The sequence below is a fragment of the Tripterygium wilfordii genome, chromosome 9 (genome assembly GCF_013401445.1).
Source record: "Tripterygium wilfordii isolate XIE 37 chromosome 9, ASM1340144v1, whole genome shotgun sequence".
NCBI classification, from domain to species: domain Eukaryota; kingdom Viridiplantae; phylum Streptophyta; class Magnoliopsida; order Celastrales; family Celastraceae; genus Tripterygium; species Tripterygium wilfordii.
Genome location: NC_052240.1, coordinates 8,316,230 through 8,388,318, shown reverse-complemented (window position 1 = coordinate 8,388,318; position 72,089 = coordinate 8,316,230).

Here is a 72,089-nt window from a genome sequence, read left to right as displayed (position 1 = left end):
CGAAACGAGGAAAACTTGTCTACGCATATACTTGAGAATTCCTCAGGCATCAAATTGGAACGTTATACTCTATTTAGTGTTCTTGGAAGTCTTAACTTGCTAGTTTAGCTTTTGGACAACGTTTCGTTAGGTAAAGAAGCCAAAAGACCAAGTGAAGTTCAAAATAGCACGAAACGAGTAAAACTTGTCTACGCATAGAACTGAGCATTCCTACGGCGTCAAATTGGACCGTTATACTCTATTTAGTGTTCTTACAAGTCTTGACTTGCTAGTTTAGCTTTTGGACAACGTTTCGTTAGTTAAAGAAGCCAATAGGCCAAGTTAAGCACAAAATTGCACGAAACGAGGAAAACTTGTCTACGCATAAAACTGAGCATTTCTAAGGCATCAAGCTGGACCATTATACTCTATTTAGAGTTCTACGAAGTTTGTACTTTCTAGTTTAGCTTTTGGACAACGTTTCGTTTGGTAAAGAAGCCTATAGACCATGTTAAGTTCAAAATTGCACGAAACGAGGAAAACTTGTCTACGCATAGAACTGAGCATTCCTACGGCGTCAAATAGGACCGTTATACTCTATTTAGTGTTCTTAGAAGTCTTGACTTGCTAGTTTAGCTTTTGGACAACGTTTCGTTAGGTAAAGAAGCCAATAGACCAAGTTAAGCACAAAATTGCACGAAACGAGGAAAACTTGTTTACGCATAAAACTGAGCATTCCTAAGGCATCAAACTGGACCGTTATACTCTATTTAGTGTTCTACGAAGTTTGTACTTTCTAGTTTAGCTTTTGGACAACGTTTCGTTTGGTAAAGAAGCCCATAGACCATGTTAAGTTCAAAATTGCACGAAACGAGGGAAACTTGTCTACGCATAGAACTGAGCATTCCTACGGCGTCAAATTGGACCGTTATACTCTATTTAGTGTTCTTAGAAGTCTTAACTTGCTAGTTTAGCTTTTCGACAACGTTTCGTTAGGTAAAGAAGCCAATAGACCAAGTGAACTTCAAAATAGCACGAAACGAGGAAAACTTGTCTACGCATAGAACTGAGCATTCCTACGGCGTCAAATTGGACCGTTATACTCTATTTAGTGTTCTTAGAAGTCTTAACTTGCTAGTTTAGCTTTTGGACAACGTTTCGTTAGGTAAAGAAGCCAATAGACCAAGTGAAGTTCAAAATAGCACGAAACGAGGAAAACTTGTCTAGGCATAGAACTGAGAATTCCTCAGGCATCAAATTGGACCGTTATACTCTATTTAGTGTTCTTAGAAGTCTTAACTTGCTAGTTTTGCTTTTGGACAACGTTTCGTTAGGTAAAGAAGCCAATAGACCAAGTTAAGCACAAAATTGCACGAAACGAGGAAAACTTGTCTACGCATAAAACTGAGCATTCCTACGACGTCAAATTGGACCGTTATACTCTATTTAGTGTTTTTAGAAGTCTTGACTTGCTATTTTAGCTTTTGGACAATGTTTCGTTAGGTAAAGAAGCCAATAGACCAAGTTAAGCACAAAATTGCACGAAACGAGGAAAACTTGTCTACGCATAAAACTGAGCATTCATAAGACATCAAACTGGACCGTTATACTCTATTTAGTGTTCTACGAAGTTTGTACTTTCTAGTTTAGCTTTTGGACAACGTTTCGTTTGGTAAAGAAGCCCATAGACCATGTTAAATTCAAAATTGCACGAAACGAGGAAAACTTGTCTACGCATAGAACTGAGAATTCCTCAGGCATCAAATTGGACCGTTATATTCTATTTAGTGTTCTTGGAAGTCTTAACTTGCTAGTTTAGCTTTTGGACAGCGTTTCGTTAGGTAAAGAAGGCAATAGACCAAGTGAAGTTCAAAATAGCACGAAACGAGGAAAACTTGTCTACGCATAGAACTGAGCATTCCTACGACGTCAAATTGGACCGTTATACTCTATTTAGTGTTCTTAGAAGTCTTGACTTGCTAGTTTAGCTTTTGGACAATGTTTCGTTAGGTAAAGAAGCCAATAGACCAAGTTAAGCACAAAATTGCACGAAACGAGGAAAACTTGTCTACGCATAAAACTGAGCATTCATAAGGCATCAAACTGGACCGTTATACTTTATTTAGTGTTCTACGAAGTTTGTACTTTCTAGTTTAGCTTTTGGACAACGTTTCGTTTGGTAAAGAAGCCCATAGACCATGTTAAATTCAAAATTGCACGAAACGAGGAAAACTTGTCTACGCATAGAACTGAGCATTCCTACGGCGTCAAATTGGACCGTTATACTCTATTTAGTGTTCTTAGAAGTCTTAACTTGCTAGTTTAGCTTTTGGACAACGTTTCGTTAGGTAAAGAAGCCAATAGACCAAGTGAAGTTTAAAATAGCACGAAACGAGGAAAACTTGTCTACGCATATACTTGAGAATTCCTCAGGCATCAAATTGGAACGTTATACTCTATTTAGTGTTCTTGGAAGTCTTAACTTGCTAGTTTAGCTTTTGGACAACGTTTCGTTAGGTAAAGAAGCAAAAAGACCAAGTGAAGTTCAAAATAGCACGAAACGAGTAAAACTTGTCTACGCATAGAACTGAGCATTCCTACGGCGTCAAATTGGACCGTTATACTCTATTTAGTGTTCTTACAAGTCTTGACTTGCTAGTTTTGCTTTTGGACAACGTTTCGTTAGTTAAAGAAGCCAATAGGCCAAGTTAAGCACAAAATTGCACGAAACGAGGAAAACTTGTCTACGCATAAAACTGAGCATTTCTAAGGCATCAAGCTGGACCGTTATACTCTATTTAGAGTTCTACGAAGTTTGTACTTTCTAGTTTAGCTTTTGGACAACGTTTCGTTTGGTAACGAAGCCCATAGACCATGTTAAGTTCAAAATTGCACGAAACGAGGAAAACTTGTCTACGCATAGAACTGAGCATTCCTACGGCGTCAAATAGGACCGTTATACTCTATTTAGTGTTCTTAGAAGTCTTGACTTGCTAGTTTAGCTTTTGGACAACGTTTCGTTAGGTAAAGAAGCCAATAGACCAAGTTAAGCACAAAATTGCACGAAACGAGGAAAACTTGTTTACGCATAAAACGGAGCATTCCTAAGGCATCAAACTGGACCGTTATACTCTATTTAGTGTTCTACGAAGTTTGTACTTTCTAGTTTAGCTTTTGGACAACGTTTCGTTTGGTAAAGAAGCCCATAGACCATGTTAAATTCAAAATTGCACGAAACGAGGAAAACTTGTCTACGCATAGAACTGAGAACTCCTCAGGCATCAAATTGGACCGTTATACTCTATTTAGTGTTCTTGGAAGTCTTAACTTGCTAGTTTAGCTTTTGGACAGCGTTTCGTTAGGTAAAGAAGCCAATAGACCAAGTGAAGTTCAAAATAGCACGAAACGAGGAAAACTTGTCTACGCATAGAACTGAGCATTCCTACGACGTCAAATTGGACCGTTATACTCTATTTAGTGTTCTTAGAAGTCTTGACTTGCTAGTTTAGCTTTTGGACAATGTTTCGTTAGGTAAAGAAGCCAATAGACCAAGTTAAGCACAAAATTGCACGAAACGAGGAAAACTTGTCTACGCATAAAACTGAGCATTTCTAAGGCATCAAGCTGGACCATTATACTCTATTTAGAGTTCTACGAAGTTTGTACTTTCTAGTTTAGCTTTTGGACAACGTTTCGTTTGGTAAAGAAGCCTATAGACCATGTTAAGTTCAAAATTGCACGAAACGAGGAAAACTTGTCTACGCATAGAACTGAGCATTCCTACGGCGTCAAATAGGACCGTTATACTCTATTTAGTGTTCTTAGAAGTCTTGACTTGCTAGTTTAGCTTTTGGACAACGTTTCGTTAGGTAAAGAAGCCAATAGACCAAGTTAAGCACAAAATTGCACGAAACGAGGAAAACTTGTTTACGCATAAAACGGAGCATTCCTAAGGCATCAAACTGGACCGTTATACTCTATTTAGTGTTCTACGAAGTTTGTACTTTCTAGTTTAGCTTTTGGACAACGTTTCGTTTGGTAAAGAAGCCCATAGACCATGTTAAATTCAAAATTGCACGAAACGAGGAAAACTTGTCTACGCATAGAACTGAGAACTCCTCAGGCATCAAATTGGACCGTTATACTCTATTTAGTGTTCTTGGAAGTCTTAACTTGCTAGTTTAGCTTTTGGACAGCGTTTCGTTAGGTAAAGAAGCCAATAGACCAAGTGAAGTTCAAAATAGCACGAAACGAGGAAAACTTGTCTACGCATAGAACTGAGCATTCCTACGACGTCAAATTGGACCGTTATACTCTATTTAGTGTTCTTAGAAGTCTTGACTTGCTAGTTTAGCTTTTGGACAATGTTTCGTTAGGTAAAGAAGCCAATAGACCAAGTTAAGCACAAAATTGCACGAAACGAGGAAAACTTGTCTACGCATAAAACTGAGCATTTCTAAGGCATCAAGCTGGACCATTATACTCTATTTAGAGTTCTACGAAGTTTGTACTTTCTAGTTTAGCTTTTGGACAACGTTTCGTTTGGTAAAGAAGCCTATAGACCATGTTAAGTTCAAAATTGCACGAAACGAGGAAAACTTGTCTACGCATAGAACTGAGCATTCCTACGGCGTCAAATAGGACCGTTATACTCTATTTAGTGTTCTTAGAAGTCTTGACTTGCTAGTTTAGCTTTTGGACAACGTTTCGTTAGGTAAAGAAGCCAATAGACCAAGTTAAGCACAAAATTGCACGAAACGAGGAAAACTTGTTTACGCATAAAACGGAGCATTCCTAAGGCATCAAACTGGACCGTTATACTCTATTTAGTGTTCTACGAAGTTTGTACTTTCTAGTTTAGCTTTTGGACAACGTTTCGTTTGGTAAAGAAGCCCATAGACCATGTTAAATTCAAAATTGCACGAAACGAGGAAAACTTGTCTACGCATAGAACTGAGAACTCCTCAGGCATCAAATTGGACCGTTATACTCTATTTAGTGTTCTTGGAAGTCTTAACTTGCTAGTTTAGCTTTTGGACAGCGTTTCGTTAGGTAAAGAAGCCAATAGACCAAGTGAAGTTCAAAATAGCACGAAACGAGGAAAACTTGTCTACGCATAGAACTGAGCATTCCTACGACGTCAAATTGGACCGTTATACTCTATTTAGTGTTCTTAGAAGTCTTGACTTGCTAGTTTAGCTTTTGGACAATGTTTCGTTAGGTAAAGAAGCCAATAGACCAAGTTAAGCACAAAATTGCACGAAACGAGGAAAACTTGTCTACGCATAAAACTGAGCATTTCTAAGGCATCAAGCTGGACCATTATACTCTATTTAGAGTTCTACGAAGTTTGTACTTTCTAGTTTAGCTTTTGGACAACGTTTCGTTTGGTAAAGAAGCCTATAGACCATGTTAAGTTCAAAATTGCACAAAACGAGGAAAACTTGTCTACGCATAGAACTGAGCATTCCTACGGCGTCAAATAGGACCGTTATACTCTATTTAGTGTTCTTAGAAGTCTTGACTTGCTAGTTTAGCTTTTGGACAACGTTTCGTTAGGTAAAGAAGCCAATAGACCCAGTTAAGCACAAAATTGCACGAAACGAGGAAAACTTGTTTACGCATAAAACTGAGCATTCCTAAGGCATCAAACTGGACCGTTATACTCTATTTAGTGTTCTACGAAGTTTGTACTTTCTAGTTTAGCTTTTGGACAACGTTTCGTTTGGTAAAGAAGCCCATAGACCATGTTAAGTTCAAAATTGCACGAAACGAGGGAAACTTGTCTACGCATAGAACTGAGCATTCCTACGGCGTCAAATTGGACCGTTATACTCTATTTAGTGTTCTTAGAAGTCTTAACTTGCTAGTTTAGCTTTTCGACAACGTTTCGTTAGGTAAAGAAGCCAATAGACCAAGTGAACTTCAAAATAGCACGAAACGAGGAAAACTTGTCTACGCATAGAACTGAGCATTCCTACGGCGTCAAATTGGACCGTTATACTCTATTTAGTGTTCTTAGAAGTCTTAACTTGCTAGTTTAGCTTTTGGACAACGTTTCGTTAGGTAAAGAAGCCAATAGACCAAGTGAAGTTCAAAATAGCACGAAACGAGGAAAACTTGTCTACGCATAGAACTGAGCATTCCTACGGCAGTCAAATTGGACCGTTATACTCTATTTAGTGTTCTTAGAAGTCTTGACTTGCTAGTTTTAGCTTTTGGACAACGTTTCGTTAGGTAAAGAAGCCAATAGACCAAGTTAAGCACAAAATTGCACGAAACGAGGAAAACTTGTCTACGCATAAAACTGAGCATTCCTACGACAGTCAAATTGGACCGTTATACTCTATTTAGTGTTCTTAGAAGTCTTGTACTTGCTAGTTTAGCTTTTGGACAACGTTTCGTTAGGTAAAGAAGCCAATAGACCAAGTTAAGTCAAAATTGCACGAAACGAGGAAAACTTGTCTACGCATAGAACTGAGCATTCCTAAGGCATCAAATTGGACCGTTATACTCTATTTAGTGTTCTTAGGAAGTCTTGTACTTGCTAGTTTAGCTTTTGGACAACGTTTCGTTAGGTAAAGAAGCCAATAGACCAATGTTAAGTTCAAAATTGCACGAAACGAGGAAAACTTGTCTACGCATAGAACTGAGCATTCCTACAGGCAGTCAAATTGGACCGTTATACTCTATTTAGTGTTCTTAGAAGTCTTGACTTGCTAGTTTAGCTTTTGGACAATCGTTTCGTTAGGTAAAGAAGCCAATAGACCAAGTTAAAGTTCAAAATGCACGAAACGAGGAAAACTTGTCTACGCATAGAACTGAGCATTCCTACGGCAGTCAAATTGGACCGTTATACTCTATTTAGTGTTCTTAAGAAGTCTTGACTTGCTAGTTTAGCTTTTGGACAACGTTTCGTTAGGTAAAGAAGCCAATAGACCAAGTTAAATTCAAAATTGCACGAAACGAGGAAAACTTGTCTACGCATAGAACTGAGCATTCATACGGCAGTCAAACTTGGACCGTTATACTCTATTTAGTGTTCTTACGAAGTCTTACTTGCTAGTTTAGCTTTTGGACAACGTTTCGTTAGGTAAAGAAGCCAATAGACCAAGTGAAGTTCAAAATAGCACGAAACGAGGAAAACTTGTCTACGCATATAACTTGAGAATTCCTCAGGCATCAAATTGGAACGTTATACTCTATTTAGTGTTCTTAGGAAGTCTTAACTTGCTAGTTTAGCTTTTGGACAACGTTTCAGTTAGGCAAAGAAGCAAATAGACCAAGTGAAGTTCAAAATAGCACGAAACGAGTAAAACTTGTCTACGCATAGAACTGAGCATTCCTACGGCGTCAAATTGGACCGTTATACTCTATTTAGTGTTCTTACAAGTCTTGACTTGCTAGTTTAGCTTTTGGACAACGTTTCGTTAGTTAAAGAAGCCAATAGGACCAAGTTAAGCACAAAATTGCACGAAACGAGGAAAACTTGTCTACGCATAAAACTGAGCATTTCTAAGGCATCAAGCTGGACCGTTATACTCTATTTAGATGTTCTACGAAGTTTGTACTTTCTAGTTTAGCTTTTGGACAACGTTTCGTTTGGTAAAGAAGCCCATAGACCATGTTAAGTTCAAAATTGCACGAAACGAGGAAAACTTGTCTACGCATAGAACTGAGCATTCCTACGGCGTCAAATAGGACCGTTATACTCTATTTAGTGTTCTTAGAAGTCTTGACTTGCTAGTTTAGCTTTTGGACAACGTTTCGTTAGGTAAAGAAGCCAATAGACCAAGTTAAGCACAAAATTGCACGAAACGAGGAAAACTTGTTTACGCATAAAACGGAGCATTCCTAAGGCATCAAACTGGACCGTTATACTCTATTTAGTGTTCTACGAAGTTTGTACTTTCTAGTTTAGCTTTTGGACAACGTTTCGTTTGGTAAAGAAGCCCATAGACCATGTTAAGTTCAAAATTGCACGAAACGAGGAAAACTTATCTACGCATAGAACTGAGCATTCCTACGGCGTCAAATTGGACCGTTATACTCTATTTAGTGTTCTTGGAAGTCTTAACTTGCTAGTTTAGCTTTTGGACAACGTTTCGTTTAGGTAAAGAAGCCCATAGACCATGTTAAGTTCAAAATTGCACGAAACGAGGAAAACTTGTCTACGCATAGAACTGAGCATTCCTACGGCAGTCAAATTGGACCGTTATACTCTATTTAGTGTTCTTAGGAAGTCTTAACTTGCTAGTTTAGCTTTTGGACAACGTTTCGTTAGGTAAAGAAGCCAATAGACCAAGTTAAGTCACGAAATTGCACGAAACGAGGAAAACTTGTCTACGCATAAAACTGAGCATTCCTAAGGCATCAAACTGGACCGTTATACTCTATTTAGTGTTCTACGAAGTTTGTACTTTCTAGTTTAGCTTTTGGACAACGTTTCGTTAGGTAAAGAAGCCAATAGACCAAGTGAAGTTCAAAATAGCACGAAACGAGGAAAACTTGTCTACGCATAGAACTGAGAATTCCTCAGGCATCAAATTGGACCGTTATACTCTATTTAGTTTTCTTCGAAGTCTTAACTTGCTAGTTTATCTTTTGGACAAAGTTTCGTTAGGTAAAGAAGCCAATAGACCAAGTGATGTTCAAAATAGCACGAAACGAGGAAAACTTGTCTACGCATAGAACTGAGCATTCCTACGACGTCAAATTGGACCGTTATACTCTATTTAGTGTTCTTAGAAGTCTTGACTTGCTATTTTAGCTTTTGGACAATGTTTCGTTAGGTAAAGAAGCCAATAGACCAAGTTAAGCACAAAATTGCACGAAACGAGGAAAACTTCTCTACGCATAAAACTGAGCATTCCTAAGGCATCAAACTGGACCGTTATACTCTATTTAGTGTTTTACGATGTTTGTACTTTCTAGTTTAGCTTTTGGACAACGTTTCGTTTGGTAAAGAAGCCCATAGACCATGTTAAGTTCAAAATTGCACGAAACGAGAAAAACTTGTCTACGCATAGAACTGAGCATTCCTACGGCGTCAAATTGGACCGTTATACTCTATTTAGTGTTCTTAGAAGTCTTAACTTGCTAGTTTAGCTTTTGGACAACGTTTCGTTAGGTAAAAAAGCCAATAGACCAAGTGAAGTTCAAAATAGCACGAAACGAGGAAAACTTGTCTACGCATAGAACTGAGAATTCCTCAGGCATCAAATTGAACCGTTATACTCTATTTAGTGTTCTTGGAAGTCTTAACTTGCTAGTTTAGCTTTTGGACAACGTTTCGTTAGGTAAAGAAGCCAATAGACCAAGTGAAGTTCAAAATAGCACGAAACGAGGAAAACTTGTCTACGCATAGAACTGAGCATTCGTACGGCGTCAAATTGGACCGTTATACTCTATTTAGTGTTCTTACAAGTCTTGACTTGGTAGTTTAGCTTTTGGACAACGTTTCGTTAGGTAAAGAAGCCAATAGGCCAAGTTAAGCACAAAATTGCACGAAACGAGGAAAACTTGTCTATGCATAAAACTGAGCATTTCTAAGGCATCAAGCTGGACCGTTATACTCTATTTAGAGTTCTACGAAGTTTGTACTTTCTAGTTTAGCTTTTGGACAACGTTTCGTTTGGTAAAGAAGCCCATAGACCATGTTAAGTTCAAAATTGCACGAAACGAGGAAAACTTGTCTACGCATAGAACTGAGCATTCCTACGGCGTCAAATTGGACCGTTATACTCTATTTAGTGTTCTTAGAAGTCTTGACTTGCTAGTTTAGCTTTTGGACAACGTTTCGTTAGGTAAAGAAGCCAATAGACCAAGTGAAAGTTCAAAATAGCACAAAACGAGGAAAACTTGTCTACGCATAGAACTGAGCATTCCTACGGCGTCAAATTGGACCGTTATACTCTATTTAGTGTTCTTGGAAGTCTTAACTTGCTAGTTTAGTTTTTGGACAACGTTTCGTTAGGTAAAGAAGCCAATAGACCAAGTTAAGCACGAAATTGCTTGAAATGAGGAAAACTTGTCTACGCATAAAACTGAGCATTCCTAAGGCATCAACCTGGACCGTTATACTCTATTTAGTGTTCTACGAAGTTTGTACTTTCTAGTTTAGCTTTTGGACAACGTTTCGTTTGGTAAAGAAGCCCATAGACCATGTTAAGTTCAAAATTGCACGAAACGAGGAAAACTTGTCTACGCATAGAACTGAGCATTCCTACGGCGTCAAATTGGACCGTTATACTCTATTTAGTGTTCTTAGAAGTCTTAACTTGCTAGTTTAGCTTTTGGACAACGTTTCGTTAGGTAAAGAAGCCAATAGACCAAGTGAAGTTCAAAATAGCACGAAACGAGGAAAACTTGTCTACGCAGAGAACTGAGAATTCCTCAGGCATCAAATTGGACCGTTATACTCTATTTAGTTTTCTTGGAAGTCTTATCTTGCTAGTTTATCTTTTGGACAACGTTTCCTTAGGTAAAGAAGCCAATAGACCAAGTGAAGTTCAAAATAGCACGAAACGAGGAAAACTTGTCTACGCATAGAACTGAGCATTCCTACGACGTCAAATTGGACCGTTATACTCTATTTAGTGTTCTTAGAAGTCTTGACTTGCTAGTTTAGCTTTTGGACAATGTTTCGTTAGGTAAAGAAGCCAATAGACCAAGTTAAGCACAAAATTGCACGAAACGAGGAAAACTTGTCTACGCATAAAACTGAGCATTCCTAAGGCATCAAACTGGACCGTTATACTCTATTTAGTGTTCTTAGAAGTCTTAACTTGCTAGTTTAGCTTTTGGACAACGTTTCGTTAGGTAAAGAAGCCACTAGACCAAGTGAAGTTCAAAATAGCACGAAACGAGGAAAAATTGTCTACGCATAGACTTGAGAATTCCTCAGGCATCAAATTGGACCGTTATACTCTATTTAGTGTTCTTGGAAGTCTTAACTTGCTAGTTTAGCTTTTGGACAATGTTTCGTTAGGTAAAGAAGCCAATAGACCAAGTGAAGTTCAAAATAGCACGAAACGAGGAAAACTTGTCTACGCATAGAACTGAGCATTCCTACGGCGTCAAATTGGACCTTTATACTCTATTTAGTGTTCTTACAAGTCTTGACTTGCTAGTTTAGCTTTTGGACAACGTTTCGTTAGGTAAAGAAGCCAATAGGCCAAGTTAAGCACAAAATTGCACGAAACGAGTAAAACTTGTCTACGCATAAAACTAAGCATTTCTAAGGCATCAAGCTGGACCGTTATACTCTATTTAGAGTTCTACGAAGTTTGTACTTTCTAGTTTAGCTTTTGGATAGCGTTTCGTTTGGTAAATAAGCCCATAGACCAAGTTAAGCACAAAATTGCACGAAACGAGGAAAACTTGTTTACGCATATAACTGAGCATTCCTAAGGCATCAAACTGGACCGTTATACTCTATTTAGTGTTCTACGAAGTTTGTACTTTCTAGTTTAGCTTTTGGACAACGTTTCGTTTGGTAAAGAAGCCCATAGACCATGTTAAGTTCAAAATTGCACGAAACGAGGAAAACTTGTCTACGCATAGAACTGAGCATTCCTACACCGTCAAATTGGACCGTTATACTCTATTTAGTGTTCTTGGAAGTCTTAACTTGCTAGTTTAGCTTTTGGACAACGTTTCGTTAGGTAAAGAAGCCAATAGACCAAGTTAAGCACGAAATTGCTTGAAACGAGGAAAACTTGTCTACGCATAAAACTGAGCATTCCTAAGGCATCAAACTGGACCGTTATACTCTATTTAGTGTTCTACGATGTTTGTACTTTCTAGTTTAGCTTTCGGACAACGTTTCGTTTGGTAAAGAAGCCCATAGACCATGTTAAGTTCAAAATTGCACGAAACGAGGAAAACTTGTCTACGCATAGAACTGAGCATTCCTACGGCGTCAAATTGGACCGTTATACTCTATTTAGTGTTCTTAGAAGTCTTAACTTGCTAGTTTAGCTTTTGGACAACGTTTCGTTAGGTAAAGAAGCCAATAGACCAAGTGAAGTTCAAAATAGCACGAAACGAGGAAAACTTGTCTACGCATAGAACTGAGAATTCCTCAGGCATCAAATTGGACCGTTATACTCTATTTAGTGTTCGTGGAAGTCTTAACTTGCTAGTTTAGCTTTTGGACAGCGTTTCGTTAGGTAAAGAAGCCAATAGACCAAGTGAAGTTTAAAATAGCACGAAACGAGGAAAACTTGTCTACGCATAGAACTGAGCATTCCTACGACGTCAAATTGGACCGTTATACTCTATTTAGTGTTCTTAGAAGTCTTGACTTGCTAGTTTAGCTTTTGGACAATGTTTCGTTAGGTAAAGAAGCCAATAGACCAAGTTAAGCACATAATTGCACGAAACGAGGGAAACTTGTATACGCATAAAACTGAGCATTCCTAAGGCATCAAACTGGACCGTTATACTCTATTTAGTGTTCTACGAAGTTTGTTCTTTCTAGTTTAGCTTTTGGACAACGTTTCGTTTGGTAAAGAAGCCCATAGACCATGTTAAGTTCAAAATTGCACGAAACAAGGAAAACTTGTCTACGCATAGAACTGAGCATTTCTACGGCGTCAAATTGGACCGTTATACTCTATTTTGTGTTCTTAGAAGTCTTAACTTGCTAGTTTAGCTTTTGGACAACGTTTCGTTAGTTAAAGAAGCCAATAGACCAAGTGAAGTTCAAAATAGCACGAAACGAGGAAAACTTGTCTACGCATAGACTTGAGAATTCCTCAGGCATCAAATTGGACCGTTATACTCTATTTAGTGTTCTTGGAAGTCTTAACTTGCTAGTTTAGCTTTTGGACAACGTTTCGTTAGGTAAAGAAGCCAATAGACCAAGTGAAGTTCAAAATAGCACGAAACGAGGAAAACTTGTCTACGCATAGAACTGAGCATTCCTACGGCGTCAAATTGGACCGTTATACTCTATTTAGTGTTCGTAAAACTTGTCTACGCATAAAACTAAGCATTTCTAAGGCATCAAGCTGGACCGTTATACTCTATTTAGAGTTCTACGAAGTTTGTACTTTCTAGTTTAGCTTTTGGACAGCGTTTCGTTTGGTAAATAAGCCCATAGACCATGTTAAGTTCAAAATTGCACGAAACGAGGAAAACTTGTCTACGCATAGAACTGAGCATTCCTACGGCGTCAAATTGGACCGTTATACTCTATTTAGTGTTCTTAGAAGTCTTGACTTGCTAGTTTAGCTTTTGGACAACGTTTCGTTAGGTAAAGAAGCCAATAGACCAAGTTAAGCACAAAATTGCACGAAACGAGGAAAACTTGTTTACGCATAAAACTGAGCATTCCTAAGGCATCAAACTGGACCGTTATACTCTATTTAGTGTTCTACGAAGTTTGTACTTTCTAGTTTAGTTTTTGGACAACGTTTCGTTTGGTAAAGAAGCCCATAGACCAAGTTAAGTTCAAAATTGCACGAAACGAGGAAAACTTGTCTACGCATAGAACTGAGCATTCCTACGGCGTCAAATTGGACCGTTATACTATATTTAGTGTTCTTAGAAGTCTTAACTTGCTAGTTTAGCTTTTGGACAACGTTTCGTTAGGTAAAGAAGTCAATAGGCCAAGTTAAGCACAAAATTGCACGAAACGAGTAAAACTTGTCTACGCATAAAACTAAGCATTTCTAAGGCATCAAGCTGGACCGTTATACTCTATTTAGAGTTCTACGAAGTTTGTACTTTCTAGTTTAGCTTTTGGACAGCGTTTCGTTTGGTAAATAAGCCCATAGACCATGTTAAGTTCAAAATTGCACGAAACGAGGAAAACTTGTCTACGCATAGAACTGAGCATTCCTACGGGGTCAAATTGGACCGTTATACTCTATTTAGTGTTCTTAGAAGTCTTGACTTGCTAGTTTAGCTTTTGGACAACGTTTCGTTAGGTAAAGAAGCCAATAGACCAAGTTAAGCACAAAATTGCACGAAACGAGGAAAACTTGTCTACGCATAGAACTGAGCATTCCTACGGCGTCAAATTGGACCTTTATACTCTATTTAGTGTTCTTACAAGTCTTGACTTGCTAGTTTAGCTTTTGGACAACGTTTCGTTAGGTAAAGAAGCCAATAGGCCAAGTTAAGCACAAAATTGCACGAAATGAGGAAAACTTGTCTACGCATAAAACTGAGCATTCCTAAGGCATCAAACTGGACCGTTATACTCTATTTAGTGTTCTACGAAGTTTGTACTTTCTAGTTTAGCTTTTGCACAACGTTTCGTTAGGTAAAGAAGCCCATAGACCATGTTAAGTTCAAAATTGCACGAAACGAGGAAAACTTGTCTACGCATAGAACTGAGCATTCCTACGGCGTCAAATTGGACCGTTATACTCTATTTAGTGTTCTTAGAAGTCTTAACTTGCTAGTTTAGCTTTTGGACAACGTTTCGTTAGGTAAAAAAGCCAATAGACCAAGTGAAGTTCAAAATAGCTCGAAACGAGGAAAACTTGTCTACGCATAGAACTGAGAATTCCTCAGGCAGGAAATTGGACCGTTATACTCTATTTAGTGTTCTTGGAAGTCTTAACTTGCTAGTTTAGCTTTTGGACAACGTTTCGTTAGGTAAAGAAGCCAATAGACCAAGTGAAGTTCAAAATAGCACGAAACGAGGAAAACTTGTCTACGCATAGAACTGAGCATTCCTACGGCGTCAACTTGGACCGTTATACTCTATTTAGTGTTCTTAGAAGTCTTGACTTGCTAGTTTAGCTTTTGGACAACGTTTCGTTAGGTAAAGAAGCCAATAGGCCAAGTTAAGCATAAAATTGCACGAAACGAGGAAAACTTGTCTACGCATAAAACTGACCATTCCTAAGGCATCAAACTGGACCGTTATACTCTATTTAGTGTTCTACGAAGTTTGTACTTTCTAGTTTAGCTTTTGGACAACGTTTCGTTTGGTAAAGAAGCCCATAGACCATGTTAAGTTCAAAATTGCACGAAACGAGGAAAACTTGTCTACGCATAGAACAGAGCATTCCTACGGCGTCAAATTGGACCGTTATACTCTATTTAGTGTTCTTAGAAGTCTTAACTTGCTAGTTTAGCTTTTGGACAACGTTTCGTTAGGTAAAAAAGCCAATAGACCAAGTGAAGTTCAAAATAGCACGAAACGAGGAAAACTTGTCTACGCATAGAACTGAGAATTCCTCAGGCATCAAATTGGACCGTTATACTTTATTTAGTGTTCTTAGAAGTCTTAACTTGCTAGTTTATCTTTTGGACAACGTTTCGTTAGGTAAAGAAGCCAATAGACCAAGTGAAGTTCAAAATAGCACGAAACGAGGAAAACTTGTCTACGCATAGAACTGAGCATTCCTACGGCGTCAAATTGGACCGTTATACTCTATTTAGTGTTCTTAGAAGTCTTGACTTGCTAGTTTAGCTTTTGGACAACGTTTCGTTAGGTAAAGAAGCCAATAGACCAAGTTAAGCACAAAATTGCACGAAACGAGGAAAACTTGTCTACGCATAAAACTGAGCATTCCTAAGGTATCAAACTGGACCGTTATACTCTATTTAGTGTTATACGAAGTTTGTACTTTCTAGTTTAGCTTTTGGACAACGTTTTGTTTGGTAAAGAAGCCCATAGGCCATGTTAAGTTCAAAATTGCACGAAACGAGTAAAACTTGTCTACGCATAGAACTGAGCATTCCTACGGCGTCAAATTGGACCGTTATACTCTTTTTAGTGTTCTTAGAAGTCTTAACTTGCTAGTTTAGCTTTTGGACAAATCGTTAGGTAAAGAAGCCAATAGACCAAGTGAAGTTCAAAATAGCACGAAACGAGGAAAACTTGTCTACGCATAGAACTGAGAATTCCTCAGGCATCAAATTGGACCGTTATACTCTATTTAGTGTTCTTAGAAGTCTTAACTTGCTAGTTTTGCTTTTGGACAACGTTTCGTTAGGTAAAGAAGCCAATAGACCAAGTGAAGTTCAAAATAGCACGAAACGAGGAAAACTTGTCTACGCATAGAACTGAGCATTCCTAAGGCATCAAATTGGACCGTTATACTCTATTTAGTGTTCTACAATGTCTTAACTTGCTAGTTTAGCTTTTGGACAACGTTTCGTTAGGTAAAGAAGCCAATAGACCAAGTTAAGTTCAAAATTGCACGAAACGTGAAAAACTTGTCCATGCATAGAATTTAGCATTCCTAAGGCATCAAATTGGACCGTTATACTCTATTTAGTGTTCTTAGAAGTCTTCACTTGCTAGTTTAGCTTTTGGACAACGTTTCGTTAGGTAAAGAAGCCAATAGACCAAGTTAAGTTCAAAATAGCACGAAACGAGGAAAACTTGTCTACGCATAGAACTGAGCTTTTCTACGGCGTCAAATTGGACCGTTATACTCTATTTAATGTTCTTAGAAGTCTTGACTTGCTAGTTTAGCTTTTGGACAACGTTTCGTTAGGTAAAGAAGTCAATAGACCAACTTAAGCACAAAATTGCACGAAACGAGGAAAACTTGTCTACGCATAAAACTGAGCATTCCTAAGGCATCAAACTGGACCGTTATACTCTATTTAGTGTTCTACGAAGTTTGTACTTTCTAGTTTAGCTTTTGGACAACGTTTCGTTTGCTAAAGAAGCTCATAGACCATGTTAAGTTCAAAATTGCACGAAACGAGGAAAACTTGTCTACGCATAGAACTGAGCATTCCTACGGCGTCAAATTGGACCGTTATACTCTATTTAGTGTTCTTATAAGTCTTAACTTGCTAGTTTACCTTTTGGACAACGTTTCGTTAGGTAAAGAAGCCAATAGACCAAGTGAAGTTCAAAATAGCACGAAACGAGGAAAACTTGTCTACGCATAGAACTGAGCATTCCTACGGCGTCAAATTGGACCGTTATACTCTATTTAGTGTTCTTACAAGTCTTGACTTGCTAGTTTAGCTTTTGGACAACGTTTCATTAGGTAAAGAAGCCAATAGGCCAAGTTAAGCACAAAATTGCACGAAACGATGAAAACTTGTCTACGCATAAAACTGAGCATTCCTAAGGCATCAAACTGGACCGTTATACTCTATTTAGTGTTCTACGAAGTTTGTACTTTCTAGTTTAGCTTTTGGACAACGTTTCGTTTGGTAAAGAAGCCCATAGACCATGTTAAGTTCAAAATTGTACGAAACGAGCAAAACATGTCTACGCATAGAACTGAGCATTCCTACGGCGTCAAATTGGACCGTTATACTCTATTTAGTGTTCTTGGAAGTCTTAACTTGCTAGTTTAGCTTTTGGACAACGTTTCGTTAGGTAAAGAAGCCAATAGACCAAGTTAAGCACGAAATTGCTTGAAACGAGGAAAACTTGTCTACGCATAAAACTGAGCATTCCTAAGGCATCAAACTGGACCGTTATACTCTATTTAGTGTTCTACGAAGTTTGTACTTTCTAGTTTAGCTTTTGGACAACGTTTCGTTTGGTAAAGAAGCCCATAGACCATGTTAAGTTCAAAATTGCACGAAACGAAGAAAACTTGTCTACGCATAGAACTGAGCATTCCTACGGCGTCAAATTGGACCGTTATACTCTATTTATTGTTCTTAGAAGGCTTAACTTGCTAGTTTAGCTTTTGGACAACGTTTCGTTAGGTAAAGAAGCCAAAAGACCAATTGAAGTTCAAAATAGCACGAAACGAGGAAAAGTTGTCTACGCATAGAACTGAGAATTCCTCAGGCATCAAATTGGACCGTTATACTCTATTTAGTTTTCTTGGAAGTCTTAACTTGCTAGTTTATCTTTTGGACAACGTTTCGTTAGGTAAAGAAGCCAATAGACCAAGTGAAGTTCAAAATAGCACGAAACGAGGAAAACTTGTCTACGTATAGAACTGAGCATTCCTACGACGTCAAATTGGACCGTTATACTCTATTTAGTGTTCTTAGAAGTCTTGACTTGCTAGTTTAGCTTTTGGACAATGTTTCGATAGGTAAAGAAGCCAATAGACCAAGTTAAGCACAAAATTGCACGAAACGAGGAAAACTTGTCTACGCATAAAACTGAGCATTCCTAAGGCATCAAACTGGACCGTTATACTCTATTTAGTGTTCTACGAAGTTTGTACTTTCTAGTTTAGCTTTTGGACAACGTTTCGTTTGGTAAAGAAGCCCATAGACCATGTTAAGTTCAAAATTACACGAAACGAGTAAAACTTGTCTACGCATAGAACTGAGCATTCCTACGGCGTCAAATTGGACCGTTATACTCTATTTAGTGTTCTTAGATGTCTTAACTTGCTAGTTTAGCTTTTGGACAACGTTTCGTTAGGTAAAAAAGCCAATAGACCAAGTTAAGTTCAAAATAGCACGAAACGAGGAAAACTTGTCTACGCATAGAACTGAGCATTTCTACGGCGTCAAATTGGACCGTTATACTCTATTTAGTGTTCTTAGAAGTCTTGACTTGCTAGTTTAGCTTTTGGACAACGTTTCGTTAGGTAAAGAAGTCAATAGACCAAGTTAAGCACAAAATTGCACGAAACGAGGAAAACTTGTCTACGCATAAAACTGAGCATTCCTAAGGCATCAAACTGGACCGTTATACTCTATTTAGTGTTCTACGAAGTTTGTACTTTCTAGTTTAGCTTTTGGACAACGTTTCGTTTGCTAAAGAAGCTCATAGACCATGTTAAGTTCAAAATTGCACGAAACGAGGAAAACTTGTCTACGCATAGAACTGAGCATTCCTACGGCGTCAAATTGGACCGTTATACTCTATTTAGTGTTCTTATAAGTCTTAACTTGCTAGTTTAGCTTTTGGAGACCAAGTGAAGTTCAAAATAGCACGAAACGAGGAAAACTTGTCTACGCATAGAACTGAGCATTCCTACGGCGTCAAATTGGACCGTTATACTCTATTTAGTGTTCTTACAAGTCTTGACTTGCTAGTTTAGCTTTTGGACAACGTTTCGTTAGGTAAAGAAGCCAATAGGCCAAGTTAAGCACAAAATTGCACGAAACGAGGAAAACTTGTCTACGCATAAAACTGAGTATTCCTAAGGCATCAAACTGGACCGTTATACTCTATTTAGTGTTCTACGAAGTTTGTACTTTCTAGTTTAGCTTTTGGACAACGTTTCGTTTGGTAAAGAAGCCCATAGACCATGTTAAGTTCAAAATTGTACGAAACGAGCAAAACATGTCTACGCATAGAACTGAGCATTCCTACGGCGTCAAATTGGACCGTTATACTCTATTTAGTGTTCTTGGAAGTCTTAACTTGCTAGTTTAGCTTTTGGACAACGTTTCGTTAGGTAAAGATGCCAATAGACCAAGTTAAGCACGAAATTGCTTGAAACGAGGAAAACTTGTCTACGCATAAAACTGAGCATTCCTAAGGCATCAAACTGGACCGTTATACTCTATTTAGTGTTCTACGAAGTTTGTACTTTCTAGTTTAGCTTTTGGACAACGTTTCGTTTGGTAAAGAAGCCCATAGACCATGTTAAGTTCAAAATTGCACGAAACGAGGAAAACTTGTCTACGCATAGAACTGAGCATTCCTACGGCGTCAAATTGGACCGTTATACTCTATTTATTGTTCTTAAAAGTCTTAACTTGCTAGTTTAGCTTTTGGACAACGTTAAGTTAGGTAAAGAAGCCAATAGACCAATTGAAGTTCAAAATAGCACGAAACGAGGAAAAGTTGTCTACGCATAGAACTGAGAATTCCTCAGGCATCAAATTGGACCGTTATACTCTATTTAGTTTTCTTGGAAGTCTTAACTTGCTAGTTTATCTTTTGGACAACGTTTCGTTAGGTAAAGAAGCCAATAGACCAAGTGAAGTTCAAAATAGCACGAAACGAGGAAAACTTGTCTACGCATAGAACTGAGCGTTCCTACGACGTCAAATTGGACCGTTATACTCTATTTAGTGTTCTTAGAAGTCTTGACTTGCTAGTTTAGCATTTGGACAATGTTTCGTTAGGTAAAGAAGCCAATAGACCAAGTTAAGCGCAAAACTGCACGAAACGAGGAAAACTTGTCTACGCATAAAACTGAGCATTCCTAAGGCATCAAACTGGACCGTTATACTCTATTTAGTGTTCTACGAAGTTTTTACTTTCTAGTTTAGCTTTTGGACAACGTTTCGTTTGGTAAAGAAGCCCATAGACCATGTTAAGTTCAAAATTGCACGAAACGAGCAAAACTTGTCTACGCATAGAACTGAGCATTCCTACGGCGTCAAATTGGACCGTTATACTCTATTTAGTGTTCTTAGAAGTCTTAACTTGCTAGTTTAGCTTTTGGACAACGTTTCGTTAGGTAAAAAAGCCAATAGACCAAGTGAAGTTCAAAATAGCACGAAACGAAGAAAACTTGTCTACGCATAGAACTGAGAATTCATCAGGCATCAAATTGGACCGTTATACTCTATTTAGTGTTCTTGGAAGTCTTAACTTGCTAGTTTAGCTTTTGGACAACGTTTCGTTAGGTAAAGAAGCCAATAGACCAAGTGAAGTTCAAAATAGCACGAAACGAGGAAAACTTGTCTACGCATAGAACTGAGATTCCTACGGCGTCAACTTGGACCGTTATACTCTATTTAGTGTTCTTAGAAGTCTTAACTTGCTAGTTTAGCTTTTGGACAACGTTTCATTAGGTAAAGAAGCCAATAGGCCAAGTTAAGCACAAAATTGCACGAAACGAGGAAAACTTGTGTACGCATAAAACTGACAATTCCTAAGGCATCAAACTGGACCGTTATACTCTATTTAGTGTTCTACGAAGTTTGTACTTTCTAGTTTAGCTTTTGGACAACGTTTCGTTTGGTAAAGAAGCCCATAGACCATGTTAAGTTCAAAATTGCACGAAACGAGGAAAACTTGTCTACGCATAGAACAGAGCATTCCTACGGCGTCAAATTGGACCGTTATACTCTATTTAGTGTTCTTAGAAGTCTTAACTTGCTAGTTTAGCTTTTGGACAACGTTTCGTTAGGTAAAAAAGCCAATAGACCAAGTGAAGTTCAAAATAGCACGAAACGAGGAAAACTTGTCTACGCATAGAACTGAGAATTCCTCAGGCATGAAATTGGACCGTTATACTCTATTTAGTGTTCTTAGAAGTCTTAACTTGCTAGTTTAGCTTTTGGACAATGTTTCGTTAGGTAAAGAAGCCAATAGACCAAGTGAAGTTCAAAATAGCACGAAACGAGGAAAACTTGTCTACGCATAGAACTGAGAATTCCTCAGGCATCAAATTGGATTGTTATACTCTATTTAGTGTTCTTAGAAGTCTTCACTTGCTAGTTTAGCTTTTGGACAACGTTTCGTTAGGTAAAGAAGCCAATAGACCAAGTGAAGTTCAAAATAGCACGAAACGAGGAAAACTTGTCTACGCATAGAACTGAGCATTCCTACGGCGTCAAATTGGACCGTCATACTCTATTTAGTGTTCTTAGAAGTCTTGACTTGCTAGTTTAGCTTTTGGACAACGTTTCGTTAGGTAAAGAAGCCAATAGACCAAGTTAAGCACAAAATTGCACGAAACGAGGAAAACTTGTCTACGCATAAAACTGAGCATTCCTAAGGTATCAAACTGGACCGTTATACTCTATTTAGTGTTCTACGAAGTTTGTACTTTCTAGTTTAGCTTTTGGACAACGTTTTGTTTGGTAAAGAAGCCCATAGACCATGTTAAGTTCAAAATTGCACGAAACGAGGAAAACTTGTCTACGCATAGAACTGAGCATTCCTACGGCGTCAAATTGGACCGTTATACTCTTTTTAGTGTTCTTAGAAGTCTTAACTTGCTAGTTTAGCTTTTGGACAACGTTTCGTTAGGTAAAGAAGCCAATAGACCAAGTTAAGCACAAAATTGCACGAAACGAGGAAAACTTGTCTACGCATAAAACTGAGCATTCCTAACGTATCAAACTGGACCGTTATACTCTATTTAGTGTTCTACGAAGTTTGTACTTTCTAGTTTAGCTTTTGGACAACGTTTTGTTTGGTAAAGAAGCCCATAGACCATATTAAGTTCAAAATTGCACGAAACGAGGAAAACTTGTCTACGCATAGAACTGAGCATTCCTACGGCGTCAAATTGGACCGTTATACTCTTTTTAGTGTTCTTAGAAGTCTTAACTTGCTATTTTAGCTTTTGGACAACGTTTCGTTAGGTAAAGAAGCCAATAGACCAAGTGAAGTTCAAAATAGCACGAAACGAGGAAAACTTGTCTACGCATAGAACTGAGAATTCCACAGGCACCAAATTGGACCGTTATACTCTATTTAGTGTTCTTAGAAGTCTTAACTTGCTAGTTTAGCTTTTGGACAACGTTTCGTTAGGTAAAGAAGCCAATAGACCAAGTGAAGTTCAAAATAGCACGAAACGAGGAAAACTTGTCTACGCATAGAACTGAGCATTCCTAAGTCATCAAATTGGAACGTTATACTTTATTTAGTGTTCTACAATGTCTTAACTTGCTAGTTTAGCTTTTGGACAACGTTTCGTTAGGTAAAGAAGCCAATAGACCAAGTTAAGCACAAAATTGCACGAAACGAGGAAAACTTGTCTACGCATAAAACTGAGCATTCCTAAGGCATCAAACTGGACCGTTATACTCTATTTAGTGTTCTACGAAGTTTGTACTTTCTAGTTTAGCTTTTGGACAACGTTTCGTTTGGTAAAGAAGCCCATAGACCATGTTAAGTTCAAAATTGCACGAAACGAGTAAAACTTGTCTACGCATAGAACTGAGCATTCCTACGGCGTCAAATTGGACCGTTATACTCTATTTAGTGTTCTTAGAAGTCTTAACTTGCTAGTTTAGCTTTTGGACAACGTTTCGTTAGGTAAAAACGCCAATAGACCAAGTGAAGTTCCAAATAGCACGAAACGAGGAAAACTTGTCTACGCATAGAACTGAGAATTCATCAGGCATCAAATTGGACCGTTATACTCTATTTAGTGTTCTTGGAAGTCTTAACTTGCTAGTTTAGCTTTTGGACAACGTTTCGTTAGGTAAAGAAGCCAATAGACCAAGTGAAGTTCAAAATAGCACGAAACGAGGAAAACTTGTCTACGCATAGAACTGAGCATTCCTACGGCGTCAACTTGGACCGTTATACTCTATTTAGTGTTCTTAGAAGTCTTAACTTGCTAGTTTAGCTTTTGGACAACGTTTCGTTAGGTAAAGAAGCCAATAGGCCAAGTTAAGCACAAAATTGCACGAAACGAGGAAAACTTGTCTACGCATAAAACTGACAATTCCTAAGGCATCAAACTGGACCGTTATACTCTATTTAGTGTTCTACGAAGTTTGTACTTTCTAGTTTAGCTTTTGGACAACGTTTCGTTTGGTAAAGAAGCCCAGAGACCATGTTAAGTTCAAAATTGCACGAAACGAGGAAAACTTGTCTACGTATAGAACAGAGCATTCCTACGGCGTCAAATTGGACCGTTATACTCTATTTAGTGTTCTTAGAAGTCTTAACTTGCTAGTTTAGCTTTTGGACAATGTTTCGTTAGGTAAAAAAGCCAATAGACCAAGTGAAGTTCAAAATAGCACGAAACGAGGAAAACTTGTCTACGCATAGAACTGAGCATTCCTACGGCGTCAAATTGGACCGTTATACTCTATTTAGTGTTCTTAGAAGTCTTGACTTGCTAGTTTAGCTTTTGGACAACGTTTCGTTAGGTAAAGAAGCCAATAGACCAAGTTAAGCACAAAATTGCACGAAACGAGGAAAACTTGTCTACGCATAAAACTGAGCATTCCTAAGGCATCAAACTGGACCGTTATACTCTATTTAGTGTTCTACGAAGTTTGTACTTTCTAGTTTAGCTTTTGGACAACGTTTCGTTTGCTAAAGAAGCCCATAGACCATGTTAAGTTCAAAATTGCACGAAACGAGGAAAACTTGTCTACGCATAGAACTGAGCTTTCCTACGGCGTCAAATTGGACCGTTATACTCTATTTAGTGTTCTTAGAAGTCTTAACTTGCTAGTTTAGCTTTTGGACAACGTTTCGTTAGGTAAAGAAGCCAATAGACCAAGTGAAGTTCAAAATAGCACGAAACGAGGAAAACTTGTCTACGCATAGAACTGAGAATTCCTCAGGCATCAAATTGGACCGTTATACTCTATTTAGTGTTCTTAGAAGTCTTAACTTGCTAGTTTTGCTTTTGGACAACGTTTCGTTAGGGAAAGAAGCCAATAGACCAAGTTAAGTTCAAAATAGCACGAAACGAGGAAAACTTGTTTACGCATAGAACTGAGCATTCCTACGGCGTCAAAAAGGATCGTTATACTCTATTTAGTGTTCTTAGAAGTCTTGACTTGCTAGTTTAGCTTTTGGACAACGTTTCGTTAGGTAAAGAAGCCAATAGACCAAGTTAAGCACAAAATTGCACGAAACGAGGAAAACTTGTCTACGCATATAACTGAGCATTCCTAAGGCATCAAACTGGACCGTTATACTCTATTTAGTGTTCTACGAAGTTTGTACTTTCTAGTTTAGCTTTTGGGCAACGTTTCGTTTGGTAAAAAAGCCCATAGACCATGTTAAGTTGAAAATTGCACGAAACGAGGAAAACTTGTCTACGCATAGAACTGAGCATTCCTACGGCGTCAAATTGGACCGTTATACTTTATTTAGTGTTCTTAGAAGTCTTAACTCGCTAGTTTAGCTTTTGGACAACGTTTCGTTAGGTAAAGAAGCCAATAGACCAAGTGAAGTTCAGAATAGCACGAAACGAGGAAAACTTGTCTACGCATAGAACTGAGCATTCCTACGGCGTCGAGTTGGACCGTTATACTCTATTTAGTGTTCTTAGAAGTCTTGACTTGCTAGTTTAGCTTTTGGACAACGTTTCGTTAGGTAAAGAAGCCAATAGACCAAGTTAAGCACAAAATTGCACGAAACGAGGAAAACTTGTCTACGCATAAAACTGAGCATTCCTAAAGCATCAAAATGGACCGTTATACTCTATTTAGTGTTCTACGAAGTTTGTACTTTCTAGTTTAGCTTTTGGACAACGTTTCGTTTGCTAAATAAGCTCATAGACCATGTTAAGTTCAAAATTGCACGAAACGAGGAAAACTTGTCTACGCATAGAAGTGAGCATTCCTACGGCGTCAAATTGGATCGTTATACTCTATTTAGTGTTCTTAGAAGTCTTAACTTGCTAGTTTAGCTTTTGGACAACGTTTCGTTAGGTAAAGAAGCCAATAGACCAAGTGAAGTTCAAAATAGCACAAAACGAGGAAAACTTGTCTACGCATAGAACTGAGAATTCCTCAGGCATCAAATTGGACCGTTATACTCTATTTAGTGTTCTTTGAAGTCTTAACTTGCTAGTTTTGCTTTTGGACAACTTTTCGTTAGGTAAAGAAGCCAATAGACCAAGTGAAGTTCAAAATAGCACGAAACGAGGAAAACTTGTCTACGCATAGAACTGAGTATTCCTAAGGCATCAAATTGGACCGTTATACCCTATTTAGTGTTCTACGAAGTTTGTACTTTCTATTTTAGCTTTTGGATAACGTTTCGTTGGTAAAGAAGCCCATAGACCAAGTTAAGTTCAAAATTGCACGAACCGAGGAAAACTTGTCTACGCATAGAACTGAGCATTACTAAGGCATGAAATTGGACCGTTATACTCTATTTAGTGTTCTACAATGTCTTAACTTGCTAGTTTAGCTTTTGGACAACGTTTCGCTAGGTAAAGAAGCCAATAGACAATGTTTAGTTTAAAATTGCACGAAACGTGAAAAACTTGTCCATGCATAGAATTTAGCATTCCTAAGGCATCAAATTGGACCGTTATACTCTATTTAGTGTTCTTAGAAGTCTTAACTTGCTAGTTTAGCTTTTGGACAACGTTTTGTTAGGTAAAGAAGCCAATAGACCAAGTTAAGCACAAAATTGCACGAAACGAGAAAAACTTGTCTACGCATAAAACTGAGCATTCCTAAATCATCAAAATGGACCGTTATACTCTATTTAGTGTTCTACGAAGTTTGTACTTTCTATTTTAGCTTTTGGACAACGTTTCGTTTGGTAAAGAAGCCCATAGACCAAGTTAAGTTCAAAATTGCACGAACCGAGGAACACTTGTCTACGCATAGAACTGAGCATTCCTACGGTGTCAAATTGGACCGTTATACTCTATTTAGTGTTCTTAGAAGTCTTAACTTGCTAGTTTATCTTTTGGACAACGTTTCGTTAGGTAAAGAAGCCAATAGACCAAGTTAAGTTCAAAATAGCGCTAAACGTGAAAAACTTGTCTATGCCTAGAATTGAGCATTCCTAATGCATCAAATTGGACCGTTATACTCTATTTAGTGTTCTTAGAAGTCTTAACTTTCTATTTTAGCTTTTGGACAACGTTTCGTTAGGCAAAGAGGCCAATAGACAAAGTTAAGTTCAAAATAACACAAAACAGAGAAAACATGTCTACGCATAGAACTGAGCATTCCTAAGGCATCAAATTTGACCGTTATACTCTATTTAGTGTTCTACGAAGTTTTAATTTGCTAGTTTAGCTTTTGGACAACGTTTCATTAGGTAAAGAAGCTCATAGACCAAGTAAAGTTCAAAATTGCAAGAAACGTGAAAAACTTGTCTATGCATAGAATTGAGCATTCCTAAGGCATCGATTTGGACGTTATACTCTATTTAGTGTTCTTAGAAGTCTTAACTTGCTAGTTTAGCTTTTGGACAACGTTTCGTTAGGTATAGAAGCCAATAGACCAAGTTAAGTTCAAAATTGCACGAAACGTGAAAAACTTGTCCATGCATAGAATTGAGCATTCCTAAGGCATCAAATTGGACCGTTACATTCTATTTAGTGTTCTTAGAAGTCTTAACTTGCTAGTTTAGCTTTTGGACAATGTTTCGTTAGGTAAAGAAGCCAATAGACCAAGTTAAGCACAAAATTGCACGAAACGAGGAAAACTTGTCTACGCATAAAACTGAGCATTCCTAAGGCATCAAACTGGACCGTTATACTCTATTTAGTGTTCTACGAAGTTTGTACTTTCTAGTTTAGCTTTTGGGCAACGTTTCGTTTGGTAAAGAAGCCCATAGACCATGTTAAGTTGAAAATTGCACGAAATAAGGAAAACTTGTCTACGCATAGAACTGAGCATTCCTACGTCGTCAAATTGGACCGTTATACTCTATTTAGTGTTCTTAGAAGTCTTAACTTGCTAGTTTAGCTTTTGCACAACGTTTCGTTAGGTAAAGAAGCCAATAGACCAAGTGAAGTTCAAAATAGCACGAAACGAGGAAAACTTGTCTACGCATAGAACTGAGCATTCCTACGGCGTCAAATTGGACCGTTATACTCTATTTAGTGTTCTTTGAAGTCTTGACTTGCTAGTTTAGCTTTTGTACAACGTTTCGTTAGGTAAAGAAGCCAATAGACCAAGTTAAGCACAAAATTGCACGAAACGAGGAAAACTTGTTTACGCATAGAACTGAGCATTCCTACGGCGTCAAAAAGGGCCGTTATACTCTATTTAGTGTTCTTAGAAGTCTTGACTTGCTAGTTTAGCTTTTGGACAACGTTTCGTTAGGTAAAGAAGCCAATAGACCAAGTTAAGCACAAAATTGCACGAAACGAGGAAAACTTGTCTACGCATAAAACTGAGCATTCCTAAGGCATCAAACTGGACCGTTATACTCTATTTAGTGTTCTACGAAGTTTGTACTTTCTAGTTTAGCTTTTGGGCAACGTTTCGTTTGGTAAAGAAGCCCATAGACCATGTTAAGTTGAAAATTGCACGAAACGAGGAAAACTTGTCTACGCATAGAACTGAGCATTCCTACGACGTCAAATTGGACCGTTATACTTTGTTTAGTGTTCTTAGAAGTCTTAAATCGCTAGTTTAGCTTTTGGACAACGTTTCGTTAGGTAAAAAAGCCAATAGACCAAGTGAAGTTCAAAATAGCACGAAACGAGGAAAACTTGTCTACGCATAGAACTGAGCATTCCTACGGCGTCGAATTGTACCGTTATACTCTATTGAGTGTTCTTAGAAGTCTTGACTTGCTAGTTTAGCTTTTGGACAACGTTTCTTAAGGTAAAGAAGCCAATAGACCAAGTTAAGCATAAAATTGCACGAAACGAGGAAAACTTGTCTACGCATAAAACTGAGCATTCCTAAAGCATCAAAATGGACCGTTATACTCTATTTAGTGTTCTATGAAGTTTGTACTTTCTAGTTTAGCTTTTGAACAACGTTTCGTTTGCTAAAGAAGCTCATAGACCATGTTAAGTTCAAAATTGCACGAAACGAGGAAAACTTGTCTACGCATAGAACTGAGCATTCCTACGGCGTCAAATTGGACCGTTATACTCTATTTAGTGTTCTTAGAAGTCTTAACTTGCTAGTTTAGCTTTTGGACAACGTTTCGTTAGGTAAAGAAGCCAATAGACCAAGTGAAGTTCAAAATAGCACGAAACGAGGAAAACTTGTCTACGCATAGAACTGAGAATTCCTCAGGCATGAAATTGGACCGTTATACTCTATTTAGTGTTCTTAGAAGTCTTAACTTGCTAGTTTTGCTTTTGGACAATGTTTCGTCAGGTAAACAAGCCAATAGACCAAGTGAAGTTCAAAATAGCACGAAACGAGGAAAACTTGTCTACGCATAGAACTGAGCATTCCTAAGGCATGAAATTGGACCGTTATACTCTATTTAGTGTTCTACAATGTCTTAACTTGCTAGTTTAGCTTTTGGACAACGTTTCGTTAGGTAAAGAAGCCAATAGACAATGTTTAGTTCAAAATTGCACGAAACGTGAAAAACTTGTCCATGCATAGAATTTAGCATTCCTAAGGCATCAAATTGGACCGTTATACTCTATTTAGTGTTCTTAGAAGTCTTAACTTGCTAGTTTAGCTTTTGGACAACGTTTTGTTAGGTAAAGAAGCCAATAGACCAAGTTAAGCTCAAAATTGCACAAAACGAGGAAAACTTGTCTACGCATAGAACTGAGCATTCCTAAGGCATCAAATTGGACCGTTATACTCTATTTAGTGTTCTACGAAGTTTGTACTTTCTAGTTTAGCTTTTGGGCAACGTTTCGTTTGGTAAAGAAGCCCATAGACCATGTTAAGTTGAAAATTGCACGAAACGAGGAAAACTTGTCTACGCATAGAACTGAGCATTCCTACGACGTCAAATTGGACCGTTATACTTTGTTTAGTGTTCTTAGAAGTCTTAAATCGCTAGTTTAGCTTTTGGACAACGTTTCGTTAGGTAAAAAAGCCAATAGACCAAGTGAAGTTCAAAATAGCACGAAACGAGGAAAACTTGTCTACGCATAGAACTGAGCATTCCTACGGCGTCGAATTGTACCGTTATACTCTATTGAGTGTTCTTAGAAGTCTTGACTTGCTAGTTTAGCTTTTGGACAACGTTTCTTAAGGTAAAGAAGCCAATAGACCAAGTTAAGCATAAAATTGCACGAAACGAGGAAAACTTGTCTACGCATAAAACTGAGCATTCCTAAAGCATCAAAATGGACCGTTATACTCTATTTAGTGTTCTATGAAGTTTGTACTTTCTAGTTTAGCTTTTGAACAACGTTTCGTTTGCTAAAGAAGCTCATAGACCATGTTAAGTTCAAAATTGCACGAAACGAGGAAAACTTGTCTACGCATAGAACTGAGCATTCCTACGGCGTCAAATTGGACCGTTATACTCTATTTAGTGTTCTTAGAAGTCTTAACTTGCTAGTTTAGCTTTTGGACAACGTTTCGTTAGGTAAAGAAGCCAATAGACCAAGTGAAGTTCAAAATAGCACGAAACGAGGAAAACTTGTCTACGCATAGAACTGAGAATTCCTCAGGCATGAAATTGGACCGTTATACTCTATTTAGTGTTCTTAGAAGTCTTAACTTGCTAGTTTTGCTTTTGGACAATGTTTCGTCAGGTAAACAAGCCAATAGACCAAGTGAAGTTCAAAATAGCACGAAACGAGGAAAACTTGTCTACGCATAGAACTGAGCATTCCTAAGGCATGAAATTGGACCGTTATACTCTATTTAGTGTTCTACAATGTCTTAACTTGCTAGTTTAGCTTTTGGACAACGTTTCGTTAGGTAAAGAAGCCAATAGACAATGTTTAGTTCAAAATTGCACGAAACGTGAAAAACTTGTCCATGCATAGAATTTAGCATTCCTAAGGCATCAAATTGGACCGTTATACTCTATTTAGTGTTCTTAGAAGTCTTAACTTGCTAGTTTAGCTTTTGGACAACGTTTTGTTAGGTAAAGAAGCCAATAGACCAAGTTAAGCTCAAAATTGCACAAAACGAGGAAAACTTGTCTACGCATAGAACTGAGCATTCCTAAGGCATCAAATTGGACCGTTATACTCTATTTAGTGTTCTACGAAGTTTGTACTTTCTATTTTAGCTTTTGGACAACGTTTCGTTTGGTAAAGAAGCCCATAGACCAAGTTAAGTTCAAAATTGCACGAACCGAGGAAAACTTGTCTACGCATAGAACTGAGCATTCCTACGGCGTCAAATTGGACAGTTATACTCTATTTAGTGTTCTTAGAAGTCTTAACTTGCTAGTTTATCTTTTGGACAACGTTTCGTTAGGTAAAGAAGCCAATAGACCAAGTGAAGTTCAAAATAGCGCTAAACGTGAAAAACTTGTCTATGCCTAGAATTGAGCATTGCTAAGGCATCAAATTGGACCGTTATACTCTATTTAGTGTTCTTAGAAGTCTTAACTTTCTATTTTAGCTTTTGGACAACGTTTCGTTAGGCAAAGAGGCCAATAGACAAAGTTAAGTTCAAAATAACACAAAACAGAGAAAACATGTCTACGCATAGAACTGAGCATTCCTAAGGCATCAAATTGGACCGTTATACTCTATTTAGTGTTATACGAAGTTTTAATTTGCTAGTTTAGCTTTTGGACAACGTTTCATTAAGTAAAGAAGCTCATAGAACAAGTAAAGTTCCAAATTGCAGGAAACGTGAAAAACTTGTCTATGCATAGAATTGAGCATTCCTAAGGCATCGATTTGGACGTTATACTCTATTTAGTGTTCTTAGAAGTCTTAACTTGCTAGTTTAGCTTTTGGACAACGTTTCGTTAGGTATAGAAGCCAATAGACCAAGTTAAGTTCAAAATTGCACGAAACGTGAAAAACTTGTCCATGCATAGAATTGAGCATTCCTAAGGCATCAAATTGGACCGTTACACTCTATTTAGTGTTCTTAGAAGTCTTAACTTGCTAGTTTAGCTTTTGGACAACGTTTCATTAGGTCAAGAAGCCAATAGACCAAGTTAAGCACAAAATTGCACGAAACGAGGAAAACTTGTCTACGCATAAAACTGAGCATTCCTAAGGCATCAAACTGGACCGTTATACTCTATTTATTGTTCTACGAAGTTTGTACTTTCTAGTTTAGCTTTTGGGCAACGTTTCGTTTGGTAAAGAAGCCCATAGACCATGTTAAGTTGAAAATTACACGAAACGAGAAAAACTTGTCTACGCATAGAACTGAGCATTCCTACGGCGTCAAATTGGACCGTTATACTCTATTTAGTGTTCTTAGAAGTCTTAACTTGCTAGTTTAGCTTTTGGACAACGTTTCGTTAGGTAAAGAAGCCAATAGACCAAGTGAAGTTCAAAATAGCACGAAACGAGGAAAACTTGTCTACGCATAGAACTGAGAATTCCTCAGGCATGAAATTGGACCGTTATACTCTATTTAGTGTTCTTAGAAGTCTTAACTTGCTAGTTTTGCTTTTGGACAATGTTTCGTTAGGTAAAGAAGCCAATAGACCAAGTGAAGTTCAAAATAGCACGAAACGAGGAAAACTTGTCTACGCATAGAACTGAGCATTCCTAAGGCATGAAATTGGACCGTTATACTCTATTTAGTGTTCTACAATGTCTTAACTTGCTAGTTTAGCTTTTGGACAACGTTTCGTTAGGTAAAGAAGCCAATAGACAATGTTTAGTTCAAAATTGCACGAAACGTGAAAAACTTGTCCATGCATAGAATTTAGCATTCCTAAGGCATCAAATTGGACCGTTATACTCTATTTAGTGTTCTTAGAAGTCTTAACTTGCTAGTTTAGCTTTTGGACAACGTTTTGTTAGGTAAAGAAGCCAATAGACCAAGTTAAGCTCAAAATTGCACAAAACGAGGAAAACTTGTCTACGCATAGAACTGAGCATTCCTAAGGCATCAAATTGGACCGTTATACTCTATTTAGTGTTCTACGAAGTTTGTACTTTCTATTTTAGCTTTTGGACAACGTTTCGTTTGGTAAAGAAGCCCATAGACCAAGTTAAGTTCAAAATTGCACGAACCGAGGAAAACTTGTCTACGCATAGAACTGAGCATTCCTACGGCGTCAAATTGGACAGTTATACTCTATTTAGTGTTCTTAGAAGTCTTAACTTGCTAGTTTATCTTTTGGACAACGTTTCGTTAGGTAAAGAAGCCAATAGACCAAGTGAAGTTCAAAATAGCGCTAAACGTGAAAAACTTGTCTATGCCTAGAATTGAGCATTGCTAAGGCATCAAATTGGACCGTTATACTCTATTTAGTGTTCTTAGAAGTCTTAACGTTCTATTTTAGCTTTTGGACAACGTTTCGTTAGGCAAAGAGGCCAATAGACAAAGTTAAGTTCAAAATAACACAAAACAGAGAAAACATGTCTACGCATAGAACTGAGCATTCCTAAGGCATCAAATTGGACCGTTATACTCTATTTAGTGTTATACGAAGTTTTAATTTGCTAGTTTAGCTTTTGGACAACGTTTCATTAAGTAAAGAAGCTCATAGAACAAGTAAAGTTCCAAATTGCAGGAAACGTGAAAAACTTGTCTATGCATAGAATTGAGCATTCCTAAGGCATCGATTTGGACGTTATACTCTATTTAGTGTTCTTAGAAGTCTTAACTTGCTAGTTTAGCTTTTGGACAACGTTTCGTTAGGTATAGAAGCCAATAGACCAAGTTAAGTTCAAAATTGCACGAAACGTGAAAAACTTGTCCATGCATAGAATTGAGCATTCCTAAGGCATCAAATTGGACCGTTACACTCTATTTAGTGTTCTTAGAAGTCTTAACTTGCTAGTTTAGCTTTTGGACAACGTTTCATTAGGTCAAGAAGCCAATAGACCAAGTTAAGCACAAAATTGCACGAAACGAGGAAAACTTGTCTACGCATAAAACTGAGCATTCCTAAGGCATCAAACTGGACCGTTATACTCTATTTATTGTTCTACGAAGTTTGTACTTTCTAGTTTAGCTTTTGGGCAACGTTTCGTTTGGTAAAGAAGCCCATAGACCATGTTAAGTTGAAAATTGCACGAAACGAGAAAAACTTGTCTACGCATAGAACTGAGCATTCCTACGGCGTCAAATTGGACCGTTATACTCTATTTAGTGTTCTTAGAAGTCTTAACTTGCTAGTTTAGCTTTTGGACAACGTTTCGTTAGGTAAAGAAGCCAATAGACCAAGTGAAGCTCAAAATAGCACGAAACGAGGAAAACTTGTCTACGCATAGAACTGAGAATTCCTCAGGCATGAAATTGGACCGTTATACTCTATTTAGTGTTCTTAGAAGTCTTAACTTGCTAGTTTTGCTTTTGGACAATGTTTCGTTAGGTAAAGAAGCCAATAGACCAAGTGAAGTTCAAAATAGCACGAAACGAGGAAAACTTGTCTACGCATAGAACTGAGCATTCCTAAGGCATGAAATTGGACCGTTATACTCTATTTAGTGTTCTACAATGTCTTAACTTGCTAGTTTAGCTTTTGGACAACGTTTCGTTAGGTAAAGAAGCCAATAGACAATGTTTAGTTCAAAATTGCACGAAACGTGAAAAACTTGTCCATGCATAGAATTTAGCATTCCTAAGGCATCAAATTGGACCGTTATACTCTATTTAGTGTTCTTAGAAGTCTTAACTTGCTAGTTTAGCTTTTGGACAACGTTTTGTTAGGTAAAGAAGCCAATAGACCAAGTTAAGCTCAAAATTGCACAAAACGAGGAAAACTTGTCTACGCATAGAACTGAGCATTCCTAAGGCATCAAATTGGACCGTTATACTCTATTTAGTGTTCTACGAAGTTTGTACTTTCTATTTTAGCTTTTGGACAACGTTTCGTTTGGTAAAGAAGCCCATAGACCAAGTTAAGTTCAAAATTGCACGAACCGAGGAAAACTTGTCTACGCATAGAACTGAGCATTCCTACGGCGTCAAATTGGACTGTTATACTCTATTTAGTGTTCTTAGAAGTCTTAACTTGCTAGTTTATCTTTTGGACAACGTTTCGTTAGGTAAAGAAGCCAATAGACCAAGTGAAGTTCAAAATAGCGCTAAACGTGAAAAACTTGTCTATGCCTAGAATTGAGCATTGCTAAGGCATCAAATTGGACCGTTATACTCTATTTAGTGTTCTTAGAAGTCTTAACTTTCTATTTTAGCTTTTGGACAACGTTTCGTTAGGCAAAGAGGCCAATAGACAAAGTTAAGTTCAAAATAACACAAAACAGAGAAAACATGTCTACGCATAGAACTGAGCATTCCTAAGGCATCAAATTGGACCGTTATACTCTATTTAGTGTTATACGAAGTTTTAATTTGCTAGTTTAGCTTTTGGACAACGTTTCATTAAGTAAAGAAGCTCATAGAACAAGTAAAGTTCCAAATTGCAGGAAACGTGAAAAACTTGTCTATGCATAGAATTGAGCATTCCTAAGGCATCGATTTGGACGTTATACTCTATTTAGTGTTCTTAGAAGTCTTAACTTGCTAGTTTAGCTTTTGGACAACGTTTCGTTAGGTATAGAAGCCAATAGACCAAGTTAAGTTCAAAATTGCACGAAACGTGAAAAACTTGTCCATGCATAGAATTGAGCATTCCTAAGGCATCAAATTGGACCGTTACACTCTATTTAGTGTTCTTAGAAGTCTTAACTTGCTAGTTTAGCTTTTGGACAACGTTTCATTAGGTCAAGAAGCCAATAGACCAACTTAAGCACAAAATTGCACGAAACGAGGAAAACTTGTCTACGCATAAAACTGAGCATTCCTAAGGCATCAAACTGGACCGTTATACTCTATTTATTGTTCTACGAAGTTTGTACTTTCTAGTTTAGCTTTTGGGCAACGTTTCGTTTGGTAAAGAAGCCCATAGACCATGTTAAGTTGAAAATTGCACGAAACGAGAAAAACTTGTCTACGCATAGAACTGAGCATTCCTACGGCGTCAAATTGGACCGTTATACTCTATTTAGTGTTCTTAGAAGTCTTAACTTGCTAGTTTAGCTTTTGGACAACGTTTCGTTAGGTAAAGAAGCCAATAGACCAAGTGAAGTTCAAAATAGCACGAAAGGAGGAAAACTTGTCTACGCATAGAACTGAGAATTCCTCAGGCATGAAATTGGACCGTTATACTCTATTAAGTGTTCTTAGAAGTCTTAACTTGCTAGTTTTGCTTTTGGACAATGTTTCGTTAGGTAAAGAAGCCAATAGACCAAGTGAAGTTCAAAATAGCACGAAACGAGGAAAACTTGTCTACGCATAGAACTGAGCATTCCTAAGGCATGAAATTGGACCGTTATACTCTATTTAGTGTTCTACAATGTCTTAACTTGCTAGTTTAGCTTTTGGACAACGTTTCGTTAGGTAAAGAAGCCAATAGACAATGTTTAGTTCAAAATTGCACGAAACGTGAAAAACTTGTCCATGCATAGAATTTAGCATTCCTAAGGCATCAAATTGGACCGTTATACTCTATTTAGTGTTCTTAGAAGTCTTAACTTGCTAGTTTAGCTTTTGGACAACGTTTTGTTAGGTAAAGAAGCCAATAGACCAAGTTAAGCTCAAAATTGCACAAAACGAGGAAAACTTGTCTACGCATAGAACTGAGCATTCCTAAGGCATCAAATTGGACCGTTATACTCTATTTAGTGTTCTACGAAGTTTGTACTTTCTATTTTAGCTTTTGGACAACGTTTCGTTTGGTAAAGAAGCCCATAGACCAAGTTAAGTTCAAAATTGCACGAACCGAGGAAAACTTGTCTACGCATAGAACTGAGCATTCCTACGGCGTCAAATTGGACAGTTATACTCTATTTAGTGTTCTTAGAAGTCTTAACTTGCTAGTTTATCTTTTGGACAACGTTTCGTTAGGTAAAGAAGCCAATAGACCAAGTGAAGTTCAAAATAGCGCTAAACGTGAAAAACTTGTCTATGCCTAGAATTGAGCATTGCTAAGGCATCAAATTGGACCGTTATACTCTATTTAGTGTTCTTAGAAGTCTTAACTTTCTATTTTAGCTTTTGGACAACGTTTCGTTAGGCAAAGAGGCCAATAGACAAAGTTAAGTTCAAAATAACACAAAACAGAGAAAACATGTCTACGCATAGAACTGAGCATTCCTAAGGCATCAAATTGGACCGTTATACTCTATTTAGTGTTATACGAAGTTTTAATTTGCTAGTTTAGCTTTTGGACAACGTTTCATTAAGTAAAGAAGCTCATAGAACAAGTAAAGTTCCAAATTGCAGGAAACGTGAAAAACTTGTCTATGCATAGAATTGAGCATTCCTAAGGCATCGATTTGGACGTTATACTCTATTTAGTGTTCTTAGAAGTCTTAACTTGCTAGTTTAGCTTTTGGACAACGTTTCGTTAGGTATAGAAGCCAATAGACCAAGTTAAGTTCAAAATTGCACGAAACGTGAAAAACTTGTCCATGCATAGAATTGAGCATTCCTAAGGCATCAAATTGGACCGTTACACTCTATTTAGTGTTCTTAGAAGTCTTAACTTGCTAGTTTAGCTTTTGGACAACGTTTCGTTAGGTAAAGAAGCCAATAGACCAAGTTAAGCACAAAATTGCACGAAACGAGGAAAACTTATCTACGCATAAAACTGAGCATTCCTAAGGCATCAAACTGGACCGTTATACTCTATTTAGTGTTCTACGAAGTTTGTACTTTCTAGTTTAGCTTTTGGGCAACGTTTCGTTTGGTAAAGAAGCCCATAGACCATGTTAGGTTGAAAATTGCACGAAACGAGAAAAACTTGTCTACGCATAGAACTGAGCATTCCTACGTCGTCAAATTGGACCGTTATACTCTATTTAGTGTTCTTAGAAGTCTTAACTTGCTAGTTTAGCTTTTGGACAACGTTTCGTTAGGTAAAGAAGCCAATAGACCAAGTGAAGTTCAAAATAGCACGAAACGAGGAAAACTTGTCTACGCATAGAACTGAGCATTCCTACGGCGTCAAATTGGACCGTTATACTCTATTTAGTGTTCTTAGAAGTCTTGACTTGCTAGTTTAGCTTTTGGACAACGTTTCGTTAGGTAAAGAAGCCAATAGACCAAGTTAAGCACAAAATTGCACGAAACGAGGAAAACTTATCTACGCATAAAACTGAGCATTCCTAAGGCATCAAACTGGACCGTTATACTCTATTTAGTGTTCTACGAAGTTTGTACTTTCTAGTTTAGCTTTTGGGCAACGTTTCGTTTGGTAAAGAAGCTCATAGACCATGTTAGGTTGAAAATTGCACGAAACGAGAAAAACTTGTCTACGCATAGAACTGAGCATTCCTACGTCGTCAAATTGGACCGTTATACTCTATTTAGTGTTCTTAGAAGTCTTAACTTGCTAGTTTAGCTTTTGGACAACGTTTCGTTAGGTAAAGAAGCCAATAGACCAAGTGAAGTTGAAAATAGCACGAAACGAGGAAAACTTGTCTACGCATAGAACTGAGCATTCCTACGGCGTCAAATTGGACCGTTATACTCTATTTAGTGTTCTTTGAAGTCTTGACTTGCTAGTTTAGCTTTTGGACAACGTTTCGTTAGGTAAAGAAGCCAATAGACCAAGTTAAGCACAAAATTGCACGAAACGAGGAAAACTTGTCTACGCATAGAACTGAGCATTCCTACGGCGTCAAAAAGGGCCGTTATACTCTATTTAGTGTTCTTAGAAGTCTTGACTTGCTAGTTTAGCTTTTGGACAACGTTTCGTTAGGTAAAAAAGCCAATAGACCAAGTTAAGCACAAAATTGCACGAAACGAGGAAAACTTGTCTACGCATAAAACTGAGCATTCCTAAGGCATCAAACTGGACCGTTATACTCTATTTAGTGTTCTACGAAGTTTGTACTTTCTAGTTTAGCTTTTGGGCAACGTTTCGTTTGGTAAAGAAGCCCATAGACCATGTTAAGTTGAAAATTGCACGAAACGAGGAAAACTTGTCTACTCATAGAACTGAGCATTCCTACGGCGTCAAATTGGATCGTTATAGTTTATTTAGTGTTCTTAGAAGTCTTAACTCGCTAGTTTAGCTTTTGGACAACGTTTCGTTAGGTAAAAAAGCCAATAGACCAAGTGAACTTCAAAATAGCACGAAACGAGTAAAACTTGTCTACGCATAGAACTGAGCATTCCTACGGCGTCGAATTGGACCGTTATACTCTATTGAGTGTTCTTAGAAGTCTTGACTTGCTAGTTTAGCTTTTGGACAACGTTTCGTTAGGTAAAGAAGCCAATAGACCAAGTTAAGCACAAAATTGCACGAAACGAGGAAAACTTGTCTACGCATAAAACTGAGCATTCCTAAAGCATCAAAATGGACCGTTATACTCTATTTAGTGTTCTATGAAGTTTGTACTTTCTAGTTTAGCTTTTGGACATCGTTTCGTTTGCTAAAGAAGCTCATAGACCATGTTAAGTTCAAAATTGCACGAAACGAGGAAAACTTGTCTACGCATAGAACTGAGCATTCCTACGGCGTCAAATTGGACCGTTATACTCTATTTAGTGTTCTTAGAAGTCTTAACTTGCTAGTTTAGCTTTTGGACAACGTTTCGTTAGGTAAAGAAGCCAATAGACCAAGTGAAGTTCAAAATAGCACGAAACGAGGAAAACTTGTCTACGCATAGAACTGAGAATTCCTCAGGCATCAAATTGGACCGTTATACTCTATTTAGTGTTCTTAGAAGTCTTAACTTGCTAGTTTTCCTTTTGGGCAACGTTTCGTTAGGTAAAGAAGCCAATAGACAATGTTTAGTTCAAAATTGCACGAAACGTGAAAAACTTGTCCATGCATAGAATTTAGCATTCCTAAGGCATCAAATTGGACCGTTATACTCTATTTAGTGTTCTTAGAAGTCTTAACTTGCTAGTTTAGCTTTTGGACAACGTTTTGTTAGGTAAAGAAGCCAATAGACCAAGTTAAGCTCAAAATTGCACAAAACGAGGAAAACTTGTCTACGCATAGAACTGAGCATTCCTAAGGCATCAAATTGGACCGTTATACTCTATTTAGTGTTCTACGAAGTTTGTACTTTCTATTTTAGCTTTTGGACAACGTTTCGTTTGGTAAAGAAGCCCATAGACCAAGTTAAGTTCAAAATTGCACGAACCGAGGAAAACTTGTCTACGCATAGAACTGAGCATTCCTACGGCGTCAAATTGGACTGTTATACTCTATTTAGTGTTCTTAGAAGTCTTAACTTGCTAGTTTATCTTTTGGACAATGTTTCGTTAGGTAAAGAAGCCAATAGACCAAGTTAAGTTCAAAATAGCGCTAAACGTGAAAAACTTGTCCATGCATAGAATTTAGCTTTTGGACAACGTTTCGTTAGGTAAAGAAGCCAATAGACCAAGTGAAGTTCAAAATAGCACGAAACGAGGAAAACTTGTCTACGCATAGAACTGAGAATTCCTCAGGCATCAAATTGGACCGTTATACTCTATTTAGTGTTCTTAGAAGTCTTAACTTGCTAGTTTTCCTTTTGGGCAACGTTTCGTTAGGTAAAGAAGCCAATAGACAATGTTTAGTTCAAAATTGCACGAAACGTGAAAAACTTGTCCATGCATAGAATTTAGCATTCCTAAGGCATCAAATTGGACCGTTATACTCTATTTAGTGTTCTTAGAAGTCTTAACTTTCTATTTTAGCTTTTGGACAACGTTTCGTTAGGCAAAGAGGCCAATAGACAAAGTTAAGTTCAAAATAACACAAAACAGAGAAAACATGTCTACGCATAGAACTGAGCATTCCTAAGGCATCAAATTGGACCGTTATACTCTATTTAGTGTTATACGAAGTTTTAATTTGCTAGTTTAGCTTTTGGACAACGTTTCATTAGGTAAAGAAGCTCATAGAACAAGTAAAGTTCCAAATTGCAGGAAACGTGAAAAACTTGTCTATGCATAGAATTGAGCATTACTAAGGCATCGATTTGGACGTTATACTCTATTTAGTGTTCTTAGAAGTCTTAACTTGCTAGTTTAGCTTTTGGACAACGTTTCGTTAGGTATAGAAGCCAATAGACCAAGTTAAGTTCAAAATTGCACGAAACGTGAAAAACTTGTCCATGCATAGAATTGAGCATTCCTAAGGCATCAAATTGGACCTTTACATTCTATTTAGTGTTCTTAGAAGTCTTAACTTGCTAGTTTAGCTTTTGGACAACGTTTCGTTAGGTAAAGAAGCCAATAGACCAAGTTAAGCACAAAATTGCACGAAACGAGGAAAACTTGTCTACGCATAAAACTGAGCATTCCTAAGGCATCAAACTGGACCGTTATACTCTATTTAGTGTTCTACGAAGTTTGTACTTTCTAGTTTAGCTTTTGGGCAACGTTTCGTTTGGTAAAGAAGCCCATAGACCATGTTAAGTTGAAAATTGCACGAAACGAGGAAAACTTGTCTACGCATAGAACTGAGCATTCCTACGTCGTCAAATTGGACCGTTAAACTCTATTTAGTGTTCTTAGAAGTCTTAACTTGCTAGTTTAGCTTTTGGACAACGTTTCGTTAGGTAAAGAAGCCAATAGACCAAGTGAAGTTCAAAATAGCACGAAACGAGGAAAACTTGTCTACGCATAGAACTGAGCATTCCTACGGCGTCAAATTGGACAGTTATACTCTATTTAGTGTTCTTAGAAGTCTTGACTTGCTAGTTTAGCTTTTGGACAACGTTTCGTTAGGTAAAGAAGCCAATAGACCAAGTTAAGCACAAAATTGCACGAAACGAGGAAAACTTATCTACGCATAAAACTGAGCATTCCTAAGGCATCAAACTGGACCGTTATACTCTATTTAGTGTTCTACGAAGTTTGTACTTTCTAGTTTAGCTTGTGGACAACGTTTCGTTTGGTAAACAAGCCCATAGACCATGTTAACTTCAAAATTGCACGAAACGAGGAAAACTTGTCTACGCATAGAACTGAGCATTCCTACGGCGTCAAATTGGACCGTTATACTCTATTTAGTGTTCTTAGAAGTCTTAACTTGCTAGTTTAGCTTTTGGACAACGTTTCGTTAGGTAAAGAAGCCAATAGACCAAGTGAAGTTCAAAGTAGCACGAAACGAGGAAAACTTGTCTACGCATAGAACTGAGAATTCCTCAGGCATCAAATTGGACCGTTATACTCTATTTAGTGTTCTTAGAAGTCTTAACTTGCTAGTTTTCCTTTTGGACAACGTTTCGTTAGGCAAAGAAGCCAATAGACCAAGTGAAGTTCAAAATAGCACGAAACGAGGAAAACTTGTCTACGCATAGAACTGAGCATTCCTAAGGCATGAAATTGGACCGTTATACTCTATTTAGTGTTCTACAATGTCTTAACTTGCTAGTTTAGCTTTTGGACAACGTTTCGTTAGGTAAAGAAGCTCATAGACCAAGTGAAGTTCAAAATTGCAGGAAACATGAAAAACTTGTCTATGCATAGAATTGAGCATTCCTAAGGCATCGATTTGGACGTTATACTCTATTTAGTGTTCTTAGAAGTCTTAACTTGCTAGTTTAGCTTTTGGACAACGTTTCGTTAGGTATAGAAGCCAATAGACCAAGTTAAGTTCAAAATTGCACGAAACGTGAAAAACTTGTCCATGCATAGAATTGAGCATTCCTAAGGCATCAAATTGGACCGTTACACTCTATTTAGTGTTCTTAGAAGTCTTAACTTGCTAGTTTAGCTTTTGGACAACGTTTTGTTAGGTAAAGAAGCCAATAGACCAAGTGAAGTTCAAAATAGCACGAAACGAGGAAAACTTGTCTACGCATAGAACTGAGCATTCCTAAGGCATCAAATTGGACCGTTATACTCTATTTAGTGTTATACGAAGTTTTAACTTGCGAGTTTAGCTTTTGGACAACGTTTCGCTAGGTAAAGAAGCCAATAGACCAAGTTAAGTTCAAAATTGCACGAAACGTGAAAAACTTGTCCATGCATAGAATTTAGCATGCCTAAGGCATCAAATTGGACCGTTATACTCTATTTAGTGTTCTTAGAAGTCTTAACTTGCTAGTTTTGGTTTTGGACAACGTTTCGTTAGGTAAAGAAGCCAATAGACCAAGTTAAGTTCAAAATAGCACGAAACGAGAAAAACTTGTCTACGCATAGAACTGAGAATTCCTCAGGCATCAAATTGGACCGTTATACTCTATTTAGTGTTCTTAGAAGTCTTAACTTGCTAGTTTTCCTTTTGGACAACGTTTCGTTAGGTAAAGAAGCCAATAGACCAAGTGAAGTTCAAAATAGCACGAAACGAGGAAAACTTGTCTACGCATAGAACTGAGCATTCCTAAGGCATGAAATTGGACCGTTATACTCTATTTAGTGTTCTACAATGTCTTAACTTGCTAGTTTAGCTTTTGGACAACGTTTCGTTAGGTAAAGAAGCCAATAGACCAAGTTAAGTTCAAAATTGCACGAAACGTGAAAAACTTGTCCATGCATAGAATTTAGCATTCCTAAGGCATCAAATTGGACCGTTATACTCTATTTAGTGTTCTTAGAAGTCTTAACTTGCTATTTTAGCTTTTGGACAACGTTTCGTTACGCAAAGAGGCCAATAGACAAAGTTAAGTTCAAAATAACACAAAACAGGGAAAACATGTCTACGCATAGAACTGAGCATTCCTAATGCATCAAATTGGACAGTTATACTCTATTTAGTGTTCTACGAAGTTTTAATTTGCTAGTTTAGCTTTTGGACAACGTTTCGTTAGGTAAAGAAGCTCATAGACCAAGTGAAGTTCAAAATTGCAGGAAACGTGAAAAACTTGTCTATGCATTGAATTGAGCATTCCTAAGGCATCGATTTGGACGTTATACTCTATTTAGTGTTCTTAGAAGTCTTAACTTGCTAATTTAGCTTTTGGACAACGTTTCGTTAGGTATAGAAGCCAATAGACCAATTTAAGTTCAAAATTGCACGAAACGTGAAAAACTTGTCCATGCATAGAATTGAGCATTCCTAAGGCATCAAATTGGACCGTTACACTCTATTTAGTGTTCTTAGAAGTCTTAACTTGCTAGTTTAGCTTTTGGACAACGTTTTATTAGGTAAAGAAGCCAATAGACCAAGTGAAGTTCAAAATAGCACGAAATGAGGAAAACTTGTCTACGCATAGAACTGAGCATTCCTAAGGCATCAAATTGGACCGTTATACTCTATTTAGTGTACTACAATGTCTTAACTTGCTAGTTTAGCTTTTGGACAACGTTTCGTTAGGTAAAGAAGCCAATAGACCAAGTTAAGTTCAAAATTGCACGAAACGTGAAAAACTTGTCCATGCATAGAATTTAGCATGCCTAAGGCATCAAATTGGACCGTTATACTCTATTTAGTGTTCTTAGAAGTCTTAACTTGCTAGTTTTGCTTTTGGACAACGTTTCGTTAGGTAAAGAAGCCAATAGACCAAGTTAAGTTCAAAATAGCACGAAACGAGGAAAACTTGTCTACGCATAGAACTGAGAATTCCTCAGGCATCAAATTGGACCGTTATACTCTATTTAGTGTTCTTAGAAGTCTTAACTTGCTAGTTTTTTTTTTGGACAACGTTTCGTTAGGTAAAGAAGCCAATAGACCAAGTGAAGTTCAAAATAGCACGAAACGAGGAAAACTTGTCTACGCATAGAACTGAGCATTCCTAAGGCATGAAATTGGACCGTTATACTCTATTTAGTGTTCTACAATGTCTTAACTTGCTAGTTTAGCTTTTGGACAACGTTTCGTTAGGTAAAGAAGCCAATAGACCAAGTTAAGTTCAAAATTGCACGAAACGTGAAAAACTTGTCCATGCATAGAATTTAGCATTCCTAAGGCATCAAATTGGACCGTTATACTCTATTTAGTGTTCTTAGAAGTCTTAACTTGCTATTTTAGCTTTTGGACAACGTTTCGTTAGGCAAAGAGGCCAATAGACAAAGTTAAGTTCAAAATAACACAAAACAGGGAAAACATGTCTACGCATAGAACTGAGCATTCCTAAGTCATCAAATTGGACCGTTATACTCTATTTAGTGTTCTACGAAGTTTTAATTTGCTAGTTTAGCTTTTGTACAACGTTTCGTTAGGTAAAGAAGCTCATAGACCAAGTGAAGTTCAAAATTGCAGAAAACGTGAAAAACTTGTCTATGCATAGAATTGAGCATTCCTAAGGCATCGATTTGGACGTTATACTCTATTTAGTGTTCTTAGAAGTCTTAACTTGCTAGTTTAGCTTTTGGACAACGTTTCGTTAGGTATAGAAGCCAATAGACCAAGTTAAGTTCAAAATTGCACGAAACGTGAAAAACTTGTCCATGCATAGAATTGAGCATTCCTAAGGCATCAAATTGGACCGTTACACTCTATTTAGTGTTCTTAGAAGTCTTAACTTGCTAGTTTAGCTTTTGGACAATGTTTTGTTAGGTAAAGAAGCCAATAGACCAAGTGAAGTTCAAAATAGCACGAAACGAGGAAAACTTGTCTACGCATAGAACTGAGCATTCCTAAGGCATCAAATTGGACCGTTATACTCTATTTAGTGTACTACAATGTCTTAACTTGCGAGTTTAGCTTTTGGACAACGTTTCGTTAGGTAAAGAAGCCAATAGACCAAGTTAAGTTCAAAATTGCACGAAACGTGAAAAACTTGTCCATGCATAGAATTTAGCATGCCTAAGGCATCAAATTGGACCGTTATACTCTATTTAGTGTTCTTAGAAGTCTTAACTTGCTAGTTTTGGTTTTGGACAACGTTTCGTTAGGTAAAGAAGCCAATAGACCAAGTTAAGTTCAAAATAGCACGAAACGAGAAAAACTTGTCTACGCATAGAACTGAGAATTCCTCAGGCATCAAATTGGACCGTTATACTCTATTTAGTGTTTTTAGAAGTCTTAACTTGCTAGTTTTTCTTTTGGACAACGTTTCGTTAGGTAAAGAAGCCAATAGACCAAGTGAAGTTCAAAATAGCACGAAACGAGGAAAACTTGTCTACGCATAGAACTGAGCATTCCTAAGGCATGAAATTGGACTGTTATACTCTATTTAGTGTTCTACAATGTCTGAACTTGCTAGTTTAGCTTTTGGACAACGTTTCGTTAGGTAAAGAAGCCAATAGACCAAGTTAAGTTCAAAATTGCACGAAACGTGAAAAACTTGTCCATGCACAGAATTTAGCATTCCTAAGGCATCAAATTGGACCGTTATACTCTATTTAGTGTTCTTAGAAGTCTTAACTTGCTATTTTAGCTTTTGGACAACGTTTCGTTAGGCAAAGAGGCCAATAGACAAAGTTAAGTTCAAAATAACACAAAACAGGGAAAACATGTCTACGCATAGAACTGAGCATTACTAAGGCATCAAATTGGACAGTTATACTCTATTTAGTGTTCTACGAAGTTTTAATTTGCTAGTTTAGCTTTTGGACAACGTTTCGTTAGGTAAAGAAGCTCATAGACCAAGTGAAGTTCAAAATTGCAGGAAACGTGAAAAACTTGTCTATGCATTGAATTGAGCATTCCTAAGGCATCGATTTGGACGTTATACTCTATTTAGCGTTCTTAGAAGTCTTAACTTGCTAGTTTAGCTTTTGGACAACGTTTCGTTAGGTATAGAAGCCAATAGACCAAGTTAATTTCAAAATTGCACGAAACGTGAAAAACTTGTCCATGCATAGAATTGAGCATTCTTAAGGCATCAAATTGGACCGTTACACTCTATTTAGCGTTCTTAGAAGTCTTAACTTGCTAGTTTAGCTTTTGGACAACGTGTTGTTAGGTAAAGAAGCCAATAGACCAAGTGAAGTTCAAAATAGCACGAAACGAGGAAAACTTGTCTACGCATAGAACTGAGCATTCCTAAGGCATCAAATTGGACCGTTATACTCTATTTAGTGTACTACAATGTCTTAACTTGCTAGTTTAGCTTTTGGACAACGTTTCGTTAGCTAAAGAAGCCAATAGACCAAGTTAAGTTCAAAATTGCACGAAACGTGAAAAACTTGTCCATGCATAGAATTTAGCATGCCTAAGGCATCAAATTGGACCGTTATACTCTATTTAGTGTTCTTAGAAGTCTTAACTTGCTAGTTTTGCTTTTGGACAACGTTTCGTTAGGTAAAGAAGCCAATAGACCAAGTTAAGTTCAAAATAGCACGACACGAGGAAAACTTGTCTACGCATAGAACTGAGAATTCCTCAGGCATCAAATTGGACCGTTATACTCTATTTAGTGTTCTTAGAAGTCTTAACTTGCTAGTTTTCCTTTTGGACAACGTGTCGTTAGGTAAAGAAGCCAATAGACCAAGTGAAGTTCCAAATAGCACGAAACGAGGAAAACTTGTCTACGCATAGAACTGAGCATTCCTAAGGCATGAAATTGGACCGTTATACTCTATTTAGTGTTCTACAATGTCTTAACTTGCTAGTTTAGCTTTTGGACAACGTTTCGTTAGGTAAAGAAGCCAATAGACCAAGTTAAGTTCAAAATTGCACGAAACGTGAAAAACTTGTCCATGCATAGAATTTAGCATTCCTAAGGCATCAAATTGGACCGTTATACTCTATTTAGTGTTCTTAGAAGTCTTAACTTGCTATTTTAGCTTTTGGACAACGTTTCGTTAGGCAAAGAGGCCAATAGACAAAGTTAAGTTCAAAATAACACAAAACAGGGAAAACATGTCTACGCATAGAACTGAGCATTCCTAAGGCATCAAATTGGACCGTTATACTCTATTTAGTGTTCTACGAAGTTTTAATTTGCTAGTTTAGCTTTTGGACAACGTTTCGTTAGGTAAAGAAGCCAATAGACCAAGTTAAGTTTAAAATTGCACGAAACTTGAAAAACTTGTCCATGCATAGAATTTAGCATGCCTAAGGCATCAAATTGGACCGTTATACTCTATTTAGTGTTCTTATAAGTCTTAACTTGCTAGTTTTGCTTTTGGACAACGTTTCGTTAGGTAAAGAAGCCAATAGACCAAGTTAAGTTCAAAATAGCACGAAACGAGGAAAACTTGTCTACGCATAGAACTGAGCATTCCTACGGCGTCAAATTGGACCGTTATACTCTATTTAGTGTTCTTAGAAGTCTTGACTTGCTAGTTTAGCTTTTGGACAACGTTTCGTTAGGTAAAGAAGCCAATAGACCAAGTTAAGCACAAAATTGCACGAAACGAGGAAAACTTGTCTACGCATAAAACTGAGCATTCCTAAGGCATCAAACTGGACCGTTATACTCTATTTAGTGTTCTACGAAGTTTGTACTTTCTAGTTTAGCTTTTGGGCAACGTTTCGTTTGGTAAAGAAGCCAATAGACCATGTTAAGTTGAAAATTGCACGAAACGAGGAAAACTTGTCTACGCATAGAACTGAGCATTCCTACGGCGTCAAATTGGACCGTTATACTCCATTTAGTGTTCTTAGAAGTCTTAACTTGCTAGTTTAGCTTTTGGACAACGTTTCGTTAGGTAAAGAAGCCAATAGACCAAGTGAAGTTCGAAATAGCACGAAAGGAGAAAAACTTGTCTACGCATAGAACTGATCATTCCTACGGCGTCAAATTGGACCGTTATACTCTATTTAGTGTTCTTAGAAGTCTTGACTTGCTTGTTTAGCTTTTGTACAACGTTTCGTTAGGTAAAGAAGCCAATAGACCAAGTTAAGCACAAAATTGCACGAAACGAGGAAAACTTGTCTACGCATAAAACTGAGCATTCCTAAGGCATCAAACTGGACCGTTATACTCTATTTAGTGTTCTACGAAGTTTGTACTTTCTAGTTTAGGTTTTGGGCAACGTTTCGTTTGGTAAAGAAGCCCATAGACCATGTTAAGTTGAAAATTGCACGAAACGAGGAAAACTTGTCTACGCATAGAACTGAGCATTCCTACGGCGTCAAATTGGACCGTTATACTCTATTTAGTGTTCTTAGAAGTCTTAACTTGCTAGTTTAGCTTTTGGACAACGTTTCATTAGGTAAAGAAGCCAATAGACCAAGTGAAGTTCGAAATAGCACGAAACGAGAAAAACTTGTCTACGCATAGAACTGATCATTCCCACGGCGTCAAATTGGACCGTTATACTCTATTTAGTGTTCTTAGAAGTCTTGACTTGCTAGTTTAGCTTTTGGACAACGTTTCGTTAGGTAAAGAAGCCAATAGACCAAGTTAAGCACAAAATTGCACGAAACGAGGAAAACTTGTCTACGCATAAAACTGAGCATTCCTAAGGCATCAAACTGGACCGTTATACTCTATTTAGTGTTCTACGAAGTTTGTACTTTCTAGTTTAGCTTTTGGACAACGTTTCGTTTGGTAAAGAAGCCCATAGACCATGTTAAGTTCAAAATTGCACGAAACGAGGAAAACTCGTCTACGCATAGAACTGAGCATTCCTACGGCGTCAAATTGGACCGTTATACTCTATTTAGTGTTCTTAGAAGTCTTAACTTGCTAGTTTAGCTTTTGGACAACGTTTCGTTAGGCAAAGAAGCCAATAGACCAAGTGAAGTTCAAAATAGCACGAAACGAGGAAAACTTGTCTACGCATAGAACTGAGAATTCCTCAGGCATCAAATTGGACCGTTATACTCTATTTAGTGTTCTTAGAAGTCTTAACTTGCTAGTTTTCCTTTTGGACAACGTTTCGTTAGGTAAAGAAGCCAATAGACCAAGTGAAGTTCAAAATAGCACGAAACGAGGAAAACTTGTCTACGCATAGAACTGAGCATTCCTAAGGCATGAAATTGGACCGTTATACTCTATTTAGTGTTCTACAATGTCTTAACTTGCTAGTTTAGCTTTTGGACAACGTTTCGTTAGGTAAAGAAGCCAATAGACCAAGTTAAGTTCAAAATTGCACGAAACGTGAAAAACTTGTTCATGCATAGAATTTAGCATTCCTAAGGCATCAAATTGGACCGTTATACTCTATTTAGTGTTCTTAGAAGTCTTAACTTGCTAGTTTTGCTTTTGGACAACGTTTCGTTAGGTAAAGAAGCCAATAGACCAAGTTAAGTTCAAAATAGCACGACACGAGGAAAACTTGTCTACGCATAGAACTGAGAATTCCTCAGGCATCAAATTGGACCGTTATACTCTATTTAGTGTTCTTAGAAGTCTTAACTTGCTAGTTTAGCTTTTGGACAACGTTTCGTTAGGTATAGAAGCCAATAGACCAAGTTAATTTCAAAATTGCACGAAACGTGAAAAACTTGTCCATGCATAGAATTGAGCATTCTTAAGGCATCAAATTGGACCGTTACACTCTATTTAGCGTTCTTAGAAGTCTTAACTTGCTAGTTTAGCTTTTGGACAACGTGTTGTTAGGTAAAGAAGCCAATAGACCAAGTGAAGTTCAAAATAGCACGAAACGAGGAAAACTTGTCTACGCATAGAACTGAGCATTCCTAAGGCATCAAATTGGACCGTTATACTCTATTTAGTGTACTACAATGTCTTAACTTGCTAGTTTAGCTTTTGGACAACGTTTCGTTAGCTAAAGAAGCCAATAGACCAAGTTAAGTTCAAAATTGCACGAAACGTGAAAAACTTGTCCATGCATAGAATTTAGCATGCCTAAGGCATCAAATTGGACCGTTATACTCTATTTAGTGTTCTTAGAAGTCTTAACTTGCTAGTTTTGCTTTTGGACAACGTTTCGTTAGGTAAAGAAGCCAATAGACCAAGTTAAGTTCAAAATAGCACGACACGAGGAAAACTTGTCTACGCATAGAACTGAGAATTCCTCAGGCATCAAATTGGACCGTTATACTCTATTTAGTGTTCTTAGAAGTCTTAACTTGCTAGTTTTCCTTTTGGACAACGTGTCGTTAGGTAAAGAAGCCAATAGACCAAGTGAAGTTCCAAATAGCACGAAACGAGGAAAACTTGTCTACGCATAGAACTGAGCATTCCTAAGGCATGAAATTGGACCGTTATACTCTATTTAGTGTTCTACAATGTCTTAACTTGCTAGTTTAGCTTTTGGACAACGTTTCGTTAGGTAAAGAAGCCAATAGACCAAGTTAAGTTCAAAATTGCACGAAACGTGAAAAACTTGTCCATGCATAGAATTTAGCATTCCTAAGGCATCAAATTGGACCGTTATACTCTATTTAGTGTTCTTAGAAGTCTTAACTTGCTATTTTAGCTTTTGGACAACGTTTCGTTAGGCAAAGAGGCCAATAGACAAAGTTAAGTTCAAAATAACACAAAACAGGGAAAACATGTCTACGCATAGAACTGAGCATTCCTAAGGCATCAAATTGGACCGTTATACTCTATTTAGTGTTCTACGAAGTTTTAATTTGCTAGTTTAGCTTTTGGACAACGTTTCGTTAGGTAAAGAAGCCAATAGACCAAGTTAAGTTTAAAATTGCACGAAACTTGAAAAACTTGTCCATGCATAGAATTTAGCATGCCTAAGGCATCAAATTGGACCGTTATACTCTATTTAGTGTTCTTATAAGTCTTAACTTGCTAGTTTTGCTTTTGGACAACGTTTCGTTAGGTAAAGAAGCCAATAGACCAAGTTAAGTTCAAAATAGCACGAAACGAGGAAAACTTGTCTACGCATAGAACTGAGCATTCCTACGGCGTCAAATTGGACCGTTATACTCTATTTAGTGTTCTTAGAAGTCTTGACTTGCTAGTTTAGCTTTTGGACAACGTTTCGTTAGGTAAAGAAGCCAATAGACCAAGTTAAGCACAAAATTGCACGAAACGAGGAAAACTTGTCTACGCATAAAACTGAGCATTCCTAAGGCATCAAACTGGACCGTTATACTCTATTTAGTGTTCTACGAAGTTTGTACTTTCTAGTTTAGCTTTTGGGCAACGTTTCGTTTGGTAAAGAAGCCCATAGACCATGTTAAGTTGAAAATTGCACGAAACGAGGAAAACTTGTCTACGCATAGAACTGAGCATTCCTACGGCGTCAAATTGGACCGTTATACTCCATTTAGTGTTCTTAGAAGTCTTAACTTGCTAGTTTAGCTTTTGGACAACGTTTCGTTAGGTAAAGAAGCCAATAGACCAAGTGAAGTTCGAAATAGCACGAAAGGAGAAAAACTTGTCTACGCATAGAACTGATCATTCCTACGGCGTCAAATTGGACCGTTATACTCTATTTAGTGTTCTTAGAAGTCTTGACTTGCTTGTTTAGCTTTTGTACAACGTTTCGTTAGGTAAAGAAGCCAATAGACCAAGTTAAGCACAAAATTGCACGAAACGAGGAAAACTTGTCTACGCATAAAACTGAGCATTCCTAAGGCATCAAACTGGACCGTTATACTCTATTTAGTGTTCTACGAAGTTTGTACTTTCTAGTTTAGGTTTTGGGCAACGTTTCGTTTGGTAAAGAAGCCCATAGACCATGTTAAGTTGAAAATTGCACGAAACGAGGAAAACTTGTCTACGCATAGAACTGAGCATTCCTACGGCGTCAAATTGGACCGTTATACTCTATTTAGTGTTCTTAGAAGTCTTAACTTGCTAGTTTAGCTTTTGGACAACGTTTCATTAGGTAAAGAAGCCAATAGACCAAGTGAAGTTCGAAATAGCACGAAACGAGAAAAACTTGTCTACGCATAGAACTGATCATTCCCACGGCGTCAAATTGGACCGTTATACTCTATTTAGTGTTCTTAGAAGTCTTGACTTGCTAGTTTAGCTTTTGGACAACGTTTCGTTAGGTAAAGAAGCCAATAGACCAAGTTAAGCACAAAATTGCACGAAACGAGGAAAACTTGTCTACGCATAAAACTGAGCATTCCTAAGGCATCAAACTGGACCGTTATACTCTATTTAGTGTTCTACGAAGTTTGTACTTTCTAGTTTAGCTTTTGGACAACGTTTCGTTTGGTAAAGAAGCCCATAGACCATGTTAAGTTCAAAATTGCACGAAACGAGGAAAACTCGTCTACGCATAGAACTGAGCATTCCTACGGCGTCAAATTGGACCGTTATACTCTATTTAGTGTTCTTAGAAGTCTTAACTTGCTAGTTTAGCTTTTGGACAACGTTTCGTTAGGCAAAGAAGCCAATAGACCAAGTGAAGTTCAAAATAGCACGAAACGAGGAAAACTTGTCTACGCATAGAACTGAGAATTCCTCAGGCATCAAATTGGACCGTTATACTCTATTTAGTGTTCTTAGAAGTCTTAACTTGCTAGTTTTCCTTTTGGACAACGTTTCGTTAGGTAAAGAAGCCAATAGACCAAGTGAAGTTCAAAATAGCACGAAACGAGGAAAACTTGTCTACGCATAGAACTGAGCATTCCTAAGGCATGAAATTGGACCGTTATACTCTATTTAGTGTTCTACAATGTCTTAACTTGCTAGTTTAGCTTTTGGACAACGTTTCGTTAGGTAAAGAAGCCAATAGACCAAGTTAAGTTCAAAATTGCACGAAACGTGAAAAACTTGTTCATGCATAGAATTTAGCATTCCTAAGGCATCAAATTGGACCGTTATACTCTATTTAGTGTTCTTAGAAGTCTTAACTTGCTAGTTTAGCTTTTGGACAACGTTTTGTTAGGTAAAGAAGCCAATAGACCAAGTTAAGCTCAAAATTGCACAAAACGAGGAAAACTTGTCTACGCATAGAACTGAGCATTCCTAAGGCATCAAATTGGACCGTTATACTCTATTTAGTGTTCTACGAAGTTTGTACTTTCTATTTTAGCTTTTGGACAACGTTTCGTTTGGTAAAGAAGCCCATAGACCAAGTTAAGTTCAAAATTGCACGAACCGAGTAAAACTTGTCTACGCATAGAATTGAGCATTCCTACGGCGTCAAATTGGACCGTTATACTCTATTTAGTGTTCTTAGAAGTCTTAACTTGCTAGTTTATCTTTTGGACAACGTTTCGTTAGGTAAAGAAGCCAATAGACCAAGTTAAGTTCAAAATAGCGCTAAACGTGAAAAACTTGTCTATGCCTAGAATTGAGCATTCCTATGGCATCAAATTGGACCGTTATACTCTATTTAGTATTCTTTGAAGTCTTAACTTGCTATTTTAGCTTTTGGACAACGTTTCGTTAGGCAAAGAGGCCAATAGACCAAGTTAAGTTCAAAATAGCACAAAAAAGGGAAAACATGTCAACACATAGAACTGAGCATTCCTAAGGCATCCAATTGGACCGTTGCACTCTATTTAGTGTTCTTAGAAGTCCTAACTTGCTAGTTTAGCTTTTGGACAATGTTTCGTTGGGTAAAAAAGCCAATAGACCAAGTTAAGCTCAAAATTGCACAAAAAGAGGAAAACTTGTCTACGCATAGAACTGAGCATTCCTCAGGCATCAAATTGGACCGATATACTCTATTTAGTGTTCTTAGAAGTCTTAACTTGCTAGTTTAGCTTTTGGACAACGTTTCATTAGGTAAAGAAGCCAATAGACCAAGTTAATTTCAATATAGCACGAAACGAGAAAAACTTGTCTACACATAGAACTGAGCATTCCTAAGGCATCAAATTGGACCGTTATACTCCATTTAGTGTTCTAAAAAGTTTTAACTTGCTAGTTTAGCATTTGGACAACGTGTCGTTAGGTAAAGAAGCCCATAGACCAAGTTAAGTTCAAAATTGCACGGAACGTGAAAAACTTGTCTATGCATAGAATTTAGCATTCCTAAGGCCTCGAATTGAACCGTTATACTCTATTTAGTGTTCTTAGAAGTCTTAACTTGCTAGTTTAGCTTTCGGACAACGTTTCATTAGGTAAAGAAGCCAATAGACCAAGTTAAGTTCAAAATTGCACGAAACGTGAAAAACTTGTCTATGCATAGAATTAAGCATTCCTAAAACATCAAATTGGACCGCTATACTCTATTTAGTGTTCTTAGAAGTCTTAAGTTGCTAGTTTAGCTTTGGAACAACGTTTCGTTAGGTAATGAAGCCCATAGACCAAGTTAAGTTCAAAATTGCACGAAACGAGGAAAACTTGTCTACGCATAGAACTGAGCATCCCTACTGTGTCAAATTGGACCGTTATACTCTATTTAGTGTTCTTAGAAGTCTTAACTTGCTAGTTTAGCTTTTGGACAACGTTTCGTTAGGTAAAGAAGCCCATAGACCAAGTTAAGTTCAAAATTGCACAAAACGTGAAAAATTTGTCTATGCATAGAATTGAGCATTCCTAAGGCATCAAATTGGACCGTTATACTCTATTTAGTGTTCTTAGAAGTCTTAACTTGCTAGTTTAGCTTTTGGACAACGTTTCGTTAGGTAAAGAAGCCCATAGACCAAGTTAACTTCAAAAATTACACGAAACGTGAAAAACTTGTCCATGCATACAATTAAGCATTACTAAGGCATCAAATTGGACCGTGATACTCTATTTAGTGTTCTACGAAGTTTTGACTTGCTAGTTTAGCTTTTGGACAACGTTTCGTTAGGTAAAGAAGCCCATAGACCAAGTAAAGTTCAAAATTGCACAAAACAAGGAAAACTTGTCTACGCATAGAACTGAGCATTACTCAGGCATCAAAGTGGACCATTATACTCTATTTAGTGTTCTTAGAAGTCTTAACTTGCTAGATTAGCTTTTGGACAACGTGTCGTTAGGTAAAGAAGCCAATAGACCAAGTTAAGCTCAAAATTGCACAAACCGAGGAAAACTTGTCTACACGTAGAATTGAGCATTCCTCAGGCATCAATTTGGACCGTTATACTCTATTTAGTGTTCTTAGAAGCCTTAACTTGCTAGTTTAGCTTTCGGACAACGTTTCATGAGGTAAAGAAGCAAATAGACCAAGTTAAGTTCAAACTTGCACGAAACGTGAAAAACTTGTCTATGCATAGAATTGAGCATTCCTAAGGCATCAAATTGGACCGCTATACTCTATTTAGTGTTCTTAGAGGTCTTAACTTGCTAGTTTAGCTTTTGGACAACGGTTCGTTAGGTAAAGAAGCCAATACACCAAGTTAAGTTCAAAATTACATGAAACGAGAAAAACTTGTCTACGCATAGAACTGAGCATTCCTAAGGCATCAAATTGGACCGTTATACTCTATTTAGTGTTCTAGGAAGTTTTAACTTGGTAGTCTAGCTTTTGGACAACGTTTCGTTACATAAAGAAGCCCATAGACCAAGATAAGTTCAAAATTACACTAAACGAGGAAAACTTGTCTACGCAAAGAACTAAGCATTCGTATGGTATCAAATTGAACCGTTGCACTGTATTTAGTGTTCTATGAAGTTTTAACTTTCTAGTTTAGCTTTGGGACAACGTTTCGTTAGGCAAAGAAGCCAATAGACCAAGTTAAGTTCAAAATTGCGCAAAACGAGGAAAACTTGTCTACGCATAGAACTGAGCATTCCTCAGGAATCAACTTGAACCATTATACTCTATTTAGCGTTCTTCGAAGTCTTAACTTGCTAGTTTAGCTTTTGGACAACGTTTCATTAGCTAAATAAACCAATAGACAAAGTCAAGTTCAAAATAGCACGAAACAAGGAAAACTTGCCTACGCATAGAACTGAGCATTCCTAAGGCATCAAATTGGACCGTTACACTCTATTTAGTGTTCTTAGAAGTCTTAACTTGCTAGTTTAGCTTTTGGACAACGTTTCGTTAGGTAAAGAAGCCCATAGACCAAGTTAAGTTCAAAATTACACGACACGTGAAAAACTTGTCCATGCATAGAATTGAGCATTCCTACGGCATCAAATTGGACCGTTATACTCTATTTAGTGTTCTTATAAGTCTTAACTTGCTAGTTTAGCTTTTGGACAACGTTTCGTTAGGTAAAGAAGCCAATAGACCAAGTTAAGCTCAAAATTGCACAAACCGAGGAAAACTTGTCTACACGTAGAACTGAGCATTTCTCAAGCATCAATTTGGACCGTTATACTCTATTTAGTGTTCTTAGAAGCCTTAACTTGCTAGTTTAGCTTTCGGACAACGTTTCATGAGGTAAAGAAGCCAATAGACCAAGTTAAGTTCAAAATTGCACGAAACGTGAAAAACTTGTCTATGCATAGAATTGAGCATTCCTAAGGCATCAAATTGGACCGTTATACTCTATTTAGTGTTCTTAGAAGTCTTAACATGTTAGTTTAGCTTTTGGACAACGTTTCGTTAGATAAAGAAGCCAATAGACCAAGTTAAGTTCAAAATTGAACGAAACGTGAAAAACTTCTCCATGCATAGAATTGAGCATTCCTAAGGCATCAAATTGGACCGCTATACTCTATTTAGTGTTCTTAGAGGCCTTAACTTGCTAGTTTAGCTTTTGGACAACGGTTCGTTAGGTAAAGAAGCCAATAGACCAAGTTAAGTTCAAAATTACATGAAACGAGAAAAACTTGTCTACGCATAGAACTGAGCATTCCTAAGGCATCAAATTGGACCGTTATACTCTATTTAGTGTTCTAGGAAGTTTAAACTTGCTAGTCTAGCTTTTGGACAACGTTTCGTTACACAAGGAAGCCCATAGACCAAGATAAGTTCAAAATTACACTAAACGAGGAAAACTTGTCTACGCAAAGAACTGATCATTCGTATGGTATCAAATTGGACCGTTGCACTGTATTTAGTGTTCTTCAAAGTTTTAACTTGCTAGTTTAGCTTTGGGACAACGTTTCGTTAGGCAAATAAGCCAATAGACCAAGTTAAGTCCAAAATTGCACAAAACGAGGAAAACTTGTCTACGCATAGAACTGAGCATTCCTCAGGCATCAACTTGAACCATTATACTCTATTTAGCGTTCTTCGAAGTCTTAACTTGCTAGTTTAGCTTTTGGACGACGTTTCGTTAGGTAAAGAAGCCAATAGACAAAGTAAAGTTCAAAATAGCACGAAACAAGGAAAACTTGTCTACGCATAGAACTGAGCATTCCTAAGGCATCAAATTGGACCGTTATACTCTATTTAGTGTTTTTAGAAGTCTTAACTTGCTAGTTTAGCTTTTGGACAACGTTTCGTTAGGTAAAGAAGCCAATAGACCAAGTTAAGTTCAAAATTACACGACACGTGAAAAACTTGTCCATGCATAGAATTGAGCATTCCTACGGCATCAAATTGGACCGTTATACTCTATTTAGTGTTCTTAGAAGTCTTAACTTGCTAGTTTAGCTTTTGGACAACGTTTCGTTAGGTAAAGAAGCCAATAAACCAAGTTAAGCTCAAAATTGCACAAACCGAGGAAAACTTGTCTACACGTAGAACTGAGCATTCCTCAGGCATCAATTTGGACCGTTATACTCTATTTAGTGTTCTTAGAAGCCTTAACTTGCTAGTTTAGCTTTCGGACAACGTTTCATGAGGTAAAGAAGCCAATAGACCAAGTGAAGTTCAAAATAGCACGAAACAAGGAAAACTTGTCTACGAATAGAACTGAGCATTCCTAAGGCATCAAATTGGACCGTTATACTCTATTTAGTGTTCTATGAAGTTTTAACTTGCTAGTTTAGCTTTTGGACAACGTTTCGATAGGTAAAGAAGCCCATATACCAAGTTAAGTTCAAAATTGCACGACACGGGAAAAACTTGTCTATGCATAGAATTGAGCATTCCTAAGGCACCATTTAGACCGTTATACTCTATTTAGTGTTCTTAAAAGTCTTAACTTGCTAGTTTAGCTTTCAGACAACGTTTCGTTAGGTAAAGAAGCCAATAGACCAAGTTAAGTTCAAAATTGCACGAAACGTGAAAAACTTGTCTATGCATAGACTTGAGAATTCCTAAGGAATAAAATTGGACCGTTATACTCTATTTAGTGTTCTTTGAAGTCTTAAGTTGCTAGTTTAGCTTGTGGACAACGTTTCGTTAGGTAAAGAAGCCAATAGACCAAGTTAAGTTCAAAATTCCACGAAACGTGAAAACTTGTCTATGCATAGAATTGAGCATTCCTAAGGTATCAAATTGGACCGTTATACTCTATTTAGTGTTTTTAGAAGTCTTAACTTTCTAGTTTAGCTTTTTGACAACGTTTCGTTAGGTAAAGAAGCCAGTAGACCAAGTTAAGTTCAAAATTGCACGAAAAGTGAAAAACTTGTCCATGCATAGAATTGAGCATTCCTAAGGCATCAAATTGTACCGTTATACTCTATTTAGTGTTCTTAGATGTCTTAACTTGCTAGTTCAGCTTTTGGACAACGTTTCGTTAGGTAAAGAAGCCAATAGACCAAGTTAAGTTCAAATTTGCATGGAACGAGAAAGACTTGTCTACGCATAGAACTGAGCATTCCTAAGGCATCAAATTGGACCGTTATACTCTATTTAGTGTTCTACAAAGTTTTAACTTTCTAGTTTAGCTTTTGGACAACGTTTCGTTTGGTAAAGAAGCCCATAGACGAAGTTAAGTTCAAAATTGCTTGAAACGAGAAAAACTTATCTACGCATAGAACTGAGCATTCCTAAGGCATCAAATTGAACCGTTATACTCTCTTTAGTGTTCTTAGAAGTCTTAACTTGCTAGTTTAGCTTTTGGACAACGTTTCGTTAGCTAAAGAAACCAATAGACCAAGTTAAGTTCAAAATTGTACGAAACGTGAAAAACTTGTCTATGCATAGAATTGAGCATTCCTAAGGCATCAATTTGGACCGTTATACTCTATTTAGTGTTGTTAGAAGTCTTAACTTGCTAGTTTAGCTTTTGGACCACGTTTTGTTAGGTAAAGAAGCCAATAAACCAAGTTAAGCTCAAAATTACACAAAACGAGGAAAACTTGTCTACGCATAGAACTGAGCATTACTCAGGCATCAAATTGGACCTTTATACTATATTTAGTGTTCTTAGAAGTCTTAACTTGTTAGTTTAGCTTTTGGACAACGTTTCGTTGGGTAAAGAAGCCAATAGGCCAAGTTAATTTCAAAATAGCACGAAACGAGCAAAACTTGTCTACACATAGAGCTGAGGATTCGTAAGGCATCAAATTCGACCGTTATACTCTATTTAGTGTTCTACAAAGTGTTAACTTGCTAGTTTAGCTTTTGGACAACGTTTCGTTAGGTAAAGAAGCCCATAGACCAAGTTCAGTTCGAAATTGCACGAAACGTGAAAAACTTATCTATGCATAGAATTTAGCATTCCTAAGGCATCGAATTGGACCGTTATACTCTATTTAGTGTTCTAAGAAGTCTTATCTTGCTAGTTTAGCTTTCGGACTACGTTTCATTAGGTAAAGAAGCCAATAGACCAAGTTAAGTTCAAAATTACACGAAACGTGAAAAACTTGTCTATGCATAGAATTAAGCATTCCTAAGGCATCAAATTGGACCGTTATACTCTATTGAGTGTTCTTAGAAGTCCTAAGTTGCTAGTTTAGCTTTGGAACAACGTTTCGTTAGGTAAAGAAGCCCATAGACCAAGTTAACTTCAAAATTGCACGAAACATGAAAAACTTGTCTATGCATAGAATTGAGCATTCCTAAGGCATCAAATTGGACCGTTATACTCTATTTAGTGTTCTTAGAAGTCTTAACTTGCTAGTTTAGCTTTTGGACAATGTTTCGTTAGGTAAAGAAGCCAATAGACCAAGTTAACTTCAAAATTGCACGAAACGTGAAAAACTTGTCCATGCATACAATTGAGCATTCCTAAGGCATCAAATTGGACCGTGATACTCTATTTAGTGTTCTACGAAGTTTTGACTTGCTAGTTTAGCTTTTGGACAACGTTTCGTTAGGTAAAGAAGTCCATAGACCAAGTAAAGTTCAAAATTGCACAAAACGAGGAAAACTTGTCTACCCATAGAACTGAGCATTCCTCAGGCATCAAATTGGACCATTATACTCTATTTAGTTTTCTTAGAAGTCTTAACTTGCTAGTTTAGCATTTGGACAACGTTTCGTTAGGTAAAGAAGCCAATAGACCAAGGTAAGCTCAAAATTGCACAAAACGAGGAAAACTTGTCTACGCATAGAACTGAGCATTCCTAAGGCATCAAATTGTACCGTTATACTCTATTTAGTGTTCTACAAAGTTTGAACTGTCTAGTTTAGCTTTTGGACAACGTTTCATTTGGTAAAGAAACCCATAGACCAAGTTAAGTTCAAAATTGCTTGAAACGAGAAAAACTTGTCTACGCAGAGAACTGAGCATTCCTAAGGCATCAAATTGGACCGTTATACTCTATTTAGTGTTCTTAGAAGTCTTAACTTGCTAGTTTAGCTTTTGGACAACGTTTCGTTAGGTAAAGAAGCCAATAGACCAAGTTAAGCTCAAAATTGCACAAAACGATGAAATCTTGTCTACACGTAGAACTGAGCATTCCTCAGGCATCAAATTGGACCGTTATACTCTATTTAGTGTTCTTAGAAATCTTAACATGTTAGTTTAGCTTTTGGACAACGTTTCGTTAGGTAAAGAAGCCAATAGACCAAGTTAAGTTCAAAATTGCGTGAAACGTGAAAAACTTGTCCATGCATAGAATTGAGCTTTCCTAAGGCATCAAATTGGACCGCTATACTCTATTTAGTGTTCTTTGAGGGCTTAACTTCCCAGTTTAGCTTTTGGACAACAGTTCGTTAGGTAAAGAAGCCAATAGACCAAGTTAAGTTCAAAATTACATGAAACGAGGAAAACTTGTCTACGCAAAGAACTGAGCATTCGTATGGCATCAAATTGGACCGTTGCACTGTATTTAGTGTTCTTCGAAGTTTTAACTTGCAAGTTTAGCTTTGGGACAACGTTTCGTTAGGCAAAGAAGCCAATAGACCAAGTTAAGTTCAAAATTGCACAAAACGAGGAAAACTTGTCTACGCATAGAACTGAGCATTCCTCAGGCATCAACTTGAACCATTATACTCTATTTAGTGTTCTTAGAAGTCTTAACTTGCTAGTTTAGCTTTTGGAGCCCGTTTCGTTAGGTAAAGAAGCCAATAGACCAAGTTAAGTTCAAAATAGCACGAAACAAGGAAAACTTGTCTACGCATAGAACTGAGCATTCCTAAGGCATCAAATTGGACCGTTATACTCTATTTAGTGTTCTTAGAAGTCTTAACTTGCTAGTTTAGCTTTTGGACAACGTTTCGTTAGGTAAAGAAGCCAATAGACCAAGTTAAGTTCAAAATAGCACGAAGCAAGGAAAACTTGTCTATGCATAGAATTGAGCATTCCTAAGGCATCAAATTGGACCGTTATACTCTATTTAGTGTTCTTAGAAGTCTTAACTTGCTAGTTTAGCTTTTGGACAACGTTTCGTTGGGTAAAGAAGCCAATAGACCAAGTTAAGCTCATAATTTTACAAAACGAGGAAAACTTGTCTACGCATAGAACTGAGCATTCCTCAGGCATCAAATTCTACCGTTATACTCTCTTTAGTGTCCTTAGAAGTCTTAACTTGCTAGTTTAGCTTTTGGACAACGTTTCGTTACGTAAAGAAGCCAATAGACCAAGTTAAGTTCAAAATTGTAGGAAACGTGAAAAACTTGTCTATGCATAGAATTGAGCATTCCTAAGGCATCAAATTGGACCGTTATACTCTATTTAGTGTTCTTAGAAGTCTTAACTTGCTAGTTTAGCTTTAGGACAACGTTTCGTTAGGTAAAAAAGCCAATACACCAAGTTAAGCTCAAAATTTTACAAAACGAGGAAAACTTGTCTACGCATAGAACTGAGCATTCCTAAGGCATCGAATTGGACCGTTATACTCTATTTAGTGTTCTTAGAAGTCTTAACTTGCTAGTTTAGCTTTCGGACAACGTTTCATTAGGTAAAGAAGCCAATAGACCAAGTTAAGTTCAAAATTGCACGAAACGTGAAAAACTTGGCCATGCATAGAATTGAGCATTCCTAAGCATCAAATTGGACCGTTATACTCTATTTAGTATTCTTAGAAGTATTGAGTTGCTAGTTTAGCTTTGGAACAACGTTTCGTTAGGTAAAGAAGCCCATAGACCAAGTTAAGTTCAAAATTGCACGAAACATGAAAAACTTGTCTATGCATAGAATTAAGCATTCCTAAGGCATCAAATTGGATAGTTATACTCTATTTAGTCTTCTTAGAAGTCTTAAGTTGCTAGTTTAGCTTTGGAACAACGTTTCGTTAGGTAAAGAAGCCCATAGAAAAAGTTAAGTTCAAAATTGCACAAAACGTGAAAAACTGGTCTATGCATAGAATTGAGCATTCCTAAGGCATAGAATTGGACCGTTATACTCTATTTAGTGTTCTTAGAAGTCTTAACTTGCTAGTTTAGCTTTCGGACAACGTTCCATTAGGTAAAGAAGCCAATAGAGCAAGTTAAGTTTAAAATTGCACGAAACGTGAAAAACTCGTCTATGCATAGAATTAAGCATTCCTAAGGCATCAAATTGGACCGTTATACTCTATTTAGTGTTCTTAGAAGTCTTAAGTTGCTAGTTTAGCTTTGGAACAACGTTTCGTTAGGTAAAGAATCCCATAGACCAAGTTAAGTTCAAAATTGCACGAAACGGGGAAAACTTGTCTACGCATAGAACTGAGCATTCCTACGGCGTCAAATTGGACTGTTATACTCTATTTAGTGTTCTTAGAAGTCTTAACTTGCTAGTTTAGCTTTTGGACAACGTTTCGTTAGGTAAAGAAGCCAATAGACCAAGTTAAGTTCAATATTGCACAAAACGTGAAAAACTTGTCCATGCATAGAATTGAGCATTCCTAAGGCATCAAATTGGACTGTTATACTCTATTTAGTGTTCTTAGAAGTCTTAGCTTGCTAGTTTAGCTTTGGACAACGTTTCGTTAGGCAAAGAAGCCAATAGACCAAGTTAAGCTCAAAATTGCACAAAACGAGGAAAACTTGTCTACGCATAGAACTGAGCATTCCTCAGGCATCAAATTAGACCGTTATACTCTATTTAGTGTTCTTAGAAGTCTTAACCTGCTAGTTTAGCTTTTGGAGAACGTTTCGTTAGGTAAAGAAACCAGTAGAACAAGTTAAGTTCAAAATTGCACGAAAGGTGAAAAACTTGTCCATGCATAGAATTGAGCATTCCTAAGGCATCGATTTGGACCGTTATAATCTATTTAGTGTTCTTAGAAGTCTTAACTTGCTAGTTTAGCTTTTGGACAACGTTTCGTTAGGTAAAGAAGCCAATAGACCAAGTTGAGTTGAAAATTGCTCGAAACGTGAAAAACTTGTCCATGCATAGAATTGAGCATTCCTACGGGATCAAATTGGACCGTTATACTCTATTTAGTGTTCTTAGAAGTCTTAACTTGCTAGGTTAGCTTTTGGACAACGTGTCGTTAGGTAAAGAAGCCAACAGACCAAGTTAAGTTCAAAATTGCACGAAACATGAAAAACTTGTCCATGGATGGAATTGAGCATTCCTAAGGCATCAAATTGGACCGCTTTACTCTATTTAGTGTTCTTAGAAGTCTTAACTTGCTAGTTTAGCTTTTGGACAACGTTTCGTTAGGTAAAGAAGGCAATAGACCAAGTGAAGCTCAAAATTGCACAAAACGAGGAAAACTTGTCAACGCATAGAACTGAGCATTCCTCAGGCATCAAATTGGACCGTGATACTCTATTTAGTATTCTTAGAAGTCTTAACTTTCTAGTTTAGCTTTTGGACAACGTTTCGTTGGGTAAAGAAGCCAATAGACCAAGTTAATTTCAAAATAGCACGAAACGAGCAAAACTTGTCTGCACATAGAACTGAGCATTCCTAAGGCATCAAATGGGACCATTATACTCTATTTAGTGTTCTACAAATTTTTAACTTGCTAGTTTAGCTTTTGGACAACGTTTCGTTAGGTAAAGAAGCCCATAGACCAAGTTAAGTTCGAAATTGCACGAAACGTGAAAAACTTGTCTATGCATAGAATTCAGCATTCCTAAGGCATCGAATTGAACCGTTATACTCTATTTAGTGTTCTTAGAAGTCTTAACTTGCTAGTTTAGCTTTCGGACAACGTTTCATTAGGTAAAGAAGCAAATAGACCAAGTTAAGTTCAAAATTGCACGAAACGGGGAAAACTTGTCTACGCATAGAACTGAGCATTCCTACGGCGTCAAATTGGACTGTTATACTCTATTTAGTGTTCTTAGAAGTCTTAACTTGCTAGTTTAGCTTTTGGACAACGTTTCGTTAGGTAAAGAAGCCAATAGACCAAGTTAAGTTCAATATTGCACAAAACGTGAAAAACTTGTCCATGCATAGAATTGAGCATTCCTATGGCATCAAATTGGACTGTTATACTCTATTTAGTGTTCTTAGAAGTCTTAGCTTGCTAGTTTAGCTTTGGACAACGTTTCGTTAGGCAAAGAAGCCAATAGGCCAAGTTAAGCTCAAAATTGCACAAAACGAGGAAAACTTGTCTACGCATAGAACTGAGCATTCCTCAGGCATCAAATTAGACCGTTATACTCTATTTAGTGTTCTTAGAAGTCTTAACCTGCTAGTTTAGCTTTTGGAGAACGTTTCGTTAGGTAAAGAAACTAGTAGAACAAAGTTAAGTTCAAAATTGAACGAAAGGTGAAAAACTTGTCCATGCATAGAATTGAGCATTCCTAAGGCATCGATTTGGACCGTTATAATCTATTTAGTGTTCTTAGAAGTCTTAACTTGCTAGTTTAGCTTTTGGACAACGTTTCGTTAGGTAAAGAAGCCAATAGACCAAGTTGAGTTGAAAATTGCTCGAAACGTGAAAAACTTGTCCATGCATAGAATTGAGCATTCCTACGGGATCAAATTGGACCGTTATACTCTATTTAGTGTTCTTAGAAGTCTTAACTTGCTAGGTTAGCTTTTGGACAACGTGTCGTTAGGTAAAGAAGCCAACAGACCAAGTTAAGTTCAAAATTGCACGAAACATGAAAAACTTGTCCATGGATGGAATTGAGCATTCCTAAGGCATCAAATTGGACCGCTATGCTCTATTTAGTGTTCTTAGAAGTCTTAACTTGCTAGTTTAGCTTTTGGACAACGTTTCGTTAGGTAAAGAAGGCAATAGACCAAGTGAAGCTCAAAATTGCACAAAACGAGGAAAACTTGTCAACGCATAGAACTGAGCATTCCTCAGGCATCAAATTGGACCGTGATACTCTATTTAAGTATTCTTAGAAGTCTTAACTTTCTAGTTTAGCTTTTGGACAACGTTTCGTTGGGTAAAGAAGCCAATAGACCAAGTTAATTTCAAAATAGCACGAAACGAGCAAAACTTGTCTGCACATAGAACTGAGCATTCCTAAGGCATCAAATGGGACCATTATACTCTATTTAGTGTTCTACAAATTTTTAACTTGCTAGTTTAGCTTTTGGACAACGTTTCGTTAGGTAAAGAAGCCCATAGACCAAGTTAAGTTCGAAATTGCACGAAACGTGAAAAACTTGTCTATGCATAGAATTCAGCATTCCTAAGGCATCGAATTGAACCGTTATACTCTATTTAGTGTTCTTAGAAGTCTTAACTTGCTAGTTTAGCTTTCGGACAACGTTTCATTAGGTAAAGAAGCAAATAGACCAAGTTAAGTTCAAAATTGCACGAAACGGGGAAAACTTGTCTACGCATAGAACTGAGCATTCCTACGGCGTCAAATTGGACTGTTATACTCTATTTAGTGTTCTTAGAAGTCTTAACTTGCTAGTTTAGCTTTTGGACAACGTTTCGTTAGGTAAAGAAGCCAATAGACCAAGTTAAGTTCAATATTGCACAAAACGTGAAAAACTTGTCCATGCATAGAATTGAGCATTCCTAAGGCATCAAATTGGACTGTTATACTCTATTTAGTGTTCTTAGAAGTCTTAGCTTGCTAGTTTAGCTTTGGACAACGTTTCGTTAGGCAAAGAAGCCAATGGACCAAGTTAAGCTCAAAATTGCACAAAACGAGGAAAACTTGTCTACGCATAGAACTGAGCATTCCTCAGGCATCAAATTAGACCGTTATACTCTATTTAGTGTTCTTAGAAGTCTTAACCTGCTAGTTTAGCTTTTGGAGAACGTTTCGTTAGGTAAAGAAACCAGTAGAACAAGTTAAGTTCAAAATTGCACGAAAGGTGAAAAACTTGTCCATGCATAGAATTGAGCATTCCTAAGGCATCGATTTGGACCGTTATAATCTATTTAGTGTTCTTAGAAGTCTTAACTTGCTAGTTTAGCTTTTGGACAACGTTTCGTTAGGTAAAGAAGCCAATAGACCAAGTTGAGTTGAAAATTGCTCGAAACGTGAAAAACTTGTCCATGCATAGAATTGAGCATTCCTACGGGATCAAATTGGACCGTTATACTCTATTTAGTGTTCTTAGAAGTCTTAACTTGCTAGGTTAGCTTTTGGACAACGTGTCGTTAGGTAAAGAAGCCAACAGACCAAGTTAAGTTCAAAATTGCACGAAACATGAAAAACTTGTCCATGGATGGAATTGAGCATTCCTAAGGCATCAAATTGGACCGCTATACTCTATTTAGTGTTCTTAGAAGTCTTAACTTGCTAATTTAGCTTTTGGACAACGTTTCGTTAGGTAAAGAAGGCAATAGACCAAGTGAAGCTCAAAATTGCACAAAATGAGGAAAACTTGTCAACGCATAGAACTGAGCATTCCTCAGGCATCAAATTGGACCGTGATACTCTATTTAGTATTCTTAGAAGTCTTAACTTTCTAGTTTAGCTTTTGGACAACGTTTCGTTGGGTAAAGAAGCCAATAGACCAAGTTAATTTCAAAATAGCACGAAACGAGCAAAACTTGTCTGCACATAGAACTGAGCATTCCTAAGGCATCAAATGGGACCATTATACTCTATTTAGTGTTCTACAAATTTTTAACTTGCTAGTTTAGCTTTTGGACAACGTTTCGTTAGGTAAAGAAGCCCTTAGACCAAGTTAAGTTCGAAATTGCACGAAACGTGAAAAACTTGTCTATGCATAGAATTCAGCATTCCTAAGGCATCGAATTGAACCGTTATACTCTATTTAGTGTTCTTAGAAGTCTTAACTTGCTAGTTTAGCTTTCGGACAACGTTTCATTAGGTAAAGAAGCCAATAGACCAAGTTAAGTTCAAAATTGCACGAAACGTGAAAACTTGGCCATGCATAGAATTGAGCGTTCCTAAGGCATCAAATTGGACCGTTATACTCTATTTAGTATTCTTAGAAGTCTAAAGTTGCTAGTTTAACTTTGGAACAACGTTTCGTTAGGTAAAGAAGCCCATAGACCAAGTTAACTTCAAAATTGCACGAAACATGAAAAACTTGTCTATGCATAGAATTAAGCATTCCTAAGGCATCAAATTGGACCGTTATACTGCATTTAGTGTTCTTAGAAGTCTTAAGTTGCTAGTTTAGCTTTGGAACAACGTTTCGTTAGATAAAGAAGCCCATAGACCAAGTTAAGTTCGAAATTGCACAAAACGTGAAAAACTTGTCTATGCAAAGAATTAAGCATTCCTAAGGCATAGAATTGGACCGTTATACTCTATTTAGTGTTCTTAGAAGTCTTAACTTGCTAGTTTAGCTTTCGGACAACGTTCCATTAGGTAAAGAAGCCAATAGACCAAGTTAAGTTCAAAATTGCACGAAACGTGAAAAACTCGTCTATGCATAGAATTAAGCATTCCTAAGGCATCAAATTGGTCCGTTATACTCTATTTAGTGTTCTTAGAAGTCTTAAGTTGCTAGTTTAGCTTTGGAACAACGTTTCGTTAGGTAAAGAAGCCCATACACCAAGTTAAGTTCAAAATTGCACGAAACGGGGAAAACTTGTCTACGCATAGAACTGAGCAGTCCTACGGCGTCAAATTGGACTGTTATACTCTATTTAGTGTTCTTAGAAGTCTTAACTTGCTAGTTTAGCTTTTGGACAACGTTTCGTTAGGTAAAGAAGCCAATAGACCAAGTTAAGTTCAATATTGCACAAAACGTGAAAAACTTGTCCATGCATAGAATTGAGCATTCCTAAGGCACCAAATTGGACCGTTATACTCTATTTAGTGTTCTTAGAAGTCTTAGCTTGCTAGTTTAGCTTTGGACAACGTTTCGTTAGGTAAAGAAGCCAATAGACCAAGTTAAGCTCAAAATTGCACAAAACGAGGAAAACTTGTCTACGCATAGAACTGAGCATTCCTCAGGGATCAAATTAGACCGTTATACTCTATTTAGTGTTCTTAGAAGTCTTAACCTGCTAGTTTAGCTTTTGGAGAACGTTTCGTTAGGTAAAGAAGCCAGTACACCAAGTTAAGTTCAAAATTGCACGAAACATGAAAAACTTGTCCATGCATAGAATTGAGCATTCCTAAGGCATCGATTTGGACCGTTATAATCTCTTTAGTGTTCTTAGAAGTCTCAACTTGCTAGTTTAGCTTTTGGACAACGTTTCGTTAGGTAAAGAAGCCAATAGACCAAGTTAAGCTCAAAATTGCACAAAACGAGGAAAACTTGCCTACGCATAGAACTGAGCATTCCTCAGGCATCAAATTGGACCGTTATACTCTATTTAGTGTTCTCAGAAGTCTTAACTTGCTAGTTTAGCTTTCGGACGACGTTTCATTAGGTAAAGAAGCCAATAGACCAAGTTAAGTTCAAAATTGCACGAAACATGAAAAACTTGTCTATGCATAGAATTGAGCATTCCTAAGGCATCAAATTGGACCGTTATACCCTATTTAGTGTTCTTAGAAGTCTTAACATGTTAGTTTAGCTTTTGGACAACGTTTCGTTAGGTAAAAAAGCCAATAGACCAAGTTAAGTTCAAAATTGCATGAAACGTGAAAAACTTGTCCATGCATAGAATTGAGCATTCCTAAGGCATCAAATTGTACTGTTATACCCTATTTAGTGTTCTAAGAGGTCTTAAGTTGCTAGTTTAGCTTTTGGACAACGGTTCCTTAGGTAAAGAAGCCAATAGACCAAGTTAAGTTCAAAATTGCATGAAACGAGAAAAACTTGTCTACGCATAGAACTGAGCATTCCTAGGGCATCAAATTGGACCGTTATACTCTATTTAGTGTTCTACGAAGTTTTAACTTGCTAGTTTAGCTTTTGGACAACGTTTCGTTAGGTAAAGAAGCCCATAGACCAAGATAAGTTCGAAATTGCACGAAACGAGGAAAACTTGTCTACGCAAAGAACTGAGCATTCGTATGGCATCAAATTGGACCGTTGCACTGTATTTAGTGTTGTTCGAAGTTTTAACTTGCTAGTTTTGCTTTGGGACAACGTTTCGTTAGGTAAAGAAGCCAATAGACCAAGTTAAGTTCAAAATTGCACAAAACGAGGAAAACTTGTCTACGCATAGAACTGAGCATTCCTTAGGCATCAACTTGAACCATTATACTCTATTTAGTGATCTTTGAAGTCTTAACTTGCTAGTTTAGCTTTTGGACAACGTTTCGTTAGGTAAAGAAGCCAATAGACCAAGTTAAGTTCAAAATAGCACGAAACAAGGAAAACTTGTCTACGCATAGAACTGAGCATTCCTAAGGCATCAAATTGGACCATTATACTCTATTTAGTGTTCTACGAAGTTTTAACTTGCTAGTTTAGCTTTTGGACAACGTTTCGTTAGGTAAAGAAGCCCATAGACCAAGTTAAGTTCAAAATTGCACGAAACGTGAAAAACATGTCTATGCATAGAATTGAGCATTCATAAGACATCGAATTGGACCGTTATGCTCTATTTAGTGTTCTTAGAAGTCTTAACTTGCTAGTTTAGCTTTCGGACAACGTTTCGTTAGGTAAAGAAGCCAATAGACCAAGTTAAGTTCAAAATTAAACGAAACGTGAAAAACTTGTCTATGCATAGACTTGAGCATTCCTAAGGAATAAAATTAAACCGTTATACTCTATTTAGTGTTCTTTGAAGTCCTAAGTTGCTAGTTTAGCTTTTGGACAACGTTTCGTTAGGTAAAGAAGCCAATAGACCAAGTTAAGTTCAAAATTGCTTGGAACGAGAAAAACTTGTCTACGCATAGAACTGAGCATTCCTAAGGCACCAAATTGGACCATTATACTCTATTTAGTGTTCTACAAAGTTTGAACTTTCTAGTTTAGCTTTTGGACAACGTTTCGTTCGGTAAAGAAGCATATAGACCAAGTTAAGTTCAAAATTGCTTGAAACGAGAAAAACTTGTCTACGCATAGAACTGAGAATTCCTAAGGCATCAAATTGGAACGTTATACTCTATTTAGTGTTCTTAGAAGTCTTAACTTGCTAGTTTAGCTTTTGGACAACGTTCGTTAGGTAAAGAAGCCAATAGACCAAGTGAAGTTCAAAATTGCACGAAACGTGAAAAACTTGGCCATGCATAGAATTGAGCAGTCCTAAGGCATCAATTTGGACCGTTATACTCTTTTTAGCGTTCTTAGAAGTCTTAACTTGCTAGTTTAGCTTTTGGACAACGTTTCGTTAGGTAAAGAAGCCAGTAGACCAAGTTAAGCTTAAAATTGCACAAAACGAAGAAAACTTATCTACGCATAGAACTGAGCATTCCTCAGGCATCAAATTAGACCGTTATACTCTATTTAGTGTTCTTAGAAGTCTTAACTTGCTATTTTAGCTTTTGGACAACGTTTGGTTAGGTAAAGAAGCCAATATACCAAGTTAAGTTCAAAATTGCACGAAACGTGAAAAACCTTTCCATGCATAGAATTGAGCATTCCTAAGGCATCAAATTGGACCGTTATACTCTATTTAGTGTTCTTAGAAGTATTAACTTGCTAGTTTAGCTTTCGGGCAACGTTTTATTAGGTAAAGAAGCCAATAGACCAAGTTAAGTTCAAAATTGCACGAAACGTGAAAAACTTGTCTATACATAGAATTAAGCATTCCTAAGGCATCAAATTGGACCATTATACTCTATTTAGTGTTCTTAGAAGTCTTAAGTTGCTAGTTTAGCTTTTGAACAACGTTTCGTTAGGTAAAGAAGCCCATAGACCAAGTTAGGTTCAAAATTGCACGTAACGAGGAAAACTTGTCTACGCATATAACTGAGCATTCCTACGCCGTCAAATTGGACCGTTATACTATATTTAGTGTTCTTAGAAGTCTTCACTTGCTAGTTTGGCTTTTGGACAACGTTTCGTTAGGTAAAGAAGCCCATAGACCAAGTTAAGTTCAAAATTGCACAAAACGTGAAAAACTTGTCTATGCATAGAATTGAGCATTCCTAAGGCATCAAATTGGACCGTTATGCTCTATTTAGTGTTCTTTGAAGTCTTAAGTTGCTAGTTTAGCTTTTGGACAACATTTCGTTAGGTAAAGAAGCCAAAAGACCAAGTTAAGTTCAAAATTGCATGGAACGAGAAGAACTTGTCTACGCATAGAACTGAGCATTCCTAAGGCACCAAATTGGACCATTATACTCTATTTAGTGTTCTACAAAGTTTGAACTTTCTAGTTTAGCTTTTGGACAACGTTTCGTTCGGTAAAGGCTAGACCAAGTTAAGTTCAAAATTGCTTGAAACGAGAAAAACTTGTCTACACATAGAACTGAGAATTCCTAAGGCATCAAATTGGACCGTTATACTCTATTTAGTGTTCTTAGAAGTCTTAACTTGCTAGTTTAGCTTTTGGAAAACGTTTCGTTAGGTAAAGAAACCAATAGACCAAGTGAAGTTCAAAATTGCACGAAACGTGAAAAACTTGGCCATGCATAGAATTGAGCATTTCTAAGGCATCAATTTGGACCGTTATAATCTATTTAGTGTTCTTAGAAGTCTTAACTTGCTAGTTTAGCTTTTGGACAACGTTTCGTTAGGTAAAGAAGCCAATAGGCCAAGTTGAGTTGAAAATTGCTCGAAACGTGAAAAACTTGTCCATGCATAGAATTGAGCATTCCTACGGCATCAAATTGGACCGTTATACTCTATTTAGTGTTCTTAGAAGTCTTAACTTGCTAGTTTAGCTTTTGGACAACGTTTC